Below are 70080 nucleotides of genomic sequence, written 5' to 3'. Positions count from 1 at the left end.
GACAACCACACACACACACATGGACTTGATAAATACCACATGGCCTCATTGCTCCAGGGGCTGGAGTTCTTCACCCACTGCATTCCTGTCACCACAGGGAAGAAGAACACAAGACAGAAACTGGTTTTTATATTGAAAAATACCTGGGACTTTCTGGTGACCACCTGAAATAAACAATATCCTCCCTTTGAATGCAGGTTTGTGAAGCAAGGGAGGTGGGACAGGAAAATGAGAGGGGATGAGCGACAACAGAAGGCCTGCTAGCCAAGGGCGAGGAAAGAGCTTCCGACAACCAGCCAAATGGCTCCCCGCTGGCTGCTTAGAGTAAATGGTCACCACCAGGCCTCTCTCTAATGCCACGTTCCCTAGCCCTCGTAGGGTGGGCCCGTGTCCAGGCTGCTGAAGAGGCAGATGGCTTTGAAACCATAATGCTTGGAGCCAAATGGTGGCCATGGTAGGCCGTCGACATTGAAGAGCAGGGACAAACCACCATACACAATTGCTTTGTACGCAAACTGGGACAGAGGCTACAAGAGCTGGACCGGCCTTTGCTTGTGCAGCAGGAAATAAGTGGTTGCTCGGAAACTCCACCCAGAGGGCCTGCAGCCTGGCCCTACCTGTGTGAAACCTGCCCCACCGCCACTGCTCCTTGGTGTTCAGAGGTTGCACAAGGAACAGAATCATCTTAATGCCCCCATATGCCTCTTTAATTAGGGGGGGGGGGCGCATGAATGTTCACACACATTACAAATCGTTGGCCCTTCAGGATGGAGACAGGAGAGATCCGGTGCCCTGCATGAGAAGAAGTTTTCTTCAGCTCTGAATCTCCATACTGAGTAGGGTTGTGTATTTGGATCAGTGGAAACAAATACGGCTCCAAATACCAGCTGATTGCGCCGCATTCAGCACCAAATACAGCTGAATCAGAATCAGTGATGTTATCTGGGAACCAAACATAGCTGCCCAAACAAGGATTCGGTGGTATATGGGGTTCCCAAGCAGCGGCAGGAAAGGGGGGTTCCTGCCATTTCCCTGGGATGGGGGGAGAGTGGTCTCCAACAGCCAACTGCAGCCAGGTATTTGCACTTTTGCAAGGCTGGTGTTGCTACTGGACTATGCCAGCCAGCTTGGCAAATTGGACAGCAATTCACAGAGATCGCTCCAAGACTTAAAGGGCCAGTGCAAAGGGGGCTTCCCCATCCCCTGTGATATCTCAGGAATGTGAGGCTCTGCAAGGCCACAGCCAAAGGGACTGCGTAGGGGATCCCCTGGAGCAGTAGGCACCCAAAAAGGGGGCATCACAGCTGCAGAGAGAGCCAGAGAAGTAGCAAGGTGGGTGTTAAGAAAAAGCCTCTTAGCCTCGGCTTTTCTTGATCCCTAAAGCCCCAAGTCAGGTTTTGTGGCCTATCTGTATGGGCAAAGTTACTAACAGCAAGCAAGGGCCCCTTAAAGAATGTGGCTGGAAGGTAAATTGGCCTGGCTCTCCCACCTGCAAGATAAGCCCAGATGCCGCTTAGGTCAACGTGGACTTAAGTCACTGACCATAGCTTTGACAACTGTCACAGTGCAATTGCTGTCAAAGATAATTATCATTGTCAGAGCAACCATGCTGAGTCCCTACTGGGCAGTCCAGAATGCCCCTGAGGGTTGATATCCTTTAACTACCCACCATCTGGTGCACTAGGAAGGGGAGGGTGTGGCAGAGGGAATGCTGCCCATCTTGCCACTCTTCCCAGAACAAGCTTGGAACGTTGTTATGCTGACCAGCCGAGGACTGATGCCAATATCGACATGGTAAAACTAGCCTGTCCAATTATGTTTGTTTAGTTAGTCTTTTTATGTTAGTGTTCTTATTTTTATGCACTGCCTTAATTATGTACTTCTAAATAGAAAGCCTTATTGTTTTTAGCAGTGTTCTGTGTGTTTGCCCACTGGAGCTATCCAGGGGACTGAATGCTTTAGGCTCTTGGTCATAACACTGCCTATGTATTTTTGAGTATGGCTGCAGGATGCAGGTGGCCTACCCAGCAGGGCTGCAAGTAATCCTGGTGAGGGCAGGGGAGGGGTTTCTCCTTTTCCCTTCCTGAGGCCCCAGACCTACCGGGAAGACTGTGTCATTTTACAGCCTGAGGTTTGTTTCCCAAGGAAGACAGCTCTGAACTCCCATATGGTAGGGTGACAGTGGGCTGAATGCCTTGATAGTAGGAAAAAGGGCAGGGGGCCCTGCCAGCATGGGCCAAGTTGAAACGCCCAGTTGAAACTCTATAGAGGACTGCTGCCTAACGGAATATATTAAGCGCCTTTACAGCACTGCCTGCATCTGGAAATATACGAGAACAGCGTGAGTTGGTACCTAGTTTGACATCAAGGAGGAGAGTTTGTGGGAAAATGTAACCCGAAGGAGCAAGAAAATCAGGAGACATTCTGAGCCTCTGCTGCTCAGCAATTGGTTCCAGGATCTCCCCACTGAAACGGATTCTGAACCACTGGAACAAAGGCTACTTCCCCAGCCTCCGCGAAGCTTGAAGAAAGTTTCTCAGGATCCTGTGGATAAGAAGCCTGGAGCTTCTGCTCCCCACTATATAGGAAGAGGAAGGTGGTGGTGACTGGAAACTCCTTGCTCAGAGGGGTGGAGCCCAAAGTGTGCCAACCGGACTTGTCATCCCGAGAGGTCTGCTGTCTGCCGGGTGCACGCATCCAGGATGTGACAGAAAGGATTGGAAGACTTATCAAGCCCACAGATTATTATCCTTTCTTGCTGATCCACGTGGGAACGAATGATACTGCCCGTCATAGCTCTGAACATATGTGGCTCTGGGTCAGAAGGTGAAGGAGCTGCGTGCACAAGTTGTGTTCTCATCAGTTCTTCCAGTTTAAGGCCATGGCTTAGGACAAGAAAGAAGAATACTTCAAATAAACAACTGGCTATGTCGATAGTGTCATCAGGAAAGATTTGGATTTCTGGACCTTGGCTTATGCTTTCGAGATGGTGGTCTTCTATAGGGAGATGGTTTGCACCTTACGATGGTAGGAAAAGGGTGTTTGGTTTGGTAACAGCCTTGCTAACCTAATAAGGAGGGCTTATTGAAGACAGCTCTAAATTGAAGACAGACTAAATTGTATGGGGGAGTGAGACAATAATTCAAAGCCTCGTGTGATGCCAGAAACTGGGGATAAGGACACTAAAGCTTTGCAGAGAGTGGCACATACACTAGGTAATGTTAACTTGCAAGTATGTACAGAAACTAATCCCTCAGGATGCATAAAATATGGATTCTGATGTCTCTACACTAATACACAGAGTATGTGAAACAAACAGGAGAAACTGGAAGTTCTAATACAGGAAGGAGACTATGACATAATAGACCTTACTGAAACTTGGTGGGATGACACTCACAACTGGAATGTTAGGATTCAGGAGTACAACTTATTTAAAAGGGACAGGCAAATGAGAAAGGGCGGAGGCGTAGCAGTGTATGTGAAGGAGGTATATACTTCTGAGGAAATATGTGAATCTGAGCATGACAGCTCAGTTGAGAGTCTCTGGATAAAAATAAAAGGAGTAAGAAATAACAGTGATATCATTGTGGGGGTCTGCTATAGACCACCAAGCCAGGCAGAGGACTTGGATGAGATACTCCTACAACAGATTGCAAAGTTCTCCAAGAGAAGGGATACAGTGATCATGGGAGATTTCAATTACCCGGACATCTGTTGGAAGTCCAACTCTGCTAAAAATGAAAGGTCAAATAGATTCTGGACTTGTCTTGCTGACAACTTCCTTTTCCAGAAAGTGAAGAAGGAAACAAGGGGATCTGCTATCTTGGATTTGATATTGAGAACTGACAGCAAATGATGGTATTCCAATGGCAACAGCAAGTGGGTCATAGCAGTAAAGAGACTCGGTCTGGAGACAAGGCATGAGGGAAGAAACACCCCCCTCCCAACACGTCTGAGTGTGAATAAAGCAAAGACTATGTTTCAAAAGGGGGGAAGAAAATCATATTGCTGTAGGTTGGCCCTCCAGACCTCAAATGTCCCCTTTGACGAGAAGAAAGAAGATGGGAAGAAACAGCAGAAGAGCAGACAACCCAATGGAGCACCACAAAAAGGGAAAGAGAGGGTGATTGTTGCCCAGTATGCAGAATTTGAGGACCAGCAGCTGGCCAATGGTTCTTCATTCAGTGGCGAGAACAGCATTGACCAGCTGGCGGAAATGCCAACAACCTGCTGTGAGAGGCTCTGAACAGCAGGTCCATGGAATTTCAGCACCACTGAGGGTGAAAACAAATGGAACTTTGATATATGTCCTCATCACTTTAGTAAACCCTAGACTGTGAAAATTCATGCAAGTAAAAGCTTTGTTAGACTCAGGGTGTACCAGAAACCTAGTCACTCCCCCCCCATAGTGGAAAGGCTGGAGTTATATTAGCTACCGTTAGAAAATCCTTTCTGGTTAGAACAGATGGATGGTACCCCCATGTGGGGTGAACTGTGCACTCATGAAAATGAAATAGTCCCCATGGGGCTGGGGCACCTTTGGGAGGAACGGCCCTTTGTCATAGCCCCATCCACCAGTTTCCTAGTAGTGTTGGGGGAGACAAGGAAGAAAGATATACCCATATGTACTGAAAGATATACTCATATATACTGAAAGATATACTCATATGTACAGTGGAGCGGTCAGTCTGTATGTTTCCCAGACAAACATTATCAAAAACACACCTGGGTTGTGAAGTGGGGCCCCAGCCCTCCCACAGGGTCAGAAAGCCTCCTCCTTACCTGGGAGGAAGTGAAAGGGATTTCCAAAGAATACAGAGACCTAAAGCGAGTCTTTGAGGAGAGAGAAGTGGATGAGCTACCCCTTCATTGCCCATGGATTGTGCCATAGAGTTAATCCCAGAGGAGCCTTTGCCAAAGCAAACAATATTCCATGAGTAGAAATGAAAGAACTGAGTTGCTGAAAATTTTGGATATGAGTCTAACTTGAGGGTTCATCCGCTCAGCAAACTCTCCCCATGCAGCCCCAGTATTGTTTAGAAAAAAGAAAGATGGGGGACTGAGACTGTGCACTGACTACCGCAGAACTAATGCGGTCCCTATGTCAAATGCCTACCCAATCCCCCTCATCAAAGACCTACTAGGAGTAGCCGTACAAAGTTGCATTTTTACAAAACTGGACTAAAGAGATGCTTATTACTAGGCGCACATTTGAGAGGGGGATGAGTGGAAAACAGCGTTCAACCTCCCGCTGGACCAATTTGAGAACTTAGTGATGCCATTTGGACTACAGGGCCCCCCCGGGGGGGGGGTTATGAACTTAATAAATGACATGCAAGGGGGTAGTAGTGTATCTAGATGACGTTTGATTTATTTTCAAGATAAGGAATCCCATGTGAAATTGATGAGGGAAGTACTCACGACCTTATATCAGAACAAATTGTCTGCAATTTGTCCAAATGTGAATTCCACAAGACTGAGCTAGATTTCTTGGGATATCAAGTATTGCAACAGGAGCTGTGGAAGTGGCAGTGTTGGAATGGGAACCTCCCAAGATGAGGCACCAGTTGCAATCATTTCGGGGGTTTGTGAAGTTCTATAGATACTTTATTTTAAAGAAATTTGCACAGGTGGCACTACCATTACCAGATTTGTTAAAAATTAAGGGGAAGGAACCAGAGTATAAAAACCCAGGGGCAAGAATAAGCTGGGCTGCAGGGTGCCAGACTGCCTTTGAGCACCTAAAAAAGCTGTTTACCTCTGAACCTGTGTTACAACACCCTGATGAGAACAAACACTTTGTGTTTAAATGTAATGCGAGCCATGTGGCCATAGGTGGAGTAATTCTCCAAAAGAAGGAGGATGGTCACCTTCACCCCTGTGCTTTTGTGTTGAAAAAATTTGATAAGACTGAGAGAAACTAGTCGATGTGGGACAATAAGCTGCCGCCATTAGCCTGGCTCTAAAAACTTGGCGTCAATGGCTGGAAGGCACCAAGATGTCATCTGAAATTTGGACTGATAATAAGAACCTGGAAGTGCTCAAAACCCCACACAAATTGGGCACCAAACAGCTCCAAGAGGTGGAGTCTTTCTAAAAGTTCAAATTCACACTTAAACACCTCCAGGGGGAAAACAATTTCTTGACTGATGCCTTATCCTGCCTCCCACAACATAAAAAGCAAGAGGGAGGAGATTATTGACACTGTGTTAATGCAAGCACAACTGGGTGGGGTGGTGACCACACGGAGCCAATCCCGAAAAGCCCCCTCCACCGCCTTTGACCTACCTTTCATAGAAAAAAAAAATCAAAGATTTATTTATTTATTTAAAAAAAATCAAAGCAGAACTGGAGAAAAAGGGGGGGGGGAAGAATTTAAAAAAAAACTTGGAATGTAAGGCTGATAGGTGTCTGCATAAAGACAACAAGTGTTATGTTCCAGAAGTGCTACAGAAGGACATTTTAAAACCCTCTCATGATAATCTGCTGGCTGGACACTGGGGATATGAAAAAACTTTACACTCAGTCCAGAGACAATTTTGGTGGCCAGGTATAAACAAAAGCATCTCACAATAAGTGGCAACTTGCCCTGTTTGCATCATGGCAAAGAAAAGAGGAGGACAAACTCCCCGTCACCTGCAGACCCTGGGCCATCATCTCTATGGACTTTCTTACAGATCTACCACCTAGCAAAGGGAAAACTGTAATTTTGGTTGTGGTAGATAATGCTTTCTAAACAAGCTAATTTCATTCCTTGTTCTCAACTGCCCTCTGAAAAAATGTTAGCCAAATTGTTTCTGCAGCATATAGTGAGGTTACACTCCTTCGCAGAGAAAATAAACTTGGATTGGGACCCACAATTTGTAGCTAAGTTGTGAAAGGAGTTTTGTAAATTGATCAACACAGAGCAAGGGCTAAGTTTAACTTATCATCCCCAAACTGATGGGACAATCAAGAGAGACTGAATTTGATTTTAGAACCGTTTCTGAGGTGCTATATTAATTTTCAACAAGACAATTGGGTTCTCCTGTTTCCCTTTTGCAGAATATGGATACAATAACAGTGTGTAAAGCTCTACACAGGCTAATTCTTTCATAGTAGTAAATGGTAATGAAGGAAAACCATTCCCTGGGCTGCTGGGTGGTATCACCCAAGAGACAGGAGACTTTCAAATATGGTAGAGTGGGAATTAATACAATGGGAATTAATACAAAAGAACTTGGAAATATAAATCTCAATATGACATACATCACGCACCTGTGTGGGATATGAGAGTGGGAGCTCTAGTGTATATCTCTACTTGAGAAGAATACATCCCACCAGAAAGTTGGGGCCAAAATGTTTGGGGCCTTTCCCTATTAAACAAGTGATTCATAAAGTGACTGTGGAAATACAATTACCTAAGACTTTCAAAAATGTCCACCCTGTTTTCATTGTAGTTTACTAGAGAAAAATCCTGGTACAAGCAAATGGCACCCTCAGACAGCGGCTCCTCCACCTGTGATGACTCAGAGCCAAACACACCATGAAGTCAAAGAAATCCTGGACTCTAAACGGAAGAAAGGGGCACTTTACTATTATGTGAAATGGACTCATTTCCCTGCTTCTCAGAATGAGTGGGTGCGTTCTGACCGAATGCAGGGACTCAAACTGATCAAACAATTTCACAAAAAAATCCAAACAAAGCTGGGGGGTAAGGAACTCTTGGGGGAGGGCAGCATGTCAAGAAAGCATTTCTTGCCAATGATCTTATGTCAGTTAATCTCCAACTATAAGCCAGTTTGGTGTAGTGGCTAAGTGCACCGACTCTTCTCTGGGAGAAGTGGGTCTGGCTCCCCCCTCCTCCACTTGCAGCTGCTGGAATGGCCTTGGGTCAGCCACAGCTCTTGTAGGAATTGTCCTTGAAAGGGCAGCTGCTGTGACCTCTTTCAGCCCCACAGGTGTCTGTTGTGGGGGAGGAAGGTAAAGGAGATTGTAGGTTGCTGTGACTCAGAGATTCAGAGTGAAGGGCGGGTGTAAATCCAAAATCATCACCATCTTCTTCGTTCTGGATATATATAATATGATTTTGCCTTTTATCATGCATTTTGCTGATCAGTTACGATTTTGCTTGGCTTGGCTTTGTTCATTGTTTAACACATGTAGTCTTAGAATGGAATGGAGTGCCCAGCAGGTTCACAAGACAGCCACAGCCTCCCTTTTCTCTGCCCTTGAGAAGCAAATGCAGATCAGAATTGCCGCAAAGAAGGTTTGGAGTTTCATCCAAAGAAAAGACACTTAACGGGGGGGGGGGGGGGGGCGCATCGGACACATACATTTCAAATGCTTTACCGCTGCTTTTCGTGCCTTGGATTGCTTAACCTTATGTCATTAACTGCCATGCCTAGTGTAAAAGTATCTGGCCCTATCCTATGAGGTCAGTTCTAACAAGAACGTTTTGCTGTGAACATGCATCTCTTCAATAAACTCTTTATTTGACTCAAATCAAAGAGACTGAGTTGATGCGAGCTGCACAGAACCTGACACATAAAATCCAAAACAACGTTGGTGTCCTCTAAGCAAACGAACTTGCTGAGTAATCTTTGTCTTTTCTGTTTGGAAAACTGAATCAACCCTATGGAAATTCCAGTGAGTGGCTTGAGATTCTCAAGAAACTGTGCAGATTGCCAAGCTATTTCTGTCCATGGCAGTAAGGGTCATGTAGGCTGTGACTAAAGAGTGCGCTTTCAAGATGGATTTTGCCCGTTCAGACAGTAAAATCCAGTTGGAAAGTGCACCGAAAGTGCATTCTTTGGTGTGTGTGTGATTGCAGCGGTAGATAATGCGACCTCTGCCTTTTGCTCAGCTTCATCAGATGGGGGGGGGGGGGGCTGAAGACTGACACAAAATCCTAGATGCTTCTCTCTGCTTCTTAGCAACAGGCACAGAAATAATCTGGGAAACCACTTTTGTGCTTGAAATTTTGCTGTGAGAAAGTCCACCTGTTTCCAAAACATAGCGCCACCACAGAAGGGTGAAAAGAGAAGGGACGGAGTTCCCGCTTGCTGCCCCCAAGAAAGACCGCCTGACCTGCAAGTGTCTTCCGCAATCTGCGATGCCTCCTGGCGGCGCTCCTCCTCGGCACGCCTGCCTTCCGCCAGAGGCTCTGCTGCTCCCTCCTCCAGGCCGCGCAACAGACAGACAGCCGCGGGACGGAGGGCTCTTCGGGCCACGGCCGCCCCGGGCTGCAAGGAGAGAGGGGCCGAGGAGCCGCCGCCCACTCACCCGACGAGCTGAAGGCGCGCAGCAGCAGCAGCAGCAACTCCGACCTCCTCCTCCTCCTCCTCGTCGTGCAGCGGCTTCAGCCTGGCCCGCCCCCAGAAGGCCCCCCCAGCCCCCAGACAGACAGACAAGCCAGGCAGCCAGCCTGGGCGCCGCCGGGTCCCTTCCTTCCTTCCTTCCTCCGCGCAAGCAGCCTCCTCCTCGGAAGGCAGGCGGGCGGGCGTCTCGGCGGAGGGGCGGCGGCGGCATCCGAGGCACGCGGAGGGGAATGCCAGGCACGCCGCCAGGCCGGTTCCTCCGCTTCGCCCCGCGCGGCCGGCCCGGGGGTGGGAGGCCCTTTGCGCCGCCCCGCAGCAGCCGCGCCCCTCTCGCCCCCGCGGACCCGCAGCGCCTCCTCCTCCTCCGGGGTGGGGGGCAGGCTCCGCAGCAGATCGCCCGGCGGCGAAGCAAGCCCCCCCTTCCCGCTCTTCTCCCGATCTCCGGCTTCACTGCGGAAATAATTAAAAGTCGGATCTTCATGACCTCATAGGATTTTTACATTGAAATGAAACAAAACCGTCATCATACTGTAGATCTTGCTGCAAATCATAGGCAGCACCACAAAAATGAGGCCCCCACGGATTCGTGGCCACACCAGGGTTCCAAAGCACGGATCCTCAGGAATTCATGTCTCAGACTATAGCCAGCAACAGAGAAACCAGGCCTCCACAAATTCGTGGCAACACAACAGTGGAAAAACATGTCTCCAAAGCACGGATCCTCATAGCTCATACTTTGGATCCCCACAAGCGCTGACATTCTACACTAAAATCATAGAATAGCAGAACTGGTTTATCTGATTCTATGATTCTAGTGTAGAATGTCAGTTTGGGGACAGAGCTAAACCAGGATTAAAGGTCTACTGTGAAATTGTTCTATGACATTGTTAGGAAATGGTGGAGGCAATGGGAGAAGAGAAAGACCCAACCTGAGTTGGACTGACTCAGTTGAGGAGGCCACAGCCTTCACTTTGCAAGGCCCAAGTATGCCTGTTAAAGATACTACAGTTCAAGGGACATCAATGCATAGGGTTGTCAGCGGTTGGAAACAACTTGATGGCACTTCACACACACTCACACAGAGACACAGAGTCCCATTGAGAGGCCCAGAAGACATGTGTCTGCTGAAGTTTACAGTAAAATATAAATTTCTTAATCTTCTGAAGCGCCACATTACTTCCACTCGATGTTGAAGCAGCATATTAACTTAGAACCATAAAATCACAGAGCTGGAATGGGCCATAGACTCCAGTTTGGTGTAGTGGTTAAGTGCGCGGACTCTTATTTGGGAGAACCAGGTTTGATTCCTCACTCCTCCACTTGCAGCTGCTGGAATGGCCTTTGGTCAGCCATAGCTCTTGTAGGAGTTGTCCTTGAAACGGCAGCTGCTGTAAGAGCTCTCTCAGCCCCACCCAACTCACAGGGTGTCTGTTGTAGGGGGGAAGGTAAAGGAGATTGTGAGCACTCTGAGACTTTGAGATTCAGAGTATAGGGCAGGATATAAATCCAATATCTTCTTTCATCTGCTCCAACCCCCTCCTGCCCCCCACACTCAATGCAGGATCAGCCTAGAGCAGGGGTGTCAAACATGTGGCCCGGGGGCCAAAGCAGGATCTCAGAGGGCTCCTATCAGGCCCCCACGCAACTGGCTGTCATCTGCTTCCTTCTCCCTTTTTCTTGCATAACAGCTTGCTTAGCAAGGCTTGCTGAACCGCACAGAAGCTACAGAGCAAAGCCTCTATTTTTTCCATTGGCTGAGGTTCCTCCCTTGGGGAGGGAGAGCTTGCTTTGCCAGGTTCTCTCAATTGCACAACAGAGCTACTGAGCAAAGCCTCTCTGCCTTCTACTGGCTGAGGCTCCGCCCCCTCCTGGCCTTCCAGGAAAGGAAGGAAAGAGCCCGAGCTTCCTTTGTCCAATTCCCTGGATCCCATTGGAGAGATAAAAAAGCACCTTTAAGTCCAACAAGTGCTAATTTTTAAGCATGTTTTATTTTAAGTTAGAAAAACCTTTTAAAGGTGTTTGTCTGTGCCCTTAATAAAGTTTATATCTCTGCTACCTAATCTTAAATAGGTACACACAAGGCCCAGCCCAACAAGGTCTCCTTTATGTTGATCCAGCCCTCCGAACAAATGAGTTGGACACCCCTGGCTTAGAGCATCCCCAACAAGTGTTTTTCTGGCTGCTGCTGAAAGACTGCCAGCAGTGAGAGGGAAACTCACCACTAGGGATGTGCAAAAAAAAGAAATTCGGAAGTACACGGATTCGGAAGTATACGGGGGGGGGGGGATTCGGAATCCCGTATATTTCTGAATTCCGTAGTCAGAATAGCCGCATATACGGTAGATGCACGGCTATTTTCGAATATACGGCCCCATTATACCCTATGGGCCATTGAAATCAATGGCAAATAGGGTATATTTGAAGCCACCTGGAGGGGAGGGAGTTTGAGGGAGAGCCCCTAAATTTGCAGGCACCTGCAGGGGACTCTCCCCTACAAAATCCCCAAGTCCCAAAAAGATTGGGCCAGGGGATCCCATTCCAGGGGCACCCAAAGAGGGTGCCCCTATTCCACCATTATACCCTATGGGCCATTGAAATCAATGGCAACATAGGGCATAATTAGAGGCTACTGGGGGGCAGGGGGTTTGAGGGAGAGCCCCAAAAACTGCAGGGAACCCGCAGGGGACTCTCCCCTACAAAACCCCCAAGTCCCAAAAAGATTGGGCCAGGGGGTCCCTGTCTTTGGGCTCCCCAAAAGGCCCATTGCCAACAATGATGGGGAAAGCCCAATTAGCCACTTCCTCCACTATAATTGCTGTGGGGAAAGTGGCTCTGGCCAGAGGGGGGTTTGAGGGAGAGGCTCCAAAACTGCAGGGCACCTTCAGGGGACTCCCCAGCATGAAACCCCCTGGCCCAAAAAGACTGCACCCATCTGTGGGCACCCCAAAAGGAACACTGCTCCCAATGGAGAGAAAAAACCAATTAGAGCCACTTCCTCACTGTAATTGTCATGGGAAAAGTGGCTCTGGGGAGCAGGAGGTTTTGAGGAGAGCCCCCCAAACTGCTGTGCAGCTTCAGGGCACTGTCCCACACAAAACCTACAAGGCCAAAAAAAAATTGGACCAGGGGGTCCAATTCCTGGGGAACCCAAAACCAAACCTAACTTCACACCAGAGAATCTGTATAGGACCCAAATGCACTACATCCTTCTATCTACTCTATGAACCCTGCAGTGCAGGCCTGGAACCAATATAAACCCAGTTGCCAACATCACCACCACACAAAACACAATCTGCTCAAGGTCTGCTCTGCAGACCTGGCTGCAGCAAACCCAAATGCCAGCTCTCCAGCCCTGCCCCAAACAACACGGGAAGAGCTGGCCAAGCACAACAACCATGCTGGCTCTGGGTCTCTCACCCAGGTGCCAGCTTCCCTGCCACAGAACACACAATCTGCAGATGCCAGCTCTCCAGCCCTGCCCCAAACAACATGGGGAGAGCTGGCCAAGCACAACGAGCATGCTGGCTCTGGGTCTCTCACCCAGGTGCCAGCTTCCCTGCCACAGAACACACAATCTACAGATCCCAGCTCTCCAACCCTGCCCCAAACAACACAACTCTCAAACAAGAGAAGTGGTGAACCACCATACCTAGCTCCACATCATTCCGTATCTGACACAAAGCAAGAAGCATTTTGACTTACCTTGAATGATGGATGGTTGGCTGGTCCAGGCTCTTCTGCGTTACCCAGGGTGCACCACAAGGAGGCAAGCCAGAATTGCACCCCAAATGAGGAAGATCACTGGGAGGGCCTCAGATTGTGTGAGAGGAAGGCAACCATTCCTTCTCTCTCAGCTCAGCAGTAACATACCAGCATCACTGTCCCATTAGAGGGACCTCAGCATTGGTATGGCTGCTGGCTGCCTGTCATCATCACTGGCACCTCCCTCTTTCTTCCTCCTTCCCCTGAAAAAAAAACCTGGGTTATCCGGGCTGGGCCTGTGGGTGCTGTTGGTTACAGTTGGGGGCTGCAATGGCCCTTTCAGTATTATTAGGCATGTGTGGATGGGGAACTGGGGAAATTTGGATAACTTCGCAGTTTTTAAACCAGCATTCACTTTTGGTTTGGGGAGGGATGATGGGTGGGGGGAGATGCACTGCCAATCAATTTGTGAGTAAGTTTTTGGGCTATCTTTGGACTCTAGTCTATTTTTAGTGGGGGAGCATTTTACAACCACCTTCCAAGCGCGGGCCAAGAGAGGATGTAGGTGCTCACTTCATTCACTCTCAAAGACTAAGTTCGGGGAGCCGAACAGAGGCAAGTTGACCTTCAGGAAGACCAACTACTCAACTGTCCAGGGTTGCAGGCGATTGCGATGTGGGCAGACAATGTCGCCCATATGCAAAAAGACGTGCTCGTTCTGCACGCTCATCGGTGGGCATGAGCGGAACGCCTTGGCCACGGAGGAGAGGGCCGGCCAGACCTCCTCCTTCGTGACCCAGTAGTCCAAAGGAGATGCTTCCTGCAACTTGAGGGGCTCCAAAAGATAGTCCCTCACCATCGCAGCACCTGTCTTCGCTTTCGGTGCCCTACCACTCCTAGAGGGGCCAACAACCCGCCCAATGAATGTCACCTCAGCACTCTTCGTGCCGTGAGTCTGGTCGGAAACACCGTCTAGCTGGGGAGGTTGAGGATGAACAGCAGTGGAAGTGGCAGATGAGCTGCTTCCACCCCCCTCCTCCTCAACTACCAGCACTGGGCCCACCCTGACTCTGGAACGCTCAACCTTCTGGGAGAGCTCGTCTCGCCAGCGATCGAGCTTGTTGGCCCACTCAGCGACTGTGCCCTTAAGGCGCGGGTCTAACATGGTCGCCATCATGTAGACCTTATCCTGAGTGAAAGTCTGAAAGCGGGCCTCAAGCCCTTCCTGCAGCCTAACAACCAGGGCGCGCACCGCTGGAAGAATGTCTGCACGGCCTTGAGCTGGCACTAGAAACAAGGCCAGGTCCTCACGGGCCATCTGGACTATGGAGATGACCAGTACGATGCTCACCGTGTCAGACGAGAGCATTTCTGTGTGGGTCTTGAAGGGCCCAAGAACCTCCACAGTCTGAGAAATGACCACCCAATCCTCTTGGGTGAGACGGTTCTCATCCTGAAAGACCTTCGTCTCAGAGACAAAGGCATCCAGGGCTGCTCTCTGCTCCACCATGCGCTCCAGCATGGCACAGGTGGAGTTCCAGCGTGTGCTGACGTCACCGATCAGGCGGTGCCCTAGCAAGCCTGTCAGTGTCTGTTTCTCACACAGCCGATACGAGTCCGTATTGCTGTGTGAGAAGTGACCCGTGATGTGCTGACACTTCTGGAGCAGAAGTCGGTACTCATGGGTCGCAGCTAGATACCGACGATCCTGGCTTTTCGTCTGGCCCAATGCGTCCGTAACCACGAGATGGAGAAGGTGGGCCACGCAAGGAAGTCGTTTTAGGCCCTGACACTGGACAGCCGCCTTGATGTTGGAGCCACCATCAGTCACCACGAAGCCCATGGCGACGTCCCCACTGCCTACCCAGCCCTCTAATTACCATGAGAGGATGGCTCTGAGAGTGTCTGCCGTGTGCGGCGCGTCGACTGCTTCGGCGTGCAGCAAGGCCCAGTGATAGCCAGCCTGGCAGCCCTGACCCTGCCTGCCACCCCCACACTGCACTGCCCCCAGCTCTCTGGGTTGCCACCAATGCGCAGTCAGGGAGAGATACCCCTCGAACGCATGTTGGGAGCTCCAGATATTTAAGGTGAAATGAACAGTCCCCCCGGCAGCATGGGACAAATGCTCCTTCACCACAGAACTGGTCGCCCTGAAAACAGCTGGCACAATGGTCCTGATAATGGTGGTTCTCGCAGGGCTCCAGGTACTCGAGCAACCCTAGCACCCCAGGATTCTCGACCACTGAAAATGGAAGCCCATGGGCGATCGACCTGGCAAGGTTCCAGGCGATCAGCCTCCTGCCATACCTGATTCCCCCTCTTGGCACACAGGTGCCACCCCTACCAAACATCTCAGGCAGAGATGCCTGGCGTCCCTGTACTCCCCTGGAGAGCAGAGGTAGTTGCGATGGGACGGACATCCTGGCTGGGTGGTGTTGGCCGCTTGGGCACCACAGCACCAGCCTGCTTCTCCCCCTTAAGAAGCATCCCCGGGTGGTGCTTCCGCAGGTGATTCCACATCCCCCCCGGAGTCAGGTGGGCAGGGTCCCACCCATGACTGATCCGGGCCCTGCACAGCTGGCACTGCGCATAGCGTGGATCCTCCATAAGTTGGAAATGCTTCCAGACTTCGGAGGTGAACGGATGCCCAAACTGACTGGCAGCTTGGGTGTCCAGAGCCACCTCCTTTGAGGTGCTCGGGGCAGACACATCATGTCTCAGGGTGGCAGGAGGGGCTGGCCGCCAGGGGGAAGTGGGCGGAGATGGAGGCACCTCGTGTGACTCCATCTCCTCCCCCTCCACCCCATGCGGCCTCCCCTCCTGGCCATCCCCTGAAGGACTGCTGGTGCCTGAAGGAACCGAAGAAGAGGGCTGGTCCTCCTCAACCAGCTTCTCCTCCAGCTCCTGCACGACACTCTGCACCCTCTTTGGGGTGATCGTTTTGTACAGAAAACTGTCCCAAAGCTCATCTCCAAAGAGGGCTGCTCTTGCTGCCCCTCCTCCGGTTGCTGAGGCCGAGCGACATCAGCTGGAGGAGAGACTGCCCGAGCAGCAGACCCCTGCTCAGTGCCAGCACCTAATGGCACCTCTGCTGGGGGTGCCCCAGCAGCAGCCTCAATGAAGGGCCCAAGGCGGGCCTTCTTCTTCATCACACTCTGGCCAGAGGTCGGAGTGCTGGTAGGCGGCTGTGGAGTGGCCCTACGCACAGGTGGGGGGGGAGACCTGGGTCCTCCCCCTACCCTCCACCCCTCTAGTCTTCTCCTTGGCCTTGCCCCCAGGGCCCCTCTTCTGCTGCCTGTCACTCATGTCACCCTTGGCCAGTCTCACACAACCTGAACTGAGAGTGGGGTTTTTTTACAAACCTAACTCACTACACTGTACCCTGAACCAACAGGTGCCCTGACTTCTTTTTAAAAACCCTCCCACCAAAACTTGTTTGTTTGTTTTTTTGATCCCTAACCTGTCCCTCTTTGGGTTGGGGTAGTAGTAGTCTGGTAAAGTTTAGGAGACTAGGTGATCCTGCCTTTACCTGGCTACAGTTTTTAAAAGGCTACCTTGAGATGAAGGCAATCCTTGTTATATCCTCCTAGTTAAACTTCTCCGAACTAGATCCTGGGACAAACCTGATTTCCTTGCAAACTAGAAATCAGGTGTCCCCTATAACTTGAGAGAAGCTGTGGTTTACCCTATGGAAATCTAAGGATGCACCAGCTTTCAGTGGCTGACAGCAAGATGCACTGCAAGCCTAGTCTCTTTAAAAGGGAGCCTGATGTGGCCTAGTAGTCACGCTGCCTTTTATGAGAAACCTAAAAAATTTTAAATCACCCCTATCTGGCCTTCTTGAATTTTGAAAGGAGATAAAGTCCTAAACTGGATTAATTTTTTTTTAATTTCAAAAAACACAATCCCTAAAAACACCCTTATTAGTCGGGCAGCCTATTTAGTGGCCCTAGCCAAACCGAAAGCACACTCAGACTCCAAAAATAACTCTATAAAAACATGAAAGTGACACCAACCCCCACACCAACCAGAGGTAATTTAAAAAACCCAAAACTTGACAGAAATTAATTTAATTTTTAACCCACCCACCCAAAAAAACTAGCACAATCAGAAAAGGCCAAGCAACTCAACTGTTAAAAAAGTGGCCTTTTCACCAATAAGAAACCTCAGGCCAAATCAGTCAACAACACCGCCCCCCCCCTAAAACCAGAACCAGGAAAAGGGGGTCAACAGGACAGGAGGATGCAAAACCTGCAGCAATAGAGAATAGGTCCAAACAGAAGGCCAACACAAACTCAACTGTTAAAAAAGTGGCCTTTTAAACAATGAAAATTAGGCCAAACAGCACCCCCCACAAAGAACCAGAACCAGAAGAGAAAAGGAACAACAGCAGCACAACACAGTAGCAACAAATCAAACACAGAATCCTTTTAAAACAGTAAAAAAACTTAACTGTTAACAATACAGGAACTTTTCCAACCCCTCCCCCCCCCAAAAAAAAACCCTCCCCCTAACCCCAAGAAATCCAAGCCACCCAAATCAGGAAAAGTAAAAGGACACTGCACTTTTAAAAGTCCTCTCACTAAAGTAAGATATGGGCAAACTGGCAAACCCCCCACCCCACCCCGGGCCCCCTCCCCCAGCAGAACCCCCTAACCCTAACCCCAAATAAGCTACCCACCACCCAAATCTGGATAAGTATGAGTCTTAAAAAGTCCTTTTACCAACTAAAATAAAAACAAGAACCCCAAGACTGTCTTACCTTAGACGTCTTCTCTATTCCAGGCAAGTCTGGTAAGGCTGAGAGAGAGCAGCAGCAGCAGCAGCTGAGGCCAAGGGCCAGCACAGCACAATCTCTCTCACACACCAACACAGCAGCAATGGAGGAGTCCAGCCAGGCAGACTCCTTAAAAAGGTTCTCTGGCCCTACAGAGAGCAGTTTCAAAAAATAGCACTGATCTGTGATTGGCCAGACAACAGTGCTTACTTCGATACCCAAGTAAGCAAAAGATCAAAAGAACAATGTTGCTGATGGCTGGGGGATCAGCTACACAACAGCCCTGCAAAGCATGCATTTGCAATGCATTTTGCAAATGCATGCTTTAGATTGGCTGCTGGGGCTCCTCTTCCCCCTCCCCCCCTCCCTGATCCCAGGGAGGCTATGGAAGAGGCGGGAAAAAGCTACCAAAGGCGGGAAAGGAGGCAAGCAGCTCCCCTGAGGCTGCAGAAGCCCCTTTCCCGCCTTTTCCATTGACCTCCCTATACTTCCGAATATTTATACGGAAGTATATGGGGAGCCATACTCAGCTCCCGCATACTGGGCCCCAATTGGAATCGGCTGTACGCAATTCCATATACAGCCGAATCAGAGGTGATTCAGCGGTTGATTCGGTTCGGCTGAACCGAATGCACACCCCTATCTTGTTCTTCTTGTCATGTGTATTCAATTATATAATGCTATGCTGCGCTTCAATGCTATGCTGCGCTTGCTCTGCCTTTGATATAACTTGTTGCTTATCTGGAGGGAGGATGGCATGTCTGGAAATTGGCTAGTTGCTAGGTAACCAAGGTCAAAGAGATGGAGGAGATGTGAACCATGAACTGATAGTGGGAACCTGAGGTGATGAAAGCTTAGAAAAGTGGAGACACTACCTAGAAGGGGCTCAGGAACCACTTGAATTCTGGACAGATCATAAAAACCTAGCTGCCCTCATTGCCACCCACAACCTCAAAAATAAGCAAGTAAGGTGGGCAGGGCTATTTCAACGGTTCAATTTTAAGCTGGGGCACATCCCCAGAAAACTGAACTTTTTGGCGGACATGTTATCCCGCCTCCCTAAACACGATAGCAAAAGGGAGGAGATTATCGACTCATTGTTCACACCCTCCAAACTAACCATGTGTACACAGAGCCAGAAGGAAAGGGAGCCCCCTGACGAGTTCCTAACCGAACTGAAACAAGCTTTTCTCAACAGTCCCCCGGAGGAGGATTTACAATTAACAAAAGCGGAGGATGGGTTTTGGCGCTGAGGGGAGAAACTCTACATGCCCCCCCTCTTTGCGTAAGCGAGTGATCCAGAGGGCGCACGACTCCAACGTGGTGCTTGAACAGTTCTTATGTTGCTATACGTCCTTCCAACAGGACAACTGGGTGACTCTGCTACCCTTTGCAGAGTATGCTTACAACAACAGCATACGGACTTGCCTCTAAAGATAGCCCCTTCAAAGCAGTGTATGGATATGAAAGCAAGCTGTTCCCTGAACTTGCCCCCCCCGTCAGCCCCCGCAGACTTTACCGAATGGTGGCAAGGGATAGCGGAGATTGAGAGATTATTAGTAAGCAACTACAGAGGGCGCAAGAAGCCTACAAAACCCAATATGATAAAAACACTCTGAACTTTGGGACTTAGCAGTGGGAGACAAGGTATACATTTCGACCAAGCACTTGCCTAATGCACAAAACTGTAAAAAATTGGGGATGAAATTTTTGGGACCTTTCCCAATCAAAAGGATTATAAATAAGGTAACTGTTGAACTGGAACTGCCAAAAAACCTTAAACATGTCCACCCTTGTTTCCATGCCAGCTACTTGAAGAAGGACCCTGGACCTTTGACACCCCCAGATGAAACCACTGCCCCCACCCCCTAACTCTGGTTTGTGGTCAGATTCATCAGGAAATCCTTGATGACAAGATCAAACGTGGTGAACTGTTTTATCTCATCAAATGGACTAACTTTCCATTAAGTCAGGCCGAATGGGTCAGTTCCAAAGATACCAACTGTAAGGCCTTAATTAAAGACTTTTACAACAAACATCCTAATAAGCCTGGGGGAAGGAGGTCTTAAGGGGGGCAGAATGTCAAGAGTCATTCCATCTTGTTCCTCTTGTCATGTGTATTCAATTGGATAATGCTATGCTGTCCTTGCTGTGCCTTTGATATAACTGTAACTTGTTGCTTATCTTGAGGGAGGATGGCATGTCTGGAAATTGGCTAGTTGCTAGGTAACCTAGGTCAAAGAGATGGAGGAGATGAGAACCATGAACTGATAGTGGGCACCTGTGGTGATGAGAGCTTAGCAAAAACCCAGCACAAAGCCCCCGCTTTTGCTTGGCGTGCTTTTGCTTGAACTATAACTGTCAGGGCAAAGGTTTATAAGTTGGGGGAACTGACAGACAACACGTTCCAACAACACGTGTGTATGCCCATGAAGATGGAGTAAAGATTTTGAACTTCAACTGTCTTTTCCTTGACTCTGGGTCTGACAGCCTCCTCCTCACAGGGCCATGGGGCCCGCAGGCCCTGAAAAAGAGGTAGAGGCAGAGGCAGGCCTTTCCCCCACCTCTACTGAGAAGGCAGGCAGGCAAGCAAGCAGGATGCCTCCTATTTCAAGGCCTCCCTGCTTGCCAGGTGGAAAGAGGAAGCCAGCGGCTGGTCTTCCCTCCTGGCCTCCCTCGGTCCTTGGGGGCCCTCCTGGCCAGTCCACCACAGGGCCCCACCCCCCTCCTCCTTATAGGCTTCAGTCTTCTCTAGACATCGTTTATCTTGATTTCAATAAGGTTTTTTATAAGGTTCCACATACTATCCTTGTTGACAAGTTGGTAAAATGTGGTTGGGATTCTGTTACCATTAGGTGGATCTGTAACTGGTTGACGGATCGCACCCAAAGAGTGCTTGTGAATGGTTCCTCATCCTCTTGGAGAGGAGTGACAAGCGGAGTGCCTCAAAGATCTGTCCTGGGACCTGTTTTATTCAACATCTTTATCAATGATTTGGATGAAGGAATAGAGGGATGCTTATTAAGTTTGCAGATGATACTAAATTGGGAGGGGCTGCAAACACAGAAGACAGAAACAGGATATAGGATGACCTTGACAGGCCGGAAAACTGGGCTAAAATCAATAAAATGAATTTTAACAGGGATAAATGAAAAGTTCTGCATTTATAAAAGTTCTGCATTTGTAAAGTTCTGCATTTATAACCAGTGCATGGTTATAGGATGGGGGAGACTTGTCTTAGCAGTAGTATGTGCGAAAAGGATCTCGGGGTCTTAGTGCACCATACCCTGAACATGAGTCAACAGTGTGATGAGGTGGCTAAAAAAGGCAAATGCAATTTTGGGCTGTATCAACAGAAGTATAGTGTCCAGATCACTTTACTCTGCTCTGGTAAGACCTCACCTGGAGTATTGTGTTCAGTTTTGGGCACTGCATTTTAAGAAGGATATAGACAAGCTGGAAGGGGTCCAGAGTAGGGCAACAAAGACGGTGAGGGGTCCGGAGACCAAGTCCTATGAGGAAAGGATGAAGGAGCTGGGCATGTTTAGCCTGGAGAGGAGGCAGCTGAGAGGTGATAGGATCACCATCTTCAAGTACTTGAAGGGCTGTCATCTAGAGGATGAGGGGTCTGGAGACCAAGTCCTATGAGGAAAGGATGAAGGAGCTGGGGATGTTCAGCCTGGAGAGGAGGCGGCTGAGAGGTGATAGGATCACCATCTTCAAGTACTTGAAGGGCTGTCATATAGAGGATGAGGGGTCCGGAGACCAAGTCCTGTGAGGAAAGGATGAAGGAGCTGGGCATGTTCAGCCTGGAGAGGAGGCGGCTGAGGGGTGATAGGATCACCATCTTCAAGTACTTGAAGGGCTGTCCTATAGAGGATGAGGGGTCTGGAGACCAAGTCCTATGAGGAAAGGTTGAAGGAGCTGGGGATGTTCAGCCTGGAGAGGAGGCGGCTGAGAGGTGACATCATCACCATCTTCCAGTAGTTGAAGGGCTGTCATCTAGAGGATGAGGGGTCTGGAGACCAAGTCCTATGAGGAAAGGCTGAAGGAGCTGGGGATGCTTAGCCTGGAGAGGAGGTGGCTGAGAGGTGATATGACCACCATCTTCAAGTACTTGAAGGGCTGTCCTATAGAGGATGAGGGGTCTGGGGACCAAGTCCTATGAGGAAAGGTTGAAGGAGTTGAGGATGTTTAACCTGGAGAGGAGGCGGCTGAGAGGTGATAGGATCACCATCTTCAAGTACCTGAAGGGCTGTCATATAGAGGATGAGGGGTCTGGAGACCAAGTCCTGTGAGGAAAGGATGAAGGAGCTGGGCATGTTCAGCCTGGAGAGGAGGCGGCTGAGAGGTGACATCATCACCATCTTCCAGTAGTTGAAGGGCTGTCATCTAGAGGATGAGGGGTCTGGAGACCAAGTCCTATGAGGAAAGGCTGAAGGAGCTGGGGATGCTTAGCCTGGAGAGGAGGTGGCTGAGAGGTGATATGACCACCATCTTCAAGTACTTGAAGGGCTGTCCTATAGAGGATGAGGGGTCTGGGGACCAAGTCCTATGAGGAAAGGTTGAAGGAGTTGAGGATGTTTAGCCTGGAGAGGAGGCGGCTGAGAGGTGATAGGATCACCATCTTCAAGTACCTGAAGGGCTGTCATATAGAGGATGAGGGGTCTGGAGACCAAGTCCTGTGAGGAAAGGATGAAGGAGCTGGGCATGTTCAGCCTGGAGAGGAGGCGGCTGAGAGGTGACATCATCACCATCTTCCAGTAGTCGAAGGGCTGTCATCTAGAGGATGAGGGGTCTGGAGACCAAGTCCTATGAGGAAAGGCTGAAGGAGCTGGGGATGCTTAGCCTGGAGAGGAGGTGGCTGAGAGGTGATATGACCACCATCTTCAAGTACTTGAAGGGCTGTCCTATAGAGGATGAGGGGTCTGGGGACCAAGTCCTATGAGGAAAGGTTGAAGGAGTTGAGGATGTTTAGCCTGGAGAGGAGGCGGCTGAGAGGTGATAGGATCACCATCTTCAAGTACCTGAAGGGCTGTCATATAGAGGATGAGGGGTCTGGAGACCAAGTCCTGTGAGGAAAGGATGAAGGAGCTGGGCATGTTCAGCCTGGAGAGGAGGCGGCTGAGAGGTGACATCATCACCATCTTCCAGTAGTTGAAGGGCTGTCATCTAGAGGATGAGGGGTCTGGAGACCAAGTCCTATGAGGAAAGGTTGAAGGAGCTGGGGATGTTTAGCCTGGAGAGGAGGTGGCTGAGAGGTGATAGGATCACCATCTTCAAGTACTTGAAGGGCTGTCATCTAGAGGATGAGGGGTCTGGAGACCAAGTCCTGTGAGGAAAGGCTGAAGGAGGTGGGCATGTTCAGCCTGGAGAGGAGGCGGCTGAGGGGTGACAGGATCACCATCTTCAAGTACTTGAAGGGCTGTCATATAGAGGATGAGGGGTCTGGAGACCAAGTCCTATGAGGAAAGGTTGAAGGAGCTGGGGATGTTTAGCCTGGAGAGGAGGCGGCTGAGAGGTGATGTGATCACCATCTTCAAGTACTTGAAAGGCTGTCATATAGAGGGGTCTGGAGACCAAGTCCTGTGAGGAAAGGCTGAAGGAGCTGGGCCTGTTCAGCCTGGAGAGGAGGCGGCTGAGGGGCGAGAGGATCACCATCTTCAAGTACTTGAAGGGCTGTCATCTAGAGGATGAGGGGTCTGGAGACCAAGTCCTATGAGGAAAGGTTGAAGGAGCTGGGGATGTTTAGCCTGGAGAGGAGGCGGCTGAGGGGTGATAGGATCACCATCTTCAAGTACTTGAAGGGCTGTCCTATAGAGGATGAGGGGTCTGGAGACCAAGTCCTATGAGGAAAGGCTGAAGGAGCTGGGGATGTTCAGCCTGGAGAGGAGGCGGCTGAGGGGTGATATGACCACCATCTTCAAGTACTTGAAGGGCTGTCATATAGAGGATGAGGGGTCTGGAGACCAAGTCCTGTGAGGAAAGGCTGAAGGAGCTGGGGATGTTCAGCCTGGAGAGGAGGCGGCTGAGAGGTGATATGACCACCATCTTCAAGTCCTTGAAGGGCTGTCCTATAGAGGATTAGGGGTCTGGAGACCAAGTCCTATGAGGAAAGGTTGAAGGAGCTGGGCATGTTCAGCCTGGAGAGGAGGTGGCTGAGAGGTGATAGGATCACCATCTTCAAGAACTTGAAGGGCTGTCCTATAGAGGATGAGGGGTCTGGAGACCAAGTCCTATGAGGAAAGGTTGAAGGAGCTGGGCATGTTCAGCCTGGAGAGGAGGTGGCTGAGAGGTGATAGGATCACCATCTTCAAGTACTTGAAGGGCTGTCATCTAGAGGATGAGGGGTCTGGAGACCAAGTCCTGTGAGGAAAGGCTGAAGGAGCTGGGGATGTTCAGCCTGGAGAGGAGGCGGCTGAGAGGTGATATGACCACCATCTTCAAGTCCTTGAAGGGCTGTCCTATAGAGGATGAGGGGTCTGGAGACCAAGTCCTATGAGGAAAGGTTGAAGGAGCTGGGCATGTTCAGCCTGGAGAGGAGGTGGCTGAGAGGTGATAGGATCACCATCTTCAAGTACTTGAAGGGCTGTCATCTAGAGGATGAGGGGTCTGGGGACCAAGTCCTGTGAGGAAAGGCTGAAGGAGCTGGGCCTGTTCAGCCTGGAGAGGAGGTGGCTGAGAGGTGATATGATCACCATCTTCAAGTCCTTGAAGGGCTGTCCTATAGAGGATTAGGGGTCTGGAGACCAAGTCCTATGAGGAAAGGTTGAAGGAGCTGGGCATGTTCAGCCTGGAGAGGAGGTGGCTGAGAGGTGATAGGATCACCATCTTCAAGAACTTGAAGGGCTGTCCTATAGAGGATGAGGGGTCTGGAGACCAAGTCCTATGAGGAAAGGTTGAAGGAGCTGGGCATGTTCAGCCTGGAGAGGAGGTGGCTGAGAGGTGATAGGATCACCATCTTCAAGTACTTGAAGGGCTGTCATCTAGAGGATGAGGGGTCTGGAGACCAAGTCCTGTGAGGAAAGGCTGAAGGAGCTGGGGATGTTCAGCCTGGAGAGGAGGCGGCTGAGAGGTGATATGACCACCATCTTCAAGTCCTTGAAGGGCTGTCCTATAGAGGATGAGGGGTCTGGAGACCAAGTCCTATGAGGAAAGGTTGAAGGAGCTGGGCATGTTCAGCCTGGAGAGGAGGTGGCTGAGAGGTGATAGGATCACCATCTTCAAGTACTTGAAGGGCTGTCATATAGAGGATGAGGGGTCTGGAGACCAAGTCCTGTGAGGAAAGGTTGAAGGAGCTGGGGATGTTCAGCCTGGAGAGGAGGCGGCTGAGAGGTGATATGACCACCATCTTCAAGTCCTTGAAGGGCTGTCCTATAGAGGATGAGGGGTCTGGAGACCAAGTCCTATGAGGAAAGGTTGAAGGAGCTGGGCATGTTCAGCCTGGAGAGGAGGTGGCTGAGAGGTGATAGGATCACCATCTTCAAGTACTTGAAGGGCTGTCCTATAGAGGATGAGGGGTCTGGAGACCAAGTCCTGTGAGGAAAGGTTGAAGGAGCTGGGGATGTTCAGCCTGGAGAGGAGGCGGCTGAGAGGTGACAGGATCACCATCTTCAAGAACTTGAAGGGCTGTCCTATAGAGGATGAGGGGTCTGGAGACCAAGTCCTATGAGGAAAGGTTGAAGGAGCTGGGCATGTTCAGCCTGGAGAGGAGGTGGCTGAGAGGTGATAGGATCACCATCTTCAAGTACTTGAAGGGCTGTCATCTAGAGGATGAGGGGTCTGGAGACCAAGTCCTGTGAGGAAAGGCTGAAGGAGCTGGGGATGTTCAGCCTGGAGAGGAGGCGGCTGAGAGGTGATATGACCACCATCTTCAAGTCCTTGAAGGGCTGTCCTATAGAGGATGAGGGGTCTGGAGACCAAGTCCTATGAGGAAAGGTTGAAGGAGCTGGGCATGTTCAGCCTGGAGAGGAGGTGGCTGAGAGGTGATAGGATCACCATCTTCAAGTACTTGAAGGGCTGTCATCTAGAGGATGAGGGGTCTGGAGACCAAGTCCTGTGAGGAAAGGCTGAAGGAGCTGGGCATGTTTAGCCTGGAGAGGAGGCGGCTGAGAGGTGATGTGATCACCATCTTCAAGTACTTGAAAGGCTGTCATATAGAGAGGTCTGGAGACCAAGTCCTGTGAGGAAAGGTTGAAGGAGCTGGGCATGTTCAGCCTGGAGAGGAGGCGGCTGAGAGGTGATATGACCACCATCTGCAAGTACTTGAAGGGCTGTCGTATAGAGGATGAGGGGTCTGGGGACCAAGTCCTGTGAGGAAAGGCTGAAGGAGCTGGGCCTGTTCAGCCTGGAGAGGAGGCGGCTGAGGGGCGAGAGGATCACCATCTTCAAGTACTTGAAGGGCTGTCCTATAGAGGATGAGGGGTCTGGAGACCAAGTCCTATGAGGAAAGGCTGAAGGAGCTGGGGATGTTCAGCCTGGAGAGGAGGCGGCTGAGGGGTGATATGACCACCATCTTCAAGTACTTGAAGGGCTGTCATATAGAGGATGAGGGGTCTGGAGACCAAGTCCTGTGAGGAAAGGCTGAAGGAGCTGGGGATGTTCAGCCTGGAGAGGAGGCGGCTGAGAGGTGATATGACCACCATCTTCAAGTCCTTGAAGGGCTGTCCTATAGAGGATTAGGGGTCTGGAGACCAAGTCCTATGAGGAAAGGTTGAAGGAGCTGGGCATGTTCAGCCTGGAGAGGAGGTGGCTGAGAGGTGATAGGATCACCATCTTCAAGTACTTGAAGGGCTGTCCTATAGAGGATGAGGGGTCTGGAGACCAAGTCCTGTGAGGAAAGGCTGAAGGAGGTGGGCATGTTCAGCCTGGAGAGGAGGCGGCTGAGAGGTGATGTGATCACCATCTTCAAGTACTTGAAGGGCTGTCATCTAGAGGATGAGGGGTCTGGAGACCAAGTCCTGTGAGGAAAGGTTGAAGGAGCTGGGGATGTTTAGCCTGGAGAGGAGGCGGCTGAGAGGTGATATGATCACCATCTTCAAGTCCTTGAAGGGCTGTCATCTAGAGGATGAGGGGTCTGGAGACCAAGTCCTATGAGGAAAGGTTGAAGGAGCTGGGGATGTTTAGCCTGGAGAGGAGGTGGCTGAGAGGTGATAGGATCACCATCTTCAAGTACTTGAAGGGCTGTCATCTAGAGGATGAGGGGTCTGGAGACCAAGTCCTGTGAGGAAAGGCTGAAGGAGGTGGGCATGTTCAGCCTGGAGAGGAGGCGGCTGAGGGGTGACAGGATCACCATCTTCAAGTACTTGAAGGGCTGTCATATAGAGGATGAGGGGTCTGGAGACCAAGTCCTATGAGGAAAGGTTGAAGGAGCTGGGGATGTTCAGCCTGGAGAGGAGGCGGCTGAGGGGTGATAGGATCACCATCTTCAAGTACTTGAAGGGCTGTCCTATAGAGGATGAGGGGTCTGGAGACCAAGTCCTATGAGGAAAGGCTGAAGGAGCTGGGGATGTTCAGCCTGGAGAGGAGGCGGCTGAGGGGTGATATGACCACCATCTTCAAGTACTTGAAGGGCTGTCATATAGAGGATGAGGGGTCTGGAGACCAAGTCCTGTGAGGAAAGGCTGAAGGAGCTGGGGATGTTCAGCCTGGAGAGGAGGCGGCTGAGAGGTGATATGACCACCATCTTCAAGTCCTTGAAGGGCTGTCCTATAGAGGATTAGGGGTCTGGAGACCAAGTCCTATGAGGAAAGGTTGAAGGAGCTGGGCATGTTCAGCCTGGAGAGGAGGTGGCTGAGAGGTGATAGGATCACCATCTTCAAGTACTTGAAGGGCTGTCCTATAGAGGATGAGGGGTCTGGGGACCAAGTCCTGTGAGGAAAGGCTGAAGGAGCTGGGGATGTTTAGCCTGGAGAGGAGGCGGCTGAGAGGTGATGTGATCACCATCTTCAAGTACTTGAAAGGCTGTCATTTAGAGGGGTCTAGAGACCAGTCCTGTGAGGAAAGGCTGAAGGAGCTGGGGATGTTCAGCCTGGAGAGGAGGCGGCTGAGGGGTGATAGGATCACCATCTTCAAGTACTTGAAGGGCTGTCATATAGAGGATGAGGGGTCCGGAGACCAAGTCCTGTGAGGAAAGGATGAAGGAGCTGGGCATGTTCAGCCTGGAGAGGAGGCGGCTGAGGGGTGATATGACCACCATCTTCAAGTACTTGAAGGGCTGTCATATAGAGGATGAGGGGTCTGGAGTAGGCTTCCCAATCCCCAGGTCCCAGCGGGGGATCCCCTGGTTTTACAGGCTTCCCCCCTCCCCCAGCCAGCTGGCCAGCGGGGGAAGCTCCACCCCCATAGCCATTATGCACCTCCAGGAACGAGTCCCATAGGGAATGATGGGGAATTGATCCGCGGGTGTCAGGGGCTCTGGGGGGCCTGTTTTTTGAGGTAGATGCGCCAAATTTTCAGTATAGCATCTAGTGCCTCTCCCCAAAATACCTCCCAAGTTTCAAAAATATTGGACCAGGGGGTCCAATTCTATGAACCCCAAAAGAAGGTGCCCCTATCCTTCATTATTTTCTATGGAAGGAAGGCATTCTAAAATGTGGGCTGTCCCTTTAAATGTGATGGCCAGAACTCCCTTGGAGTTCAATTGTGCTTGTCACACCCTTGCTCCTGGCTCCGCACCCAGTGTCTCCTGGCTCCACCCCCAAAGTCTCCTGGCTCCACCCCCAAAGTCCCCAGATATTTCTTGAATTGGACTTGGCAACCCTAGTCTGGAGACCAAGTCCTGTGAGGAAAGGCTGAAGGAGCTGGGCCTGTTCAGCCTGGAGAGGAGGCGGCTGAGGGGCGAGAGGATCCCCATCTTCAAGGACTCAAAGGGCTGTCCTATAGAGGAGGGTGCTGAATTGTTTTCTGTGGCCCAGAAGGCAGGAGCAGAACCAGTGGGCTGAAATTGAGCCAAGAGCGTCGGCCTGAGGAAGCCCTTCGTGGCCGCTGGAGGCCCCTCAGGAGGCGGGCTCTCCTCTCCTCTCCTCTCCTTCTTGGGGCTTCTCGGCGGCCGCCTGGCAGGGATGAGGCCCCTGTGAGTGGAGCGGAGGCGTCTGCGCGTCTCCTGCCTGCCTGCTGCGGGGGCTGCACCAGACGACCCCTTCCAACTAGGCTCAGGGCCTCCCGCCTCAAGGGCCGCGCCGGAGAGAGACGCCAGGCGGGCCGCGCCTTTTCCGCGGGGGAGGCAGGAGCCAATGAGAAGCGAGGCAGCGGGTGGAGTGGCGGCGGGAGCGGCCAATCAGAGGCCGGGGTCTGAGGTGCCTGCGCTGTGAGGCCGTTTCTGGAGGGCTGCGGGGCCTGCTGCGCTTGAGCCGGGCCGGGCCGGGGGGAGGAGGAGGCCGAGGCCGGCAGTGCCGCCGCCGCCATCATGTCGCTGCACGGGAAGCGCAAGGAGATCTACAAGTACGAGGCGCCGTGGACGGTGTACGCCATGAACTGGAGCGTGCGGCCCGACAAGCGCTTCCGCCTGGCCCTGGGCAGCTTCGTCGAGGAGTACAACAACAAGGTCGGGCCCGGAGCGGACCTGCCTGCCAGAAGGGGCCCGGCTGCCGTTGTGCCCCATTGTTCCCGGGCGGGGGGCGGGGGGGGGGTCCTGCCAGTGGCTTCGGGGCTTCCTCGCTGGCTCTGCTGAAGGCTGCGGCTTCACAACGGCGCTCAAGCAGAGTCCAGCGCTGCCCGAGTGGACACCTGCTGCGCCCGCGGCCCCAACACGAACACAGAAGGGCGCCGTCGTTTGTGCCTCAGGACCACGCTCCTGTTGCTGCTAGTGAGCAGCTGCTTCAGGGTGGGAGGGGGGGAGCTGTTTAGTTGCCACCCGTGTCACCTGACCCTGGGGTTGGAAAACGATGCATGTGCGGAATTGTGAATGAGAATACTGTCTTCTTCTTCTTCTAGGTCCAGCTTGTAGGTCTAGATGAGGAAAGCTCAGAGTTCATTTGCAGAAATACATTCGATCACCCATATCCTACTACCAAGTTAATGTGGATCCCAGACACCAAGGGGGTTTATCCAGATCTGTTGGCAACCAGTGGGGACTATCTGCGTGTATGGAGGGTAAGTTGACTTCTGGTAGGATATTTGTTTTTCTCAGTTCCTGTTTAGAGGTGTGACAGCTGTAAGTAGCAGCTGAGCACAGTTCAGAGTAAAAGGCAATTTCCCTTTTCAGATTAAAAGTTGTCACCAAGAGGTGAGTTCCCATCAATTTGATTTTGGGTACCTTAGCCAAAAGAATGGAAACCCTTACCTTAACATAACACAATCCTTGTGAGTTTGCCCTGTGTCCAGTCTGCATAGAAACATGCAGTTTTCTTAATGTAATGATACCTTAAGTAGCAAAAAAGCCTGACTTTTAAGGCCTTTAAAATCTGGTTATTTCAGAGAGCTTTTTATTAAGATTGAATGTTACTCCATTTAGTTTCTGATCAGACAAATACATTCTTCTGTTTTGGGTGCATAAAAGGACTGGCAGCTGGTAAGGGGTTTGAACTTGTGCTAAAATTGGGCTGAGTTTTAATTTCTTTGTTTTTCACTTTTGTGTAGCTTTTAAAATCTTGTTAGCAACATGAATGAAGCTTAAAGAGACCAGGATGTAGAAGTGCTTTTCCCCAAGTGATGGACCTCTTTGAGTTCGTGTTTTTAAATGGGCAGATAGATTAGTTATCATGGCTAATGTAACATTTATGTTTCTTGTTGCAGGTGGGTGAAACGGAGACGAGGCTAGAATGTTTGCTGAACAACAACAAGAATTCTGACTTCTGTGCACCGCTGACATCCTTTGATTGGAATGAAGTGGATCCTTATCTGCTGGGTAAGATTGAAAAATTGCGTAGGAGGGGAAGAGATGATCAAAACACAAAATGTTACCTCTCTAAACATAGCATAGTTAGTATCTTTTTTCTGCATGTGCAATAGCGTTTATTAAATTTTCAAGGGAAGGGAAGTACATGATAGGGAAAAATATAAATCAGCAATGTCTTTTTTTCTACTATTACACTTTGTAAGTTCGTATTATCAGTAATATCTGTAAGTCTGCTTCACCAGTCTTTTACCACAATATCCTAACATGTTTGTTAACTGTAATTATAATCAAATTGCTCTATATCTAAGACATAACATAATAGATACATTTCTGTGATTAATACTTCATCTTTATCCATTCATACACCAGAGCCCAAATTTGTTTTATGTCTTTCTTGGCGTTTTCTTTCAACACATCAGTCAAAATGACCATTTCTGCTGTGTCCAATATTTTTTCCGGCAATTCTTTCTTTGAAGGCATTTTTGTATTCTTCCACTCTCTAGCGTATAATACCCTTGCTACAGTAACTATGTGTACAATCAGACGCTTAGTTTTTTAATGTACTGTTTCAGGAACAATATTCAAAAGAAACAGTTCAGGTTTAAAAGGTACAGATAAAGACAGTATTTTCTGAAGCATTTCATGGACTATTTTCCAATAGTTCCTTACATTTTTACAGGTCCACCAAACATGATTAAAAACTATCCACTTGGGATTTACACTTCCAACAATAATTTGATGTTCCTGGATACATTTTAGCTCTGGCCCTGGGTGAGCAGTGCCTATCCATTTAAATTAATGAGGTGATATTCAAGGGGCAATGACTAAGATTAAGCCAAGTGTTGATTGAAATTAAGCTTACCCTTAGCAAACTAGTTTCTAGGCATAGTGCAGCATTGGAAACACTACTTTGGAAATGAAAAATAGCTCTCAGAAATAGCTCGAGTGGGGCAAAACTTGATGAAATTGGACTCAAGGTAGTTCCATAGGTGAGTTGTGGGATTGTTTTAGCCAAATATAATTTCAGTGCCACTGGTATATAGTGCCCTCCTTTTGTAAGAAGAAATCTGATGACAGCCTGAGTTGATTTGCAACCCAAATTAGCAGCATGTTAATGGTGGGCCTTCTTTGTCCCTGTGGACTGAATCACAACTTCCAGATACTTATAAGTTGCTACCTGTTGTAAACTATGGCCATTTGTACTCCATTTCTTTAGCTTGAATTTTGGACCAAAAGCCATAACTTTTGATTTCTGATAGTTGATCTCAAGATAACTAAAATCGCAGTAGAGACCAAACTGTGCTAATGCCCTTCTAAGGCCTACTGGTGTTCTGGACAACAGAACTGTGTCGTCCGCAAAAAGTAAGGCCACAAGGTGCCGGTCCGCCAGGGAGGGAGGGTGGGTATCAACTAGATGAAGGTTATTAACCACATCATTAAGATAGATGGCAAAAAGGGAAGGGGCCAGGACACAGCCTTGCTTGACTCCTTTTAATGTCGGATGGGATCATTTATTAAAAACACTTTGATCTGCCTGGAGTAATCATCTGGTAACATGTTAAATAAGAAAGTCTCTGGTTGGAATCTAATTTGTATTTTCAGAATCTTTTGTAGTAGATCATGTACCATCTTCAAATAAGATTTGGCTCTTTCACACAACCACCACATATGATAAAAGATTCCAGTTGTAGTCTTACATTTCCAGCACTTATTTGACACATTTTTGCTAATTTGTCTGGGGTCCATCTATAAAACATTTTGTAAATATTTTAAGTCCATTGGTCTAGTCATTTTTATATTGCATTTCCAAACTTTCTCCCAGGTTTCTAAGTCTATATTATGTCCCAAATTTTGGGCCCACTTAATCATACAATTTTTTACAGTCTCATCTTGCATCTTTAAGTTTAAAAGAAAATTATAAAATTTTGTAATTAATTTGCTTTCTGGTCCAAACATTATCTTATCAAAAAGTGATTGTTCTTTGGCAAAACCTATCACTTTATCCTTTACAAATCTAGATTTAATGTGTAGCTTCATCCACCAATCTAGTGATATATCTTGTTGGTTTAATAATAATAATAAATTTTTATTTATACCCCGCCTGCCCCCCGCCAAAGCAGGCTTAGTTCATCATCTATCTTTAGTTCATCTGTATCTGAAAGAAGGGAGTCATATTTCTATATTTTTTGAAAGTCCAAGCTTGTCTCAGCTGAATGGACATGAGGACTGCTGTCTAGTGAGTACTATTCCCTGGGAACCCACAGCCAAAGGGGAACGTTACAATGGAGAGTCATGGCCAATCTGAGGGGGGTGGGGTAGAGCTTGCAACGCCCAGCCATTTCATATTTTCGTAGACAGTCTTTTATATTTTTAGTTTCGGCTGCGATCCTTGCGCTTTTTCTCAGTGTTTTATTTTAAAAATTGCATTGCCAAATCCTGCTATTCTACTACCTTTTCATTTTAAACAAAATATTGCAAGAAGTTTTAAGCATGTTTATATTTTAAGTTTTTTTTAAAAAAAAATTGTGTTTGCATGTGTCCTTTATAAAGTTTATATCGTCACTACCTGGCATTGCATTTTATGACACGCATGGCCTGGCCCCACAGAGTCCATCCTGATACCAAGGGAGTTTGACACCCCTGTGCTGGAATTTTTGGAAGGAGAAGAAGAGTGCAGATTTATACCCCGCCCTTCTCTCTAAATCAGAGACTCAGAGCGGCTTACAATCGCCTATATTTCCCCCCCACAACAGACACCCTGTGAGGTGGGTGGGGCTGAGGGCTTTCACAGCAGCTGCCCTTTCAAGGACAGCCTCTGCCAGAGCTCTGGCTGCCCCAAGGTCATTCCAGCAGCTGCAAGTGGAGGAGTGGGAATCAGTCCTGGTTCTCCCAGATAAGAGTCTGCACACTTTAACCTCTGCACCAAACTGGAAGAATTTCTACTTCTCCAACTTTAGCAATTAATGTCTTAGGTATCCAAGACATATCTATTTTTGAGTATGATTGTCGTCTGAGTAGAACATAAAAAGTCCTTTCCTCTGAGTGGAAGGTTCGCCAAATGTCCTCCAATTCTAACGTCTCCATGTATTTAAGTACATTATTTGGTAAATTTTTGCCAGTGTTTTTTGATCGATTGTTTTTAGGATCAAGGACTACATATCTCCAAAGATCAGGATTTCACCTTCATAAAAAATCTAATAGCGTTTGATAGAAGTTTTCATAGAATTTATTTTTGTTGTCATTAGGTGCATATAATGATGTCACTGTCCAGATCTTTAGAATAAGATATATTCTGTTCTGATCTTTTAATTCTTTGACGATTTCTAAATTTTGATTGTTGATATAAATTGCTCCACCTTTTTTTCTTCATTTGGGAAGAGCAGTATAAACTTTGCCCAATTTTTTGCAATTTAATAGATGCTTCTTCTTTATGTGAGTTTCTTGTATATACAAGACATTTACAGTAATTTTTTTCAGTTGATTGAAAATTCTTGGTTTAAATGAGGAGTTTAATCCATTAAGATTTGCTGAGATTATTTCGAGTTCATTCATTTTATCTTCGTTTCTTTTTCCTCTTTTATTTTTTTGCCTCGCCTTGCCTTGCCTTCTTTAGGGGGTGGTCCGGGGTCTTCTGAACCTGATCTTTGAACATTGTCCGGTTTCAGTTCTTGTAGGAGTTCTTTTGCCTGTTCTGATATTATTATCTTACCCTTTGGTAAGAACATCTCTAAGGGGCATGGGATTTTCCAACGATAACATAAGCGCTTGTTTCAGATTTCAGGATTCTTTCCTTTTCTTGATTGTATCTGGTGGAAGATTTTGAAAAAATTGAATTCCTTTTCCTTCAATTTTGAGAGGCTCCTTCCTATGTTATGATAAAATTGTGTCTTTTGATTTTTTATGAGTGAAACAGACCCATATGACTCTTGGTAGCAGATTATTTTGCCTTGCATATCTTGAGTCTATTCTGAAGATTTGTTCAATTTCCAGGAGGTCACCTTGTACCTTCAAATAATCTTGCATTAATTTTCTAAACCCGTTTGCTAAGCCTTGATCATAGAAGGATTCTGGAATACAGCAAAATAATAGATTATTAGTTCTGAATTTTGTTTCTAAAACTTCAGTCCTTTGATTTGCTTCTCTCAGGGCCTGTTCTTGGTGGTGTTATACTACTTCAAACTTGTCTTGTTTCCATTCAGATTCTTTTTTATTTCTCTTGAGTTTTTGAACCTCTTGTTTATTTTCTTGAATCTTTTCTTTTAATACTTGTAGTCCAGTTGAAATCTCAGTCCTTATTTTTTGAATATCTTAACATAAGAACATAAGAGAAGCCATGTTGGATCAGGCCAATGGCCCATCCAGTCCAACACTCTGTATCACACAGTAGCCAAATATATCATCTTTAATGTCTTGTAGTTGAGTTAGTAATCCTCTATTTTCTTGTTTAAGTTCAACAGTTAAAGTTTTAATTTGCCAGGTAAGCATTTTTTTTCACTTCTCAGTTTTAATTTGAATATCTTCATCAGAACTAATTCTTTTATTTTTTTTGCAAATGTTGTTCCAGTTGCCATCTTTCTCAGCTTTGTTAGTTTTTTCTGCTTTGAAGCTACATTAATTTGCATAATCATAACATTATGGTGTTATGCAAACTTTTTCAGTCTTAAAATATTAGCACTCTTAATAGTTTTAAAATAATCTTAAATCTTCTAAACAATCATTAACAATATGAATGGATGGGGACATATAATGTGTTATATATTCAATCAGTTTCCGTCTCTCCATCCCCCCCCCAGTATATCTGCAAAATTTTAGCCTACAATTGCTATTTCAGCAGTTTGGATGCAGAGTTTCAGTTCAGATTTTAAAACAATTGAAAATAATCTGTTTTGAAGATATTTGCAAGAAGTTATTAGGCAGGCAAACTTACTTGGTATTCTAACTGGCTTTCCTCTGTGCCCGCTTGATAATAGCCATAGTGCAGAAGCCAGGAGACCTTGAGTCCACTAATTAAAGGAGACCCAAAAATCTTCCAAGCTTCCAAAATGGTTTGCTGGAGCCCTCTGTGTGTTGAAAAGGGAGGGGGCTGGCTGGGGTTTTGCCTATCAACCCTGCTTGGCTTTGAGCCCTGGTGCAGAGAGCACAACATAAGCTGTGCTCCAGTCAGACGACATTGGCTTCTCCACAGAGTTAGTTTTTTAAAACTCTACGACAATATCTGGTTGTACTCTTTCTTACAGAGTGGTCATTTTTCTGCAAAGGTGATGGTGCAGGAAAGGTTTGTTCCTCTCCTGAGCCATCAAAAGTCCATCTTCCATGTGGCATTCACCAGCTAAAACACTGATTGTTCAGTTGTTAGGCTTTGCAGGTGAATATGTTGCTCAAGAACAAGTTTTTGCATTGGTTTGTTTCTTCATTTAATGGGCATCATTCTCTTTCTCCATCTCCCAGTTAACATAAAAAGAGAATGACTTAAGTTCAGTGAAATATTCCTTCCATAGCAGATCTTGGAAGTCAAGCAGGGTGAGCTCTGGCTAGTACTGCGGGTGGGGGGTGGAGACTGCCCAGGAGAAAATAAAGGCTGTATGATTGAGCGAGCCTGCCAAAGCAAGCTGTGATGCAGAAGAAAGCAACAGAGAGGGAAAAGGAAGCAAATGACAGCCAGTTGCTCGGGGGCCTGATAGGAGCTCTTTGGGGGCCTGATTCAGCACTTGAGATGCATGTTTGACTCCCCTGTTCTAACCACTCTAGCTGTCTAATTGTTGTTGTTGTGCAGTCGAATCTGATTTCTGTGTTGCCCATCAGGTGATGTCCATGTGTAGAGTCGCCTTTTAGGTTGTTGGAAGAAGGTGTTTGCTATGACCAGTTTGTTCTCTTCACAAAACTCTATTAGCCTTTGCCTGGCTTAATTTTGTTCTCCAAGGTCAAACTTGTCAGTTGTTCCGGTTACCTTTTGACTTCCTACTTTGACATTCCAGTTCCCTATGATGAGGAGGACATCTTTTTTTGGTGTTAATACTAGAAGGTGATGTAGATCTTCATAGAACTGGTCCAGCCTCTTCTGCATCAGTGGTTGGGGCATAGACTTGGATTACTGTGATGCTGAATGGTTTGCCTTGGATATGGACCGAGATCATTCCATTGTTTTTGAGATTGTATCCCATTTCTGCCTTCCTCACTCTCTTGTTAACTATAAAGGCCACACCATTTCTTCTACGGGTCTCTTGCCCACAATAATAGATGCAGCGATCCTCTGAGTTAAATTCACCCATTTTGTCCATTTTAGTTCATTGATTCATAGATCTTACATTCCACGTTCCAATGCAGTATTGCTCTTTGTAGCATCAGACTGTTCTTTCACCATCAGACACATCCACTGCTGAGCATCCTTTCTGCTTTGGCCCAGCCGCTTCACTCTTTCTGTGGTTACTTGGACTTGCCCTCCGTACTTCCCCAGTAGCATATTGGGCACCTTCTGACCTGAGGGGCTCATCTTCCAGCGCCATATCTTTTAGCCTTTTGTTACTGTCCATGGGGTTTTCTTGGCAAGGATACTGGAGTGGTTTGCCATTTTCTTCTCCAGTGGATCACATTTTGTCTGGGTTCTCGGCTGTGGCCTGTCCATCTTGGCATAGCCCACAGCCTCACTGAACCACGCAAGCCCTCTTGTCACGTCAAGGCAGCAATCCATTAGAGGGAGCTTTGTAATTAGGATGGTTTAAAATATTACAAATTGCTAGCCCTTTTGATGGTCATTAAATATCCTAAGGAACCTCTTGTTGAGGGTGAAAGAGGAGAGCACAAAAGTAGGCTTGAAACTCAACATCAAAAAAACTAAGATCATGGCATCTGGCCCCATCACACCTTGGCAAATAGAAGGGGAAGACATGGAAGTAGTGACAGCCTTCACATTTCTGGGATCCAAGATCACTGCAGATGGTGACTGTAGCCATGAAATTAAAAGATGTTTGTTCCTTGGGAGGACAGCTATGGTGAACCTGGGCAGTATAATAAAAAGTGGAGACATCACCCTGCCGACAAAAGTCCGTAAAGTCAAAGCGACGGTATTCCCAGTAGTAATGTATGGCTGTGAGAGCTGGACCATAAGGAAGGCCGAGTGCAGAAGAATAGATGCTTTTGAGATGTGGTGCTGGAGAAGACTTAAGAGTCCCTTGGACTGCAAGAAGATCAAATCAGTCATATATATATATATATATATATAAAAAAAAATCAAATTGGTCAGTCCTAAGGGAAATCAACCCAGACTGTTCACTGGAAGGTCAGATGCTGAAGCTGAAGCTCAAATACTTTGACCACCAAATGAGAAGGAAGCACTCCCTGGAGAAGATCCTGATGCTGGGAAAGACAGAAGGCAAAAGAAGGGGACGGCAAAAGATGAGATGGCTGGACAGTGTTACTGGTGTAACTAACATGAATTTGAGCAGACTTCAGAGGATGGTGGAAGACAGGAGGGCCTGGCGTGACTTATTCCATGGGGTCGCAAAGAGTCGGACTGGACTGTGCGACTGAACAACAAAAAAATATCCTGTGAATGAGTCTGTGTGGGTGGTGGTTTCAATTATGTCATGGGTTTGGGTGGCAGTGAGGGATATTCTTTGTCCTTCAGATTTGGAAAAAAAATTAGAGCAGGTACCACTTATTCTTCCTCTTAGAACATAATTAGATCTGTTTTATGTTTATGTTGTATAGGTTTAAACCCCTTTTTAAACGTTGCACTGTTTGGGGGCCATCTCTGGGCTTCCAGGGAAAGGTCAATCACAGACACACACAAAGATGCCTTGCACTGACTCAGACCACCCCCCCCCCTCCGTAGTCCACCAAAGTCAGTCTTGTCAGTTCAAGGCAGCTGTGGTTCTCCAGGGTCTCAGGCAGAGAGAGGTCTTCTTTCCCATCGCCTTCTACTTGATCCTTTTAACTGGAGATGCTGCCGGGGATTGAACCTGTGGCTTCCTGCATGCCAAGCAGCCTTTCCCCCAGTGGATCACTTTGTTAAATATGAATTGCATTTCAGTTTCATACAGACATATTTTCATAATGTTAGGATGGCAGTGATTAGATTTTTTTTTTGTTTCATACTTTTTTTGTTTCATAATTTGCGAAATTGTAGTACTAACATTGATACTTTAAAATGTTAAACTGATGTGTCCGTAGTACCCTCGGGGGGGGCATGGGAACATCATGGCTGGGGGGTGCATGGTGGTTTGGAAATCACCCACACTGTTACTTATTTTCTTGCTCTGTTTGCTCTGTTCACAAGTCCACGCACTCAAAGGTGTTGCCACCTTCACCCACCTCAGGGTTTTGTAGTATTACATAGGAGAACCTGGCTCTTCCCACTTCTTCTCCAGCCAGCCCTTGCTCACAGGGAAGGGCATCCAATAGATTGGATTCAATAAAATAAATAGCTCCCTCCCTTTTTATAGCCCAGCTTCAAACCAGGCTCTCCTCTTCTGTGCCCTGCTCAGAGAGCCATGGTTTCCCCATCCAGGCTTCTGAACTTCCCCGGGGCAGACTGACTTCCCAAGCTGGCGTGTTGCTGCGGCTGTTCTGCCTGGCTGCTGAGCCCTAGCGGGGAGGTTGGTGGTGGCTGTGGTGCCAAGACCAGGACTTGTTCACTCTTCATATTTACAAACTTAATTGCTCTGGTTTTTAATGGGTCAAACAGTACAAGTATGCCGTAATGTATCGTTTATTTATTGAACTTAAATTCAGTGGTTTGATTGCTGTGGTGTGTCCCCCCCCCCCCTCCAGGCACCTCGAGCATCGACACCACTTGCACCATCTGGGGCCTGGAGACCGGCCAGGTCTTGGGCAGAGTGAATTTGGTGTCCGGCCACGTCAAGACCCAGCTCATCGCTCATGACAAAGAGGTGATGATGATGATGATGATGATGATGATGATGTTGATGATGATGCACGCTTTGTCTCCATGAGGTCATTTTGTGCTTGATCTAATCTACTAACAGGCCTGATAGTGGGCTGCTCTCTTGTTACAATTGCAGACTTGCTCTGAAGTATCTCTATCCTAGCAGCTTACTGGTTTTGGGATAGTAGCAAAACCGGAAAACTGGGGCAAATGCGACCGTCCATTGATTTATACAGGGGCATTATGATACTGGCTGATTTGTTTTCAGTTCTCTTCCTAATAATTCCCAGCATGGCGTTGGCCTTTTTTATTGCAATCACACACTGTCTTGACATTTTCAGTGAGTTATCTTGGGGTCATGGTAGATAACTCACTGAAAATGTCAAGACAGTGTGCGATTTAAATAAAAAAGGCCAGCGCCATGCTGGGAATTATTAGGAAGGGAATTGACAACAAATCAGCCAGTATCATAATGCCCCTGTATAAATAGATGGTGTGGTCTCATTTGGAATACTGTGTGCAGTTCTGGTCACCGCACCTCAAAAAGGATATTATAGCATTAGAAAAAGTCCAGAAAAGGGCAACTAGAATGATTCAAGGGTTGGAACACTTTCCCTATGAAGAAAGGTTAAAACAAAGATTTCAGGTTTTCACGGCTGGTAACATCATTAGGGTTTGTAGAATCTTTCGGGCTCAAGTGCCGTGTTCTACTGGAGAAAGTTTTCCTTCCAGACGTTTCGTTCTCAGCTGCGGAGAACATCCTCAGTGGCGTTGCAGCCGGAGCAGGCGCTCTGACCTTCTTGGCTGCTGTGCATTGAGTGGGGCCAGGGCTGCTGGAGAGCTGCTATTTCTAGGCTGGAGGGGGTGTGATGAAAGGGCAATTGGTTTGTGGATGTGCCCGCAACTGAGAACAAAACGTCTGGAAGGAAAACTTTCTCCAGTAGAACACGGCACTTGAGCCCGAAAGATTCTACAAACCCTAAAGGTTAAAACGCTTGGGGCTCTTTAGCTTGGAGTAACGTCGACTGCGGGGTGACATGATAGAGGTTTACAAGGTAATGCATGGGATGGAGAAAGTAGAGAAAGAAGTTCTTTTCTCCCTTTCTCACAATACAAGAACTCGTGGGCATTCAATTAAGTTGCTGAGCAGTCAGGTTAAAACAGATAAAAGGAAGTACTTCTTCACCCAAAGGGTGATTAAATATGTGGAATTCACTGCCACAGGAGGTGGTGGCGGCTACAAGCATAGACAGCTTCAAGAGGGGGGGTTAGATAAAAATATGGAGCAGAGGTCCATCAGTGGCTATTAGCCACAGTGTGTATATAAATTTTTTTTTTCCTTTTGGCCACTGTGTGACAGAGTGTTGGACTGGTTGGGCCATTGGCCTGATCCAACATGGCTTCTCTTATGTTCTTATGTACTGGATGTAAATATAATGTTCTGCATTTAGGTAAGAAAAATCAAGTGCATGATTATAGAATGGGAGAGCCTTGTCTTGGCAGTGGTATGTCTTAGTGAACCACACAATGAGCATGAGTCAGCAGTGTGCTGTTGTGGCTAAAAAAAATCAATGTGATCTTGGGCTGTATCAACAGAAAGTCCAGATCATGTGAAGTGATGGTATTGCTTTACTCTGGTTAGAGCTCGCCTAGAGTATTGTGTTCAGTTTTGGGCACCACAGTTTAAGAAGGATATAGACAAGCTGAAATGTGCCCAGAGAAGGGCAACAAAGATGGTGAAGGGTCTGAAGACAACCTGCACAATCCTATGAAGAAAGGTTGAAGGAACTGTGTATGTTTAGCCTGAAGAGGCGACAACTGAGAGGTGATATGAACACCATCTTCAAGTCCTTGCAGGGCTCTTATATAGAGGATGTTGCAGAATTGTTTTCTGTGGCCCCAGAAGGTAGGCCCAGAACCAATGGGCTGAAATTAAGAGTTTCTGGCTCAACATTAGGAAGAACATCCTGATGGTTAGAGCAGTTCCTCCGTGGAACAGGCTTCCTTGGGAGGGGGTGGGTTCTCCTTCCTTGGAGGTTTCTAAGCAGAGGCTACATGGCCATCTGACAGCAGTGCTGATTCTGTGAATGAGACAAAGCATGAGAAGGAGGGCAGGAAGGGTTGCATAAATTCTTAGTTCTTGTGGCCCTTCATTACCTCGGGGTCTGAGCAATTTTTCTCCAGGCCAGTTTGGACAGGGATCCTGGAGGTGTTTTTGCCATTTTCTGGGCATGGAGCAGGGATCACTGGGGATGTGTGTGTTGGGGGGAAGGTATTTGTGAATTCCCTGCATTATGCAGGGGGTTGGACTAGATGACCCTGGAGGTCCCCGCCAGCTCAATGATTCTATGAAAGCATTTTGTAGAAGGGCAGTAAAGACTGTGCTCCTTTCCTGAGGGAATGGTCCTTACGGCTGGAGGGCAACAGCAACTCCTGTGGGTTGTGATTGGATGGGCAGCGTTGTCCTGCTGCTTGTGAATACTCTGGGTGTTTGCATAACAAGACTTACAGCAGAAGACAGTGATTTTGGAGTGAATGTCATTTTGCCATTGTTGTGCTTTCTATTCTTGGCATCTGAACAGGTATATGACATTGCGTTCAGCCGTGCAGGAGGTGGGAGAGACATGTTTGCTTCTGTTGGTGCTGATGGCTCAGTCCGGATGTTTGACTTGCGGCATCTAGAGCACAGCACGATCATCTATGAGGACCCTCAGCATCACCCATTGCTCCGCCTTTGCTGGAATAAACAAGACCCCAACTACCTTGCTACAATGGCAATGGATGGCATGGAGGTGAGGCAGTGTTCTTTGAGGTGTTGTACTTGGGAACAGATAACGAGATCCTGTGGCTACATACAAAAAGCCATGGGGTGACCTTCTTTGCTTCAGGGATTCCTTACAGCGTCTGGTCTCTGCACAGCAGCAGCACACAGACACATTTATTGCTCACATCTATGTCAAATGGGTCACAGATGGTTACCACAGACATGCTATGTCTAGAACAAATTATGATACCCCCCCTCCCACAACATGGCATGTTGCATTAATGACTGTGCCCTTGATCATCCCATAAGCACTGTGCAGCGGTCCATCTAGTCCAGCATTCTGAGACCCAGAGTGGTGGACTCTCCTGGAAAATCCCTATGAGCTGGGGAAATGGGAGGGTCCTAAAGAAGCCATGGTGGCTCCATAAAAACCTTTCTGAGGACTTGGAAAATGAAAAGAATTAGGAAATTCCAGGTAGGAAAGGGGCTTCTACCCCCTTCATAAGTAGGGTTGCCCTCCTCTGCATTCTTCTCTAGCTCTGCTGTACCTTTTTTGGGATATGACAACCAGATTGGTGCACTGTATTCCAGGGTGGGTGGGCACCACTGCTCCATACAAAGGCACTGCAGTGCTGTCTGCTTTATTCTGCATTACTTCCTAATAATTCCCAGGATGTAGTTTTCCTTTTTCATTGAGCCAACATTTTCATCAAGCTTTCCAGCGCAACCCCAAGATGTCTTCATTTTGGTCTCAGCCGCTTCAGACCCTATTAAAAGTTAGGATGTTTTGTTATGTCACACTTACCAACATATGCTACTTTGTTGCCCACTAACCCAATTTAGAGAGATCCTTGTGGAGTTGTTAATAATCCCATCCCAATCTCATCACCCCAATTCCAGATTCTTTTTGTCAACCAATTCAGTAGTGCTGGTCCCAGGACCACTCTTTGTGGAACCCCCCTGCTCACTTCCTTGCATTGCAAAAACGGTCAGTTAATTCCTGCTCTCTCAGGGTTCTCTCAGAGCTCTCTCGGCCCCTCTTGCCTCACAAGGTGCCTGTTGTGGAGAGAGAAAGGGAAGGGGATTGTAAGCCGCTTTGAGATCCCTTATGGTAGAGGAAAGTGGGCTACAAAAACCAACTCTTCTTCCACGTTCTGCTGGTTAGCCCGTCTTTGATCCATGCGAGGATGGCAAGGCCCCTTGTCTTATCCTGTGGCTGCTGACTCACTGATGAGGCCTTGTGGAGTCCTAGTAGATGAACGTCTGTGCTGCATTGTATGCTTTCCCATGCTTCAAAAGGAGCATATGCTTAAAGTAGGATTTTTATATTAATAGCCCCATTATACAATGAAATTGTACTAAAGCATAGTTCTGTGGTATGCCTTGCTATGGTAATTTAAGCTGGTTTTGGCTAATCTAAAGGCACTGCTCAATTTGCCTCGTTTGTGTTCTTCTAGTAGATATCCAACATTGTGATCAACTGCATGGAAACGGTGTATGTGCTTCCCGAGAGAGGGATACAGTGTGAAATGCTGTTTCAGAGGAACAGCAAGGAGATGGCAGGGGCACATCATAAGGCAGTCTGAAACTGGGTTGGCCATCCTCAAGATGTGCCCTTATTTTCCCCCCCTTTCCAAGGTGGTGATTCTAGATGTCCGAGTCCCTTGTACTCCTGTTGCGCGGCTGAACAACCACAGAGCATGTGTGAATGGCATTGCTTGGGCACCCCACTCGTCTTGCCATATCTGCACAGCAGGTGAGCACTTCGTTCAGGGCCTGTTGTGGCAGGATGACGTCAAGTGTGTGCTTAGTGTTTGGGGATTTGCTTTTACTACCAGGTAAGCCCGGTATTACAGTTCCAGTGAAACTAAGCAGTGCACATAAAAGAGGTGTGGTCTGCTTTCTTACTGAAGCTGACTTAGTATTATTGACTTCAGTTATAGTCCCCCTTACTCCTGAGACTTGAAATGTTCTCTTTACCATTGACAGGTCTGCTGTTTAGAGAACAGAGAGATTTACCTTCTGCAATTCAGGCCCACTTTCTGGGTGTTCTAAAATTTTATAGACTGCCTTTTAACAATAGTCTCCTGTAAGTTCCATTAAAAGGCTGATTTTATACTGCTGCTGGTCTATGACCATAGTTGAACATATGAACCTATGAAGCTGCCTTATACTGAATCAGACCTTTGGTCCATCAAAGTCAGTATTGTCTTCTCAGACTGGCAGTGGCTCTCCAGGGTCTCAAGCTGAGGTTTTTCACACCTATTTGCCTGGACCCTTTTTTGGAGATGCCGGGGATTGAACCTGGGACCTTCTGCTTCCCAAGCAGATACTCTACCACTGAGCCACAACCCCATTCATGGCTCTCCAGCTGAGGTTTTTCACACCTCTTTGCCTGGACCCTTTTTTGGAGATGCCGGGGATTGAACCTGGGGCCTTCTGCTTCCCAGATGCTCTACCAGAGCCACTGTCCCTCCCCAACATATATGAACATATGAAGCTGCCTTATACTGAATCAGACCCTTGGTCCATCAAAGTCAGTATTGTCTTCTCAGACTGGCAGCGGCTCTCCAGGGTCTCAAGCTGAGGTTTTTCACACCTATTTGCCTGGACCCTTTTTTGGAGATACCAGGGATTGAACCTGGGACCTGCTGCTTCCCAAGCAGATGCTCTACCACTGAGCCACCGTCCCTTCCCTTAACTTTAGTTAACTAAAGTTGTCAGTTGTGTAGAGGTAGATGTATCCTATGTATGATTTCCTCTGCCCCCTGTAGCCAGCCCCATCACACCCAAAGAGCTTCATACCAGTGCTGGGGTTTGGAGCCAGGATTCCCAGACTCTAATCTGACTGACTGGCTCCTACATCACATGTTGAGATTGCATCTTTTAGTAGTTTGCTCCTGCTATCGAGGACAGGAATTCAGGGGTGCATGTGGCATACATATGACCCACTTGGTGTCCAGCATAAGTTGATGAGGGGGGGAAACAATGGGCACAGGTTTGTTCTCATTCTTCACAGACTGTTTTTTTCCCTTTTCTTCTGAATTTTGTCTGCCCAGAGCGGGACTGGGCTTTAGCTCTGATCCTCCTCCCTTTCCTCTCCCTTGTGCAGCGGATGATCATCAGGCTCTTATCTGGGACATCCAGCAAATGCCTCGGGCCATTGAGGACCCCATATTGGCCTACACAGCCGAAGGAGAGATCAACAATGTACAGTGGGCATCAACCCAACCAGACTGGATAGCCATTTGTTACAATAACTGCCTGGAAATCTTGAGAGTGTAAAAACTGCTGGGCCACAAAAGGAAATGAAGTGGGACTGCCTCAGCCCCTTCCCTTCTAGAGCGGAGCAGAACTTCACCCAGGTGGCTCCTTCCAGTGGCGCTCTCTCATCAGGTGGATGATGGGTATGTCATGAGCACTCCCCCCCCCCCTTGGCCCTTGGGAGTTTTTAATATTTCTTTCTACTGAAGTCATGTACATATGACCACTGTTAAGCAAGCATTGTTACCACCTCAACAGAAATAATGTGTTAACTGGTGAGGATTTCTAGTAACTCTTCTGGTGGTTGGGGCATCTAGATAACTTTCTTGAAGAATTCAACTTTAAAAAAAACCTTCTCCAACTGTCCACCCATCACTTTGTTGAGCATTGTAAATGTAGTCTTTCCATTTAAAAGTTATGAATAAAGTTGTTCAACTATATGCAAAGACTTTTGGATGTTGCAAGACCTATTGTAGAAGGGCTTTGCAGAATTAAGCTGTCCCCTTTTTTCTCCTAGTAACTTTTGCTCTCACCACCAGTTTTGTTCTCACCTCACTGGCAGTCCTGTGCTGCGATGGTGTGTGCTTGAGGCTGGCTGTGCAATATCCCGTCTATTCTCTGCTCTCCTCTCCCTCAGTACAAAGCAATGTCTCATAGTCTCTAGGGAGAGAAGTACAGTGTTGGTGTTGCTTCCATTCCTTCTTCCTTGTTAAATAAAAATACTCTCACTAACAATGGAACAAACTTTAACAATCCCAAAACACCAGGCCTTTAAGTTTCTAGAAGATACTTTCATCCCAGGACTCTTGTGTTGTTGTGAGAAATATTCAGCATAATGCAAAATTCCTTTCTTTAGTATAGAAAACATGCACTGCTAATGTAGACTAGCACAGTGCGCTCTCAGAAACTTTGTAACATGACCAGTTAATATAGTTCCCTGTAAAAGACATAGGCTTCTCCCCTCCAGGCATTTCAGAATGATGATGCTTCAAAAGATGCCAAGGCTTCAGCAATATCAGCTTTTGGCCATTCTTCCCTAACACGCGTACATTTCTTTTTTATTTCTTTTCATTCCTTTACCAGAAGCTTTCACCCAGCTGGCTTCCCTAAACATCCATTGGAAGAGAGGTTAAAATGGTTGCATGTGTGGCCCTCTGAAGCACTTATAAAGGGAAATGTGACAAGAACCCTGTCAACAGACACACAGTGAAAAACCTCGTTTTGTGGTGCCTAAGCATATTGTGGGGGGGGGGGGGAGATGTGATGTGTATCAAATATCCTTGTTCAAGCCATGCTAGCTTATCTCCCCATCTCCAACTAGTTAAGACATATTTAGTATTTCTAGGTTGATACAGAGCTACAGAAGGGACTAGATGCTGTCTAAATGTACTCAGCCCTTTGTTCAAATAGATTGGTTTGTGCTGCTTAGAGGCACAAGGATGTACTCGGGGAAGGAGCTAAGAGCTACGCTGTGTGTGCAAAGAGATCTTAATACAAATGGTATACATCACATAAATTAATCTGTGCGGAAGCTTTTCTGTAAACCAATACTAATGTGTATATAATGTTTGTTCTGTACTTCCCCTATTGTGGTGACTTCCTAATGGTGTGAACTTAGTAGCATGTTTGTATAAGACTGCAGGATTCTGCACCTTTTTCAAATAAGCAATAGTGATCTTATGTTCCTTTTCTAAGTCTAGGTAGGTTACTGCATATATTTCCTTAGTCAATAGAATTTGATAAAATTATTGCTGCACTAGCTTTAATATTACCTTTATGTGGCAGAGAGTGGTTAACTTGTTGCAGTATTCCTTTTTAGTTGTATGGAAATACTATAATTGGTTCTGTCTGTTTTCAAGATCTGGTTTCTAGAACTGTACTGAAATTCTGTATTATGAAAATTAATGTTTTTAAAAGGCTTGAAGTTAAATTCAAGAATATTTGTTAAGCGCCTGAATATTCTGCCTTATTTTTAATTAAGTGGAACATTTTAAAATTCTTCCTATGGCTAATTATAAAAAGAATGTGGCAATATTAAATTTTTAAAAATCAATGACTTGGTAAAACTTCACTTTATGCAAGAAAATGTTAAAGTATTCTTAGTAAGATGAAAGAGAATATGTTGACACCCATATTTCCACTTGGGTTAGAGGAAGTGAAGATTAGACTGACAGGTGAGAGATGAAGAGCTGGATACAACTGGGGACAGACAGGCAATGACTCTAGTGACATGCGTAGCCTTCGCAACACAGGCATCATTTACATGTTACAGAATTTACACGCTGACATTATCTGATGTTCTGATGATGCTTGGATTATTTCTATTTTTATCTTTACCTCTTTCTGTAGTAGACTACATTCCCTCCTTAAATGGCATGGAAGTTAAGGAAGGCAATCTTACAATATCCATGCTTTTTGGTACACAAGAGAATTAATAAACATTTTAACTCTTCTCAAAGGTTCTTCAGTCCTAAAATGACATGTAAAATTAGAACTTATTAACAAATATGATAGCTTCTGTTCTCTCATGCTGTATTAATGCCCCCATTTCATGATGTATGGAAAATCTGTTAACCAGCTGCAAACTTGCTGCCCCTGTTCTCAAACCTTTTAATAAAACAACATGTAACAAGAAATGTTCAAAAAACCTGTATTACAAAAATAATATTTAAAAAAAGAGCAAACCATGAGGTTTTAGCCATAACACATGTTCATGCTTATCACATATCATCAAAAAGGCAAATATAAAAGGCCAGCAAGTGCTTCCCGGGGTTTAAGGCTGAATATTTGGGCAGAGCTGAGCTGATGTAAATGAGAATGCAAAGTTTAGAATCATATTTCTTGGCCCAATTTACCATCACTTTTGCATATGGTGTGTAGAAGATTCCAGATGTTGTATTATCACAAACACACACCCATCCCTTTCTTTAGGTCTGTTCACCAAGGGAGAAAAGTGAAAGCACATGTTTTTTACTAAGGTCAGAATGTCACTTACAGACCACGGAATTCCAGATAGTATTTACAGAATTCCCAGGCTCTGCTGAACTTCCGCAAGTTTGTTATATCAAAGGCCTTCCAGTTATACCCTGGGACAAATGTTCCCTATCCTACTGTAAAATGTCCTTCTGGAAGCAGGGCTTCTGGACCCAAGACATTCAGAATGGAAAGTGACCTGTCACAACTGCTAGAATTAATAAGATTGCAAATCTTTTTTGAACTGAGGATTCTGGCAAGCTTGGTGTTCACCTAGAACCTTCCAGAAGTTCTATCATTCAGAGGCAAGAGACAGAGTAACTTGTCAACTCACCAAATTCAGCTGTGTTAGCAGGTTTGTGGAAAGTGTGTATGGCTGGGTTACCAGAGTGGGTTCTGACAGTGAAGGGAGACATCTGTGCAAGCCATGGCATGAGTTCTGGCCAAAGGAGATAAATTCCACATCGAGGGCATATATCTCACCAGTGCTCACAGCCTGTGCCTGTTCCTGCATGATTGGCACAAAGCCTTCATTTTCTCCACGGCCACCCAGTCCTTGGGGGGCGGGGGGGTGTTCTTGGATTTACCCATGGAGCACCAGGGCCTACAATCACCCAAGTCATTCAACCCACTGGCATCCACCATGCTGAGCCCTTCCTGCTCACAGCAGCCTTGCCTGCCCCCTCATCAGCTCAGTTCACCCCCCTGCCAAGGCCCTCACGGTAGGGAAAGAGGACCTGGCGAGTCATGCTGTCTCAGCCCCAGCTTGCACTTCTTTCTGCAACCACAGCTGCTTGTGCTGCTTGCGCCCAAAACCCTCGTCATAGTTGCCTTTGCTCTTGAAGAGCTGTTGGAAGTGTGGCTTGCAGTAGAATTCTCCATGAAGAGCTGCATAGCTGCCCAGGCTGGAAAGGAGGAAGAAGCACATGTTAGAGCTGGTTAGGAAAGGATGGGCAAAGTACGGTCTTCCTCCAGGATGGAGAACTACTGGGAAAGCAAAAAAGCCCTGAAACAGGAGTTTTATGGTGCCCTGGAGTCAGCCTCAGGTTATCTACAACGGGTTCTTGTGAGCGTGAGGTTTCCATGCAGTAGCAAATGCAGTCATTTCGGTTGAGGCTGTTTTCTCCTCTGTGCAGGCGCTTGGCTAGGGTGTGGCTAGAGGCACAAGCTTAAGGACCTGGTGCTTACCCAGTCCTCTGAACCAGAGCAAATGCAGTCATTTCGGTTGAGGCTGTTTTCTCCTCTGTGCAGGTGCTTAGCTAGGGTGTGGCTAGAGGCACAAGCTTAAGGACCTGGTGCTTGAGTTACCCAGTCCTCTGAACCAGAGCACATCCAGGATGTGTTCATTTCTATAGTTTATTTATTTAAATTGAGTTGTTTAAATTATTTCTTTGAAATTGTGGACATTTCTCTGGGTCCTTTGGGGGAGAAAAGTGACACTGAAATGTAATAAAGTATTATTACACTCAAAAACCTAAAAAGCCCAATAAAAGGCTAAGTATTAATGTCATGGCAGAAAAATACAGGCTTTTTGATAAAGTTCCTCATCAAAGGTTCCCGAGGAACCTCAATAGTTATGGGGTAAAAGGACAAGTCCTCTTGTGGATCAAAAAATGGCTAATTAATAGGAAACAGAGTGAGTATAAATGGGCAATTTTGGCACTGGAGGGTGGTAAGCAGTGAGGTATTGTGGGGCTCAGTAATGGGTCCAATGCTTTTTTTAACTTGTTCATTAATGATCTGGAGTTGGGAGTAAGCAGTGAAGTGGCTAAGTTTGCAGATGACACTAAATTGTTCTGGGTGGTAAGAACCAGAGAGGATTGTGAGGGATCTGTTGAGGCTGGGTGAGTGGGCATCAACATGGCAAATGAGGTTCACCATGGCCAAGTGCAAAGTAATGAACATTGGGGCCAAAAATCCTAACCACAAATACACATTGATGGGGTCTGAACTGGTGGAGACTGACCAAGAGAAATCTTGGGAGTCATGGTAGGTAACACTGAAAATATCAAGACAGTGTGCAACTGCAATAAAAAAGGCCAATATTATGCTGGGAATTATTAGGAAGGGAATTGAAAACAAATCATCCAGTATCATAATGCCCTCTATAAATGGATGGTGCAGCCTCATTTGGAGTACTGTGCACAGTTCTGGTCACCACACCTCAAAAAAGACATAGCGTTGGAAAAAGTGCAGAAAAGGGCAACTAAAATGATTAAAGGGTTGGAACACTTTCCCTATGAAGAAAGGTTGAAATGCTTGGGGCTCTTTAGCTTGGAGAAATATCAGCTGAGAGGTAACATGATAGAGGTTTACAAGATTATGCATGGGATAAAGAAGTACTTTTCTCCCATTCTCACAATACAAGAACTCATGGACATTCAATGAAATTGCTGAGCCAGTCGGGTTAGAACGGATAAAAGGAAGTAGAGTCCCTAATATAGGTGCCAATCTTAACTACAAACAGTTGTAGAAAGAAGTCTACGTATCTGGCAACACATACAAACCAGTATCCTTGGGTGTTGATTCCAGAGGAACTTACATAGTTCCCAATGACCAAGGATACCACCTCATCTAAGACCATCTTAATGAGGTCCAGTTCATCTAGGAGCATTGGACTCTAAGGGTGAGTGATTGTCTGGATCAGCCAGCAGCCTTTCTGCCTCCTGGCAAGAAGCCTTTCTGTTCAGAACAACTATAGCCCCTCCCTTATCAGCGGGCTTTATGATGATGATGTCATCTGCTACTAGCCCTTTAAGAGCTTGGGATTTCTACTGTGAGAGACTGCACCACAATTTGCAATAGGTTGCTTCAAGTCTTTTAACACATCTATAACTTTTTCAAAAGCAGAGATGCTGGGATCATACACATTGGGGAAAAAGGTGGACAGGCAGTGAAAACATTCCTTTCACCACATTCCTTAGATTATACCCCACTGTCACATCAGATCTGCAGGATACTACGTTGTCATTAGCATCTCATCAATGACATCCCAGACTCTGAACAACCCCTTTATATTGGATTCCACAGGACAAAAGCATCAGATGTATGCTGGTGCATTCTAAAATATCAACTCGGGATGAAGTGGTGAAAGGACTGAGGGGGACACCCTCCCTGTGGGAACCATTTGATATGTCTGCAGGCTTTGAGAATTAGAGCATACGTACCACCCCAGCAGGGCAGGGCCCTACAACATGTGCAAGCAACAATGTGGTGTTCAGCATCGTCTGTGAATGTGGGTTACAGTACATTGGAAGTACAACCCATACAGTTTTGGAACACTGCAGTAAGATTAAAAATGGCATCATGGATGTGCTTCTTGTATCCCATTTCATGGCACAGTTTTGACTCTTTCAAAGATGTACTTTATAAGCATCAGAGAGGCTCCTGTGATGAAGCACCTAAAATCCTTCTGAGGGAAGAGTCTGCACAACACTGCCCCCCCCCCTCGGTATGGTCAATCTTGCTCTGGATCTTACCTGTTTTTTTTATAATTTTTAAGAAATTCATTGTATATTTATTGAGACTGTTTGCTCTATGATAAATTCTGTATACCTCATGCTGCTCACCTTCTTGTCTTTTCCTGTAAAAATTTTTTCTTGTAAAAGGTCCTTTTTGTAAAATTTTGAAAGTTGTCTCTCGAAAATTGTTCCTGCTCCAACATATTCAGAGTTAGGGTTTGTAGACTCTTTATAGATGTTGCAGCCGGAGCAGGCGCTCAGACCTTCTTGGCTGCTGTGCATTGAGTGGGCCAGGGCTGCTGCACACCCCCTCCAGCCTAGAAATAGCAGCTCTCCAGCAGCCCTGGCCCCACTCAATGCACAGCAGCCAAGAAGGTCTGAGCGCCTGCTCCGGCTGCAACGCCACTGAGGATGTTCTCCACAGCTGAGAACGAAACGTCTGGAAGGAAAACTTTCTCCAGTAGAACACGGCACTTGATCCCAAAAGAGTCTACAAACCCTAATGATGTTACCAGCCGTGAAAACCTGAAATCTTTGATATTCAGAGTTGCTTTTGAGGCACCGTATCTTTAACTCCATACACAGTTGTGTGTGATGAATGCTTTAAACGTGTTGAAAATGTATGATTCAGCAGACTGAAGCTTTGGGGTACATGCCTTTTGTGAATTTTTGCCCACTGTGTGTATTCATATTTCTGAAAAGCAAGTATAGCTTTATGGCCTTTTGACAAATGATTATAATTTAATGGTATGTTGGGTTTTTGCTTCAAAGGTGTATGTTGATTCTCCAACCTTATCTCAGTGTTGCTAAACCCAACCTTGACGAAGTCTCCATGAAACAAGCCTTATAAAGAGTCAACTGCTTGCAATTGGGACCGTCTTGCCAGAAATCCTTTTGGGGACTAATGGCTAAATTGGAGATCCTTGGAAGACTTTTGAATCAACAGAGTGACTCTCTGGATCCGCACAGAGGACTTGTAAAACATTTTCTGACCCACAAGAGGGGAGGGTTCATTACAAACACGTGGAATAAACCCCTGGAGATAACAGCATCTTTGTATTTTGTTTGCAACTGTATGTCTGACTTTGATTATATTGATACCTAGGCAATTTTTCAGTATATTTGAGTGTATGTAGTAATTTGGGGTTATGATATCAGTTGGTATATTAGTTGCATGCTCTGTATGTAGGCTTCTTCCCCTTGTTTGTGGTTGGATGAAATCCTTGGCAAATACAGCTGAGTACTGAATCAATTTGTCTTGGTTTTAAAGGTTTAAGTTACAAATATCATGTTGTTCTATAAAATAAACCCTTTACTTTATGAGCAGTTGTGCACTCGCCCCATATGTAGACAAGTTTTAGCAGAAGAGAACCTATTCTCTCTCTCCCAATCAGCATTCTACCCCAGGGACAGAGAAAAGCAGCAAGGGGATGTCAGATGAAGGCACATTTATTTGGTTTCCTTCCTTCCTGGCAGGGGGGAGGAGGTGATGATGCTCAGGCACTGCTACTCAGTCCCACAGCCAATGGCTTCTTACAGCATAGCACAAAGTTCAGTTTTGTGCTTTTTAACATCCAACTTCTGGGGGAGACAATCTGGAACACAGTGTTATCACTAAGCGGGTGATACACTGCTCCTCTTCCCTTCCAATCAAAATTCAAGGAAGCAGTGAAAGTGTTCTACTGATGTTTGGTAACAGGAAAGGACTGGAAGAGTTTATAAGAATCTGAAACTGAATTCAGACAAGACAGACTTGCTGATCCAGGATGGAGTTACCCTCTGTGACACTGAGGGAGCACCAGCTAGCCCAGCTTCTAGATTCAACATGCCCTTTAGGCAGTCGCCTCTGACAGACAAAGGCTGACTGGCAGCACCAATGGCCTTTCCAGGAGAAAGCTGACCTGGCCACAGTTGGTCACATCCAGACTGGAGAGGAGTCGAAGGGCTCCATAGGTGGCTGCCCTGAAAGCCTTCAGTTCTGGCATCCACAGCACAAAGCCATATGCCTTCTTCACTGCTTTTGACCTTCAGCATTCCCACCCACACTGGCCAACCTAAGACTTGCCAAGGGGGCTGTCTTCTGGGAACCCTCCTTAAGCAGAAGTCCCACCGGTGAAAATCCATCCCGGGAGGGAATCTTGGAGCTGAGAACAACGGCTTCCCTGAAGGCCTCTCGACAGGTTCAAAGACCTGCCTTTCCCAGGGGGCCTTGGAGCTAAATCAGCAAGGAACATGGTAGGGAGGGGCGTGGTACCACTGGAACACTGCATTTTATTAATTTATCATTTTTACTGTATTTAATTTTTTTCTGCCTGAACTACTATTGATTTTATTGTGCTGTAAACCACCTTGAGGACTTTGAGTTGAAAGCTGTTCTTTAAATAAATAAGCTAGTCAATTAACTCACTCACAAGTAACCCTTTTTCCTCCCTTTTCTGATCCCTGATTACACTCTACAGAGCTTCCACTGCCAAATGGAAGGTGGTCTTCTGGCTCAGCGGCACCTCTTGGGCAGGCAGACCCCCCCCCCCTGTACATGACAGAGTAGGGCAGATTTCACCCAAAAACAAACTAGGTTTCTCACCTAGGCCATTTGGCTAACACTCAGACTGGGCCCGGTTCCAAGTCTGTTTACTGAGAAGAAGTGAGTGAAGCTGAATGTCCATGAGTTCTGGTGAGAAAGGGGGAAAAGTACTTCTTTCTCTACCTTCTCTATCCCATGCATAATCTTGTAAACCTCTATCATGTCACCCCTCAGTTGACATTTCTCCAAGCTGAAGAACCCCAAGCCTTCTACTGAACCAGACCCCACTTGGTCCATCGAAGTCAGTGCTGCCTCCTCAGACTGGCAGCAGCTCTCCAGGGTCTTAGGCAGGGCTTTTTTTGTAGCAGGAACTCCTTCGCATATTAGGCTACACCCCCCTGATGTGGCCAATCCTCCAAGAGCTTATGGTGCTCTTCCTACAGGGCCTACTGTAAGCTCTTGGAGGATTGGCTACATCAGGGGTGTGTGGCCTAATATGCAAAGGAGCTCCTGCTACAAAAAAAGGCCTGGTCTTAGGCAAAGGCCTTTCACATCACCAACTGCCAGATCTTTTCACTGGAGTTGCTGAGGACTGAGCCTGGGACCTTCTGCTCGCTAGCATCCCTACCCATCCCTGCTTCTCTTGACTCTCTCACCTGAGCTTCGCATGGCAGTGCTTGCAGCAAAAGCAGGTGGCGTGGAAAACAAATTTATCAGCCACCAGACGCTCCATGGGGTAGACTGTCTTCTGGCAGGCGCTGCATGACTCTTTCACCTGGGCTTTCAAGCTGAATGACTGAGGGATGAACAAAAGAGATAGGATGGAAAGCATTACAACAGGCACCATCGATGTGAGCCCTTAGTTCCACCTTTCTCCTAAGTGACATAATGCATGGAATGGCAGGAAAACATAAACTCATATGATTGCTGGAAGGGACCTCCAGGGTCATCTACTCCAACCCCCTGCACAATGCAGGAAGCTCACAAATAGCTCCCGCTAAGTTCACAAGATCAGCATTGCAGTCAGATGGCCATCTAGCTTCTCTTTCAAAAACCTCCAAGGAAGGAGAGCCCACCACCTCCCAAGGAAGCCTGTTCCACTGAGGAACCTCTCTAACTGTCAGGAAGCGCTTCCTAATGTTTTGCCAAAAACTTCTGATTCTCTGGTGGTTCCAGGAGTGGAACGGTCCTTCACTGAAGGGTATAGGCTCCTCCTTCTCTGGAACAGGGTCAATTCTTCAATCGATCCACCGGGGGGGAGTGGGCTATCCCCTGAGATCTTCCCCTGTTGCTGGTGCAGGACGTGTTCTTCAGCAGCTGAACTGCAGCGATTCGTCAGAGGCTCCAGTTACAGCAAGCTGTGGGATGGCAGCCAGTGGAGCAAGGACAGACAACTGCCGACATTGGGGTGGGTCCCAACAGAGGCACAGAGCTGAGGTCTCCCATGGAGCATCCCTTTTGAAGCAGGGCCTCCTCCTTTCCTTTTTTCCACGCCTGCGTGAGGGTGGGAAACAGTGGAGACCTCTCGCGTTCCTACACAACACTGCAGGAGCAGCGTTTGCAGATGACCAAGGGGCCACAGAGCCAAAAGAGACGCACCTCATGAGGAGACCAGGTAAGTGACCCAATATTGATTGGTGCGTGATCTGGAGCCCCTTTTTGCTAATACCAGATCTTCCGTGGGCGGAGGGGGGGCGGAGTTTACAGCCCAGAGTGGGTCCCTGTTGCTTGGCCCCAGAGAGTCCTTCTAGTCAATGGAGGGCAGAGGCAGACAGGGGATTTTGTTTATTCTTCACCTTGTGTTGCCTTTGCAGCCAATTTGGTCAGGTCTGGGGCGTTTCCTGCGATGGGGTGATCGGAACCACTACAGGGGAGCAGAGCAATGAGCTGGCATGTTGGGGCAGCCATTTTATATCTTCAGGCTTCTTATGGCCAGTTCCCTTTTCTTTCACTTTTGTCCTCAGCCTCACAACATTCCAAGATGGCGGAAGGGCTGGGGCATGCTTCTAATACAGGAGGTTCCTCCAATGAAGTTGCCCACCTATTCAGGATCCACCAGAGGGCAGGGTCCTGCTGGGGGAAACGAACCTGATTTATCTGGAGAGGATGCCAAAACCAACCTACTGCAATGGCTAAAAAGGGAACTTTTAAAGGACTTGGTGCTTCCCAAACCTCTTCTCCTGCTTCAGTGCCAAAAAAGGAAGAGACGGCAGACACATACCCTAAGAAGGGCAAGTTGGCCCTAGGAGTTGACTCCCCTATTGCTAGCTCCTTAGAAAATGAGGACTCCTGTTCCTCCCGTCAGTCATCTGAAAAGGAGGAAGGAGAAGTATCTGAGGAAGAAGTCCCTGCTGTATGATCAAGGCCTTTGCCTTGGAATACTATCCTAAACTCTTACCAAAGGTTCTCAGAGAGTTACAACACCCAAAGAGAAGGAGGATTTGGATCCAGATCTCTTTGGGCAACACCCAAAGAGAAGGAGGATTTGGATCCAGATCTTCCATCTGCATCAGGGAAGATGATGCCTAACCTAGGGGTCTCCCAGATGGGGGTTCCTTTACCAGCCCCTTTATTCAGCATTATTAAAGCAGAGTGGGAGCATCGCACTAAACCAAAAGCCAATCCACAACTGTTCTCTAAGTTGTATGACTTGATTCCGGAAGCGACTAAAGCTCCCAACAGTCGATGATCCAGTGAACAGCTTGCTTTCAAGCTCAGTGCTGCCAATGGATGCTGATGGTCTGCCTAAGGATGTCTGCAACAGAAGGATGGAGCAAGCCCTGTGAAAGAATTTCGAGGCATCGGCCTGGTCAGCATGGGTGTCCACTACGGCATCACTCTCTGCGCAAGTGGTACGTTGCTGGGCATCCAATCTAGTGGTGGCAGACAGCGGGGTACCCAAGGAATTCAAAGACAAACTTAAGAAAATGTCTTTGGCAACAGCTTTCATTGCAGATACGACCTTGGCTGCCATACAACTCTCCACTAGATGGATGGCGTGCAGCGTAGCGACCCTTCAGAATTTACGGTTGCCTAGCTGGGGCGGGGATGTGGCAGCACAGGCCAAAGTGGCAGCAATCACTTTTAAGGGGACGAACCTCTTTGATGATGGCCTGGAACGCTTCCTCATTGAGGAAAAGACAAAAAGAAGGTGCTACCATCCAAGAGAAAAGATGGGAAGCTGAAGAGACGCTACCAACCTTTTCGAGACTATAAAAAAATCCGCTCGACCCTCCAACTCCAGATCCTTCAAAGGAAAATGGCAGCCCAGAGGCAGGGACTTCAGATCTTTCTCCAGCAAGGCAGAGTCCGGATCTAAAGAAAACCCCAAGAAAGGGGGTTCTTAATGACTACTCCAGAAACCCCAAAGCAAGCGGGATCGGGGGCGTCTGCTCATTTTGCAGATCAATGGAAGAGACCAGTGAAAGATCAGTGGGTGGTGGAGACAGTGACAAAGGTTATGCCTTAGAACTGGATGCCTTTCCACATCACAGATTTCAACAAGTACCAAAGGAACAAGACCCCCTAACCCACCATCAGATGCTGTCAGCCATACAACACCTCTTGGACATAGAGGCGATACAGAAGGTGCCCACTTGCCAGAAAGGTCTGGAGGTATAATCTATTCTCTTCCTAGTCCCAAAGAAAAACGGAGATGTTCGAGCCATTCTGGACTTAAAATGGCCGAACAAGTTTGTCCGGTCGAAGTTTCGGAGACCTTATGATCCATTCTTCCAACCAATCATGCCCAGAAATATCTCACATCCATAGATCTCTCAGAAGCTTATTTGCATATCCCAATCAGAGAGCGTCACAGAAAGTTCTTGAGATTTGTGTACAACAAAAGGCATTATAAATACAGAGCTCTACCTTTTGGACTGAAGTCCTCCCCTTGAGTGTTCACAAAGGTCCTTGTAGCTTTGGTGGCTCATCTTCGTCAGCAGGTGGTCATGCTTTTCCCGTACTTGGACAACAGCCTGGTAAGAGCCCAGTCCTATCCTCAGTCCCTGGAGTTGACAAACCTGACTGTATTGACCTTGTAGAAACATAGGTTTGTGGTAAATCTGGACAAGAGCATCCTGACTCCTTCAAACAGGATCATGCATCTAGGGGTCCAAATAGACACCCAACTGGACAGTGTTTTCCTGACAGAGGAAAGACAGAACAAACTACAGAGCTTGCTTAATGAAGTTCTTTCACGACAAAAAATGCAAGTGATGCAATTGGCACAACTGTTGGGCATTCTTGTGTCCTGCCAGGATGTGTTGCACTGGTCCAGGTTCCATGCTCAGCCGCTGCAACAGTTCTTACTGCCTTTCCAACATGTCATTGCTCAAAAGGCAACCATGCAAGTGGAATTACCGACACATCTAAGGAAGCAGCTGTAGTGGTGGCAGAAGCCAGCTGTGTTTCAGTATGGAGTTTCAATCTGTTGTCATCATGACAACAGATGCCAGCCTGACAAGCTGGTGGGCTCACTCTGGGGACCAAGTGACACAAGGGAGATGGTCGGCGGAAGAAAGCACACAGAGCATCAATATTCTGGAGCTCCGGGCAATTCGGTTGGGCCTGACACACTTTGAGACGGCACTCACTTGATGTTACGTGCTAGTCAAGACAGACAGTGACAGCAAAATCTTATGTGAATGGACAGGGAGGCACCAGGGTGAAGTCCCTCTACAAAGAGGCCACTTTGGTCATAGCGTGGGCAGAGACGCATTTACGGTCCTTGAAAGCAGTTCATGTGGCGGGCAAGGACGTCGTGGCGCACTTGCTGAGCAGGCAGACGCTGGATCAGACGGAATTATTGTGGACAGGTCCGGGTTCCAACAGATTTGCCACAGATACGGCAGGATAGAGAGGGACCTGTTTGCGACATCACAAAACTGCCAAGTTTCCTCGCAAGACAAAGAGAGGCCAGCGCAGAGGGGTGATGCACTGAGTTGCCTCCAGGATTATTGTATGCCTTCCCCCGATCAACTGATCTCAAGTGTCATTCAGAAAATGCCGGAACAGGGGGTGGACCTGGTACTGTTAGCCCCCTTTTGGCCAAGGAGGGGATGGTTTCAGGATCTACTGAGCCTGTCAAAGGAGACACCTTGACGTCTGGCGGTAAATGGGAATCTCCTGTGGCAGGGGACAATGTGTCATCTTCATCTAGGGCTTCTACAATTGACTGCTTGGAGATTGAGCGGGTGCAGTTAGCTACTCAGGGCTATTCGCATGAGGTTATTGATACCATGTTAGCTTCTAGGAAGGGATTGACCCACACCTGAAGGGTGTTTTCTACCTGGTGCTCAGAGAAGGGTTGGGATCCCTTAAAGTTGCCAATACAGAGGCTTTTTCTCTTTTTACAGGAGGGGTTAGATAAGGGTTTATCTTCCAATACGTTATGGAGACAGATGGCTGCGATTTCTGCGATCTGGGGAGCCAGGAAAGGGGGGTCTCTAACCTCGCATCCCTATGTTAAGCGTTTTCTTAGAAGTACATCTTTAATCAATGCACCTCCAGTTCACAAGTTCCCAGTGTGGAAATTAAATACTGTTGAAGGTGTTGTGTAACCACCCCCTTTGAGCCTATGGCCACATGCAGTCTAAAGGATGTAACTCTTAAAACTCTGTTCTTGGTGGGGATTACCTCGGCATGCAAAGTATCGGAGTTAAAGGCCTTGTCGGTGGGTAAAGAATTATGCCCGTTCCATGAAGACAGAGTGGTCTTATGACCTGACCCCACCTTTGTACCACAGGTTAATTCGGTTTTTCATAGAGCAAGGAAATTGTTCTTCCCTCTTTTTGTCCTAATCCTCAAAAGAAGAAGGAAAAAGAATAGCATCGTTTGGATGTCAGGCAGGCACTGAGTTTCTATGTAGAGAGAACTAACAGGTTTAGAAAATGGGATTCCCTTTTTGTTCCTCTTCACTGGGGAAACCAGTCTCAGCGCCCACTCTTAGCAGGTGGCTAAGGGAATGTATTGCAGGAGCGTATAGAGCTCAGGGGCTCACGCCTCCAGGGGGGATTACAGCTCATTCACCATGTGGGGCAGCCACATCTGCAGCATACAAGGGTTTCCCGTCCCTGGACAATTGTTTGTAAGGCTGCCATGTGGAGGTCTGTACATACACTCACAAAACACTATATGTGGGCTTCAGCTGAAGCATCCTTTGGTTGTAGGGAGCTTCAGCAGATTCTGAGTTAAAGGAAGCCTTGGTTCCCTCCCTAGGACCCTATTGTTTTTGTATGTCCCTTCAGTGAAGGACCGTCCCACTCGTGGAACCACCAGAGAACAGAAGATTGGAAGTACTTACCTTGAAGTTTCCTTCTCAGTGGTTCCGGAGTGGGACGGTCCAACCCACCCAGTTGTCAAGGTGGCTTCCTTATGGATTGGGGGTTTTGCTATATTGAGCCTGCCACTACTATCATTCTGAATATCTGCATGTGGGACAATGTGTTATGGCTACTGTATGAAAGGCTTTTTGATGTTCTTCAATAAACATTGGGAAGTTGTTGCCCCGTTCTTTATGTTGCTTCAGAGTGTGCTATGCAAGGTTGCTTTTCCCGTGTAGCAGAATGGGGAAGACATGGCTTGGTGATGACTGGGGAAGATCCCAGGGGATAGGCCACCCCCCCCCCCCCAGTGGATTGAGCCAACCCTATTCTTGAGGAGGAAGAGCCTATACCCTTCAGTGAAGGAAGCTTCACAGTAAGTGCTTCCAATCTTCCATTTAATTTCAACCCTTTGGTTCTGGTCCAACCATTTGGGGCAACAGAAAACAACTCTGCACCATTATGACAGCCCTTCAAGTACTTGAAGATGGTGACCATATCACCTCTCAGTCACCTCCTCTCCAGGCTAAACCTACCCAGCTCCTTCAACCTTTCTTCATAGGACTTCGTCATTAAACCCCGCACCATCTTTGTCCTCTGGACACATTCCAGCTTGTCCATACCTTTCTTAAATTGTAGTGTCCAAAACTGAACACAATACTCTAGGTGAGGCCTAATCAGAGCAGAGCAAAGTGATACCATCACTTCATGTGATCTGGACAGCCCAAAATCACATTTGCCTTTTTAGCTACAGCATCACACTGCTGACTCATGTTCATAAGACCCCTCGAGACAAGTCTCTGTCAAGAGTCATTCCATTTTGTTCCTCTTTCCATATGTATCCCATTATACAACACTATGCTTGTGCTTGCTATGCTTTTGATATGACCTGCTGCTTGCTGTTCATCTGAAGGGAGGGTGGCATGTCTGGGAACTGGCTAGTTGCTATGAAACCAAGGTCGAGAACTGGAGGAGATGTGACCCAGGAACTGATAACACCACCTGTGGTGAGGAGAGCTTTATAGAAACCCCACGCAAAAACCCCGCTTTAGCTTGGTGCGCTTTGGCTTGAATTATAACGGCCAGGGCAAAGGTTTATAAGCACTAGGAACTGGCGGGAAGGTCAGTTCCGACAACGTGTGTGTATGCCCATGATGCTGGAATAAAGATCTTGAACTCCACTTGTCTTTTCCTTGGCTCCCCCCCATCCTATAATGATGCATTTGATTTTTCCTACCTAAATGCAGAACTTTACACTTATCCTAATTAAAATCAAATTTATTGGTTTTACCCCAGTTTTCCAATCTGTCAAGATCATCCTGTATCTTGTTTCTGTCTTCTACTGCATTTGTGACCCCTCCCATTTAGTATCATCTGCAAATATAGTAAGCATTCCCTCTATTCCTTCATCCAAATCATTTATAAAAATATTAAACAAAACAGGTCTCAGGAAAGATCCTTGAGGCACTCCCACTTGTCCCTTCTCTCCAAGGGAATGAGGAAGCATTAGCAAGCACTCTTTGCCTGCAGAGACTAATGGACCCAATTGGGTTCTAGAATGCTCTGTGGGACTCATTAGATGTGCTGACAGATGACTGGAACTCCTGTTTCTCTGAAGTAGGGATGGGCATGTAATGCAAAAACAGTGGTTCAGTTCATGGTTTGTTGGGTTGCCCAAATCAGTGGTTCAGTTCATTTCATGTTTTTTCAAGGCCTGATCCTCTTCTCCGGGAGATGCGTTGCTTGCCGGGGGCTAGGATTTAAGATATTACACATCGACTGCCAAAGCTGATCAGACCTACTGATCATTACTCATTTGTGATGGTCCATGAACGATATGGCCACGGATACCATCAAGAGAATTAAGGAGGACTATGAAGCTCTTGAAAGGCAGTTGAAAGCACAGGGGGCGCAGGTCGCCTTCTCATCTATCCTTCCCATCAAGGGAACAGACCATACTTGAAGTGAATAGTTGGCTGAGATGGTGGTACCAGAGCAAGCACTTTGGATTCTGGGATCATGGGATAAGCTTTCTTAAAGAAGGTCTGCTAGCACATGATGGCCTTCACCTCTCAAAATGGGTAAAGAAAATATTTGGAAAGAACCTGGAGAACTTCATTAGGAGAGCTTTAAACTGATGCCACAAGGGAAAGGTGACAATCCACATGGAGATCATAATGTAGAAGAACAATCATCAGGGAACCATCTGGGGAAGACAGGGCAAACAAAGTCAAGGGTGTACAAAGCTACAAGTGCCTATATACTAATGCCTGAAGTATGGGTAATAAGGGTGAGCTTGAGCTTCGCTTGCAAACAGAGGGTTATGATATAGTCGGGATTACTCAACCTTGATGGGATGATTCTCATGACTGGAATGTGGTAGTGGATGGGTATGAGTTGTTCAAGAAAAACCCTAAGGGCAGAAGAGCAGGTGGAGTGGCATTGTATGTGAGAAGGGGAATTGACATAAGAAAAGGCCTGCATAGTTAACAAACAAAGTAATGGAAGCTGTAAAAGGTAAGAAGGACTCCTTTAAGCGGTGGAAAGCTGGTCCAAGTGAGATTAATAAAGGGGAACACAGGCTGTGGCAAATCAAATGCAAGACTGTGATCAGGCAGGCAAAAAGGGACTATGAGGAGCATATTGCAAAAAACATAAAGACCAACAATAAAAATTTCTTCAAGTATATTAGAAGCAGGAAACCAGCCAGGGAGGCAGTGGGGCCCTTGGATGACCAAAGGGTAAAAGGATTACTGAAAGAGGATAGGGAAATGGCTGAGAAGCTGAATGCATTTTTTGCCTCTGCCTTCACTGTGGAAGATGAGAAGTGTTTGCCTGCTCCAGAACCACTTATTTTGGAAGGGGTGTTGAAAGACCTGAGCCAGATTGAGGTGACAAGAGAGGAGGTCCTACAACTGATAGACGAATTAAAATCTAATAAGTCACCAGGTCCGGAAGGCATACATCCAACAGTTCTGAAAGAACTCAAAGTTGAACTTGTGGATCTCCTGACAAAAATATGTAATTCATTGAAATCTGCCTCCGTTCCTGAGGACTGGAAGGTAGCAAATGTCACCCCCATCTTTAAAAAGGGTTCCAGAGGAGATCCGAGAAATTACAGGCCAGTCAGTCTGACTTCAATACCAGGAAAGTTGGTAGAAACTATTATCAAGGACAGAATGAGTAGGCACATTGATGAGCACAAGTTATTGATGAAGACTCAGCATGGGTTCTGTAAGAAAGATCTTGTCTCACTAACCTGTTACAGTTCTTTGAGGGGGTGAACAAACATGTGGACAATGGGGACCCAACAGATGTTGCTTACCTTGACTTCCAGAAAGCTTGTGATAAAGTTCCTTATCAAAGGCTCTTTAGTAAGCTTGAGAGACATGGAGTACAAGGACAGGTCCTCTTGTGGATCAAAAACTGACTAATTAATAGGAAGCAGAGAGTGAGTCTTCGTAGTGGAGGATGTTAAGCAGTGGGGTGCCGCAGGGCTCAGTACTGAACCCCATGCTCTTTAACTTGTTTATTAATGATTTGGAGTTGGGAGTGAGCAGTGAAGTGGCCAAGTTTGCTGATGACACTAAATTGTTCAGGGTGGTGAGAACCAGAGAGGATTGTGAGGCACCCCAAAGGGATCTGTTGAGCCTTGGTGAGTGAGCGTCAATGCGGCAGATGAGGTTCAATGTGGCCAAGTGCAAAGTAATGCACATTGGGGCCAAGAATCCCAGCTACAAATACAAGTTGATGGGTTGTGAACTGGCAGAGACTGACCAAGAAAAAGATCTTGGGGTCATGGTACATAACTCACTGAAAATGTCAAGACAGTGTGCGATTGCAAGAAAAATGGCCAACGCCATGCTGGGAATTATTAGGAACGGAGCTGAAAACAAATCAGCCAGTATCATAATGCCCCTGTATAAATCAATGGTGTGGTCTCATTTGGAATACTGTGTACAATTCTAGTCACCGCACCTCAAAAAGGACATTATAGCATTGGAAAAAGTGCAGAAAAGGGCAACTAGAATGATTAAAGGTTTGGAACTCTTTCCCAATGAAGAAAGGTTAAAACGCTTGGGGCTCTTTAGCTTGGAGAAACGTCGACTGTGGGGTTACAAGATTATGCATGGGATGGAGAAAGTAGAGAAAGAAGTACTTTTCTCCCTTTCTCACAATACAAGAACTCGTTGGCATTCAACGAAATTGCTGAGCAGTCAGGTTAAAACGGATAAAAGGAAGTACTTCTTCACCCAAAGGGTGATTAACATGTGGAATTCACTGCCACAGGTTCTTATTATTTTTAGGTGTTATGTAGAATACTATTGGCAACAACACTGTGGAGCGGAAGCTACTGTGGGAAGCCAGGGCCTCATCTAGGTACCAATGAAAGATGGCTGTGAGTTGGAATGCAACCCTGAAGAAAGTAAAACTGCAGCCTGAGAAATGATTCAAAGATTTTTGAGTAAGAGAATTAGGCAGGAGGCGTGATGGGCTGTTAACCTGTAACCTTTATTTGGATTGTAAGTTTCCTTCTATATCAGTCTGGCAAAGGCAGTAGCCTTGTGTATATATGCTGCAAGTGTTTGCTGTATGTTTCTTCATTAAAGCTTCTTCTGCATTGACTCGAGGAGTCTTGTGATAGATTCTGGGCAAAACCTTACACCTTCCTGTCTCGCCCTGGCCTAGCCACAGTCATCCATAAAACAATTACCTCCAAACTGGCCTACTGTAATTTGTTCTGTGTTGGCCTACCTTTGAGACTGATCCAGAAACTCCAGCTAGTCACAGACAGCATATAACCAACCAGTGTTCTGTCAGCTGCACTGGCTCCCAGTGGAGCACCGAGTCAAGGTCAAGATTCTGGTGCTGACTTTTAAAGCCCTAAACAGTCTGGGACCCATGTATCTCCAGGACTGGCTCCTCTGGGATATCCCCCAAAGCATTACGCTCAACTGGGGAAAACGTACTGGTGATCCCCAGCCCAAAAGATGCCTTGCAGTCCTCAACCGCCTTGTGGAGCCCTCTGCCAAGTCTCAGTGCCCCGTGGGACCTCCTGCAGCAGTTCTGCAGGGCTTGCAAGGGGGAGAGGCTGGCTAAGGACAGCAACAGCTCGCATCTTCCCCGGCACTCCCTCCGCCAGCCTCCCTCTGCTTTCTCCACCTCCCCCACGAGACAGTGATACAATTTGTAACCCTGACATTTTAGTACCCTCTGAAAATGTTTTAATTACGTATTACCTAGCTTGGAATTATTTTACTCTTTGATAAATGTCGTCGTCATTGTTTTTCATTGCCCTGAGCCCGATGCACTCACAGGACGGAGGTCCATACATTTAAATAACAAATAATTTGGCTCTGGCCCCGGCCTGATGGATGCTCTTCCTTATGAGATCAGGGCCCTGCAGGGTGTGCAAAGCGGAGCTGCTCCAGCAGGCCTTTGTCCAATAACATCCCCCCTCCCCTCCTCCCGCCGCTGATCAAAGCTTTTTTGGCAGGTGTTGTCCAGTCACCTAATATGCTGGCCCTCTGAACACAGGTGCAGGACACACCTAGAAGCTGGCTTGGTCTAGCTCACCATCATGTTTTTAAGGGTTTTGGAGTTTTTATCCTGTATCATGATGTATATTTTCTGTTGTGGCCAACCCTGAACCTGCTTGTGGGGGAGGGTGGGATATAAACTGCAGAATTAAAATATATATGATGCTGCCCTTCAAATGCGGAAGAGCTACAGCTGCCCATACAGGTGCAGTTTCCTGTTGTGGCCCCCACCTGGGCAAAGCCAGAGAAAGACCTGGAGATGCCAGGAGTGACTGGTTGAGTTATAAGGCCAAAACAAACCACCCTGGTCCCCATACAAATCACACTGGCAGGCACTTGAAAAAGTTCAACCCAAGCTCTCAAGGCATATTTTAAGGGTCTCTCCTGGTATCTCTGACTTTATGATCCGTCTGGAAACCGGCATGGTCACTCTAAAGGCTCGTTTGTGGATTGCTTTAATCCGGTATCGGTTTAAATTAGTGAGCAAGCCTGCTGGACTAGTAAGTGTAACACTGAGGGACTCTTTGACACCTTATTGGTTTAAGGAAGCAGAATTCAAATTGGGGTTTTATGGCCTCTCTAAACAATTTTTGTTGCAGTTGGAATATGTACTGTTAAACAGTCCTTAAAGCAACGAATTCTGGATGTGGGAAGATAGCATGATATATCTCAGATTAAACGCTATCTCCCAGGTAGTGAGAGCTTAAACAATAGCATTAGCACTTTTATAACTGTAATTAATTTTAAATTTATTAGAATTTTAATGTTGAATGTAACCTTGTTTTTATACAATGGAATGTTACTGTTACTGTTAGCCGCCCTGAGCCTGCCCCGGCGGGGAGGGCGGGATATAAATAAAATTATCTAATCTTAAACCAAGTCATAGTGATGCCATATTTACAGAATGTTGATAAAGCTGACGAGAGACCTTTTGGAGTGGACAGCAGTTACAGAGGGCAAATATAAAAAGTACCCCTGTGAAGAAAGACTGTGCACCTGTAAAGAGGGGAGGTTAGAGACAAGGGAACATGTGCTTTTTGAGTGCAAACTCTAACAGCATTTGAGCAATTTATATAACACCGATCTGTAGCCAGTTTCCAGGGAGAAACATCAGATTTTATTTAGAGAAGCTTTTAGCAGACAGAGACCAGGGAATTACCTTAAAGGTGGCATCATTTACAGTGATGGCCATAAGACATCGGAAACAACTGCTAGGTGGAAATACTGAATTATTTTAAGCCTAATATTCCAAACTTGAAAATTTTGGAAATTATATGCCCAGTTTTAAACTATGTTCATCCTGAGCTGTACATTTTGTTATATGGATGTTGTGTTGTTTGTTGTTGTTATTTGGTGGCTCTTTGACCGTATTAAATATTGATGAGAAGGAGGAAGAAGCACCCAGGAAAGCAAGGAAGTAAGAAATGCAGCCCCACAACATCCCTAAAGAACAAGCCACAGAATACAAGTGGCTTTGGGGTTCCTCTGTGGGCAAGGCCCTCTTCCTCTTGCCACTGTGCTCAACTCTTTTCTGCAGGACAAATAGCATCTTCATTCATTTACTTAATGGAAACAAAGTTCCTCTCTCATTCATTCTGTGCTACTTTTCGGGTCCTTGTGTCAATTTCAGGAATTATCTGTTTCCTTCTTAACAGGATATTTTATTGTATTTTCATGCGACACTTTCCATACTGCCACAGTGAACTGGAGTTTGTTCCTTCCTTAACTGGTTCAGCAAAGCCCACTGAGCCATCAGAAACCTGACTAATGCCAGGTGCCAAGACCAGGTACTGACCTTTCCCAGAAAAATGTTAATACCAGAAAGTAAAGTTGATTACCTTGGATCTCTGCACAGTGGGTGTTCCCGAGTCACTTTTGGCCTCCTAAAAGGGTAGGAAGAAGGGAAGGTGGGGGGAAGAAGAATGAGAACTGCAATGTAAACTGCAAAGCCTCTTCAATCTCTTGCCTTGATGAATAATGGAGAGCAGACAGATGAGAGGCACCAGGAAAGATGACAATACTTCAAGTACTTTAGCTACTACTGCATGATCGATTTCTGACTTCCTCCCTGAATCAATGAGATAGCAGTCTTGGGCCTCAGAACAGCTTCAAGTAAGTTCTCAGAACACCTCTGAAAGCAAAATTCTTTTAAAACTCAAGACCTATCTACAGAAAGTAAAATATGTTTAACTATAATAATAATAATAATAATAATAATAATAATAATAATAATAATAATAATAATAATAATAATAATAATAATAATAATAATGTTTTATTTATATCCCACCCTCCCCGCCGAGGCAGGCTCAGGGCGGCTAACAACATACAAATACAATAAATTATACAATAGGTATTAAAAACAGCATTTAACCTTAAAAACATTCCAGTTTAAAATTACACATTAAATATTTCTGGTGCTATTCCATCAGCAGATATAATATGACGGCGGATCTCATTTAAGGCAAATCCATCAAGCATTTAGTCAGGCAAAGGCCATCCTACATACATTCCCCAAAGGATCCTAGAATGCACAGTTTTTGAGGGTACTGTTGGACACCCCCAGCTCCTTGGCATGAATTTCTCCTTCGCGTGGCTGAGACCAGGTATGTATGGACTCAAGTTATAGATTTTTAAAGAAATGCTGAGCACCTGCCTTCTCCCTGACCCTTCCCCTAGATACAGCAGTAACACACTCAATTTGCAATCCTGATTTCAATACATACATGTGTGGAGGCAGTACCGGCTGGGCCCTTAGCTTGGAACATGGCTTTATATTTTTCCTGACACAGGTTTCTAGGTTCACTCTGTTGGGTTAGCCTGTCCTTCTGTGTCGATATGGATTAAGCTGGGTGTCTCGATACCTGGAAAAAGCAGAAGAACAGTCTTTCAAAGGACAGATGATAACCTGAGCTTTCAAGTCTAGTCCTTCAGAACTGTGTGTGTGTGTGTCTCTCTCTGCTCTACACCAATTCCATGCAGCGATCAGCTCCAAGCTTCCCTTTTTGTGCCTTGTTGCAAGCAATCCAAAGACTGCTCTACCTCCTCATTGTTAAGACTCTTCCCTTTTCTCCTCCAAGTCCTTCTTTCGCATGTTGCTGAAGGATCCTACCTTACTTGCTCTTGCCTTCACTACCCTTTGTCTTGCCCTCGCCCTCCTGCTGCACTCTAGTCCAGGTCTGACCCAGTCATACCTGCAGGCAGGCAAGCCAAGACTCTGCTTCCTGCTCCTGGGGCCACTTGCTGTACAGCACTGCTGCCTCTTCTCCAAAAATGCTCAAGCTGCTTGAGAAATGCCTCTGATTCATTTCCGTACCCCCTGCGGTTGGCTTGTTATTTCCTGCTCTCTTGGCTGAACTGTGAAGCTCAATCTTCGCAACCCCTTGCAATCCAACAACCAAACCAAGGCATGCAGTATTGCCACCATCATCAAAGCCTTTTGGAACAGTAACTTCACACCAGGCAGTATAGAAAATGCAGACAGTGCAGCAAGGCTGCCAGTATTCATTCAATCCATCAACCAACATTTACTATGATCAGTAGATTAGTCAGCAAACAAGCACAGTACACAAATAAATGTAAGATTAATACACAGAGATTAAAATTCATGAACATGTTATGCTATATTCTACATAAAAGTTATTTAGAAGTTTGGAATATCTGCTTTCTCATGGAAAGAGTCTCAGCCCAGAATCTGGCCACTTTAGAGGTAGTGTCATTGGAGCTGTCTG

At 46.9% G+C, this 70080-nt stretch overlaps 2 protein-coding genes across 2 annotated transcripts; one reads left to right on the top strand and one right to left on the bottom strand.

The window, feature by feature from the left end:
* The first annotated feature begins 29061 nt into the window (after positions 1 to 29061).
* On the top strand, positions 29062 to 48164 carry DCAF7 (DDB1 and CUL4 associated factor 7). The gene is made up of 7 exons (XM_060256794.1): positions 29062 to 29323; positions 29713 to 29871; positions 30514 to 30625; positions 39386 to 39504; positions 42083 to 42292; positions 43903 to 44020; positions 45377 to 48164. Exons 1-7 carry the CDS (start codon positions 29186 to 29188, stop codon positions 45547 to 45549), a joined length of 1029 nt encoding a protein of 342 aa, XP_060112777.1. The 5' UTR covers positions 29062 to 29185; the 3' UTR covers positions 45550 to 48164.
* On the bottom strand, positions 47843 to 69235 carry LIMD2 (LIM domain containing 2). Its single transcript, XM_060256795.1, has 4 exons — positions 69076 to 69235; positions 68188 to 68232; positions 55143 to 55282; positions 47843 to 49406 (listed from the first exon to the last, which is right to left on the bottom strand). Exons 1-4 carry the CDS (start codon positions 69115 to 69117, stop codon positions 49247 to 49249), a joined length of 387 nt encoding a protein of 128 aa, XP_060112778.1. The 5' UTR covers positions 69118 to 69235; the 3' UTR covers positions 47843 to 49246.
* Between the last annotated feature and the right edge of the window lie 845 nt (positions 69236 to 70080).

This window comes from Heteronotia binoei, chromosome 15, assembly GCF_032191835.1.
Source record: "Heteronotia binoei isolate CCM8104 ecotype False Entrance Well chromosome 15, APGP_CSIRO_Hbin_v1, whole genome shotgun sequence".
Classification (NCBI taxonomy): Eukaryota; Metazoa; Chordata; class Lepidosauria; order Squamata; family Gekkonidae; genus Heteronotia; species Heteronotia binoei.
The sequence above is the reverse complement of the archived record's forward strand: the minus strand, read 5'-3'. Positions and strand labels throughout refer to the sequence as shown.

Coding starts and splice junctions, on each gene's coding strand:
- DCAF7 (XM_060256794.1), top strand. CDS start 29,186: ATGTCGCTGCACGGGAAGCGCAAGGAGATCTACAAGTACGAGGCGCCG. Junction 29,872..30,513: donor ACTATCTGCGTGTATGGAGG/GTAAGTTGACTT, acceptor TTCTTGTTGCAG/GTGGGTGAAACGGAGACGAG. Junction 30,626..39,385: donor AGTGGATCCTTATCTGCTGG/GTAAGATTGAAA, acceptor CCCCCCCTCCAG/GCACCTCGAGCATCGACACC.
- LIMD2 (XM_060256795.1), bottom strand. CDS start 69,117: ATGTTCCAAGCTAAGGGCCCAGCCGGTACTGCCTCCACACAT. Junction 55,283..68,187: donor CCACTGTGCAGAGATCCAAG/GTAATCAACTTT, acceptor TTCATCCCTCAG/TCATTCAGCTTGAAAGCCCA. Junction 49,407..55,142: donor CACTGCCATGCGAAGCTCAG/GTGAGAGAGTCA, acceptor CCTCCTTTCCAG/CCTGGGCAGCTATGCAGCTC.